Raw genomic sequence first — 71,762 nt, 5'->3', positions numbered from 1 at the left:
TTGAATTCATGCAGTTAGATACCCATGCAAGCCTGTAGGTTCTTCAGCCCTTGGAGGGGAATGTATTTCTGTTTACATCAAAGAAGAAGAGTGTTTACATCAAAGAAGAGGAGTGCTATGTCTAAGTCATGTCTGTGTATTACATTGTATTAGATCCTAGCCTCTTGTCTAGAGAAATAAAATTTTAAGTTTAAGAAAAAAAAAAAAGGGTAAGAGACTGAATTGTATTTTAATAACCTATCCTCTTATTAAGACAAAATTTTAAAAATTTATAATTTAAACTTTAAAACAAGTTTCTGATCTCCTTAAGCTGTATAAGAATGGATTCATAATTGTTTTCCTCTTGTTTTAATAAACTGTTCAGTTTTATTTTGTCATTTTGGTATAGTATCCATTTCCTTAACACTTTGAGCATAGATTATTAATAAAAGTCTTCCCAGGTGGTGCTAGTAGTAAAGAACCTGCCTACCAATGCAGGAGACATAAGAGACACGGGTTCAATCCCTGGGTCAGGAAGATCCCTTGGAGGAGGAAATGGCAACCCACTCCAGTATTCTTGCCTGGAGAATGCCATGGACAGAGGAGCCTGATGGGTCCCAGTCCATGGGGTTGCAAAGAGTCGGATATGACTGAAGCAACTTAGCACACATTAATAAAAGGAGAATTAAATGTAATTCCAAAGTATTGGTAGGCGTTAATTTAGAAGTAGTTATTTTCTTGGCAGATTTGTTGGAAGTTGATTAGTTCATTTAAATAGCTTTTGTTCAGTTGAAGTACACATTAGTTGTGGTTTTACCTGCTGTTACTGAGTTGATTTGATGGTTTCATTTTTATTTCATATTCTGTTTGCTTTCATTTGTGGAATTTGTCATGTGAGCACACTTTCTGGTTGCATGGAATTAATTTTCGGGCCCTGAAGGTTGTATGTGGTTGTCTTAGTTTACTTTATCTCCTTGGAGCAAGAAGTTTCCATGAAATTAATCCTGAAGAATTGTAAGTGCACAGCTGGTTTAGTTGACATAATGAAAGAAATATTGATAAAAATTTTTTTGTCTCATATTTTTCTTGTACTGACATCAAATATCTAAAAAGTTGATAAATTCATGTATGGGTTATTTGTAAGATGTTGGAACTTATTTAAACTTGTGTTTTTAATATCAAATCCTTAAAGGATAATAAGAACTTTTTTGTTTTGCTATCTGTAGTTATTTTTGTTTCAGTAATCTTTGGAAAGAATCTTAATCAGTCAGCTAGAATTCTTTTTTTTTTGGATTGAATGAGTTGAGGTTTTTCTAGATACTTAAAAAGTATGATTTGCTATTTTTGTTCCTTAAGTACTAGCTTCATGAAACTTTAGAAAATATCTGTTCTTTAATAAGGTTTTATATTCATACTGTTCAAGTTGTGCTTTTAGGCCCTGCCTTCCTCAGTTGAAATTTCTAAATAACTTGCCTTTTCCAGGCATCATATTTTCCATCAAATTATTATGTAGTCTTAAATTCCAATTACAGATAGCAGTGGTCTTAGGGCTATAATGTTGGTTCCCTGGTCAGGCTAGAACATTCTCCTACATGTTTTGAATTAGAGAACCAAATATAATTTAATTTTAAATGAACCATTAGTTACTGAGCATCTGTGTCTAATAGCACTGTACCTGGTACTTTTTCTGGTGTAGAAATAAGATATGGTCTTTGTAGGAATAAATACACATAAATAATTTAAATACCTGAAAGAGTTAGACATTGAAAATTTTAGCTAAAAATTCTAGAACATGGGGGAAGCAACTTCATTTTGAGAGAAGTAGGAAATCTAGAAGAAAAATAAGTGAGTGAGACAGGCGAGTTTATTAAAGACTGCTCGGATAGGAGATAGTATACCTTTTGGTTACAGTGGGTGAAACTAAATTGTCTTTGAAAGAAACATAGCTCTTTATACCAAAATTTGTCCTTGCAAATTATAGTATCCCAGTTACATAAACTATGAAAGAGTTTGAGCCACTCTTGGGCTGAGATACTCAGAGGTGGTCAGCCATAAAGATAACTAGTTTTTTGACTTGACACATTATCCATATTCCTGCTGAGTGTTTTCAGCATTCTTTGAAGGTGCATATGTTTTCTCTCTTCCTTGGACCATAAGTATTTGGGCAATAGACTGCCTGAAGAAGTTGAAAATACTGAAAATGCCATGTATGAAGGAAAAGGTAACACATGTAGATATCATTTTGTTTTTAACATAGTTATTTAATTTTAGCAGAAACTTTTGGAGGGTAACTTAAAATGATCTATTACTTCTCCTACCACCCCCAAGAAACAGTTAAGAAGCATTGTTGGGGTCAGTCCTTAAATAAATGCATACCTCTCTCATAAGGAAGAACAACAGGGAGCTAAAGGACTTCTTTGACTGTTTGAGATGCTATAAACATTTCCTATATTGTTTTTTGTGTGCATCTTAACTTTAAGGTAGTATTTTTAGGTGCCAGAGTATGCTAAATTTTATATTTTGAATTACCAAAATATTGATTTAAAAAATTATTCATGATGTGGGGTTTATATATTGCTAAGCACTAAATTTGAAGGGCAGCAAACTAATTAGAAGTATGTCATATATTCTTGTCTTCCAAAGATAAAGATGGCTTTTTATTTTGTATATGTACTTATATGAAATGGCTCATCTTGCATTTTTTTACTTTTGTAGCAGTATCTGTCTCAATGTGGATGTAACTTTATTGAAAAAATATGGTTGTAAAAAACAGCTTATTATGAATTATAACCTAGAGTGAGAAAACAAAATTTACCCTACAGTCCTAGATTGGTACAGAATATCTTTATAAAAATTTGTTTCACATATATAGGACATACATTAAAAATATTCTAGACTTAAAATTACCATAGTGCCTGCTGGTGACTTGGTTGTTGCTTTAGTTTGGTTGTTTTTCTCCTGTGGAATGTCTTTCTTTATAATGTGTTTTTTTCCCTTGTATTTTAGCCGAGAGTGGAAGCTAAACCAGAAGTTCAGTCTCAGCCGCCTCGTGTGCGTGAACAGCGACCTAGAGAACGACCCGGTTTCCCTCCTAGAGGACCACGACCAGGTGAGCCAAGCCCCTCCTGTGAGCTTCAGCAGTTAGCACTTGGAGAGATAGAGAAAACTGAACTGAAAAAAATTTTAGTTATAATGTATTTTATATGCAAATCCTTTTAGTAACAAGTTGCTTAAAGGCTAAAGTAACCTGCTATATATACAGCCTGGGTAAAACAACTAACTTTGAGGGGGAAATTAGTTGACATGTCATAGGGACTTGTATTTTGAAAATAATAAGAGAATTTTGAGACACGTTTTCTTTGGTTATTGTCACTGGTTCTAAGAATTCAAAACCGAGCTGCCAATAACCTACTCTCTTACTTAGCACTCTTATCTCTTCACAGATAAACAGTAAGCACACCCTGATTCTTCTTATTTTGATTGTCTTAGGTATTAAGTAAGTTGCCATGATTTTTGACTTGTTTCCATTGTTAGCTAATATATGTAGAACCTCTATTTGAATTCTATAAATATGTTTAGATTGCTTTTGGGAGGAGGTGGGAGATAGTATACATCATATTTAGAAAATATACTTTTTTAATTTTAAAAAAAAAGTGTGTTATTAAACCAGGAGTTATGGGAACTGGGGTTTATCCCAGCCTTGTCACTGAGTTTGTGATCTTGGGTAAGACCCTTAAATCATAACACTCTCTTAAACCGCTCAGTTACTGCACAGACTGTTTCTGTGTGATGCCTTTTTTATATGCCTCATTCTGTTCCTTGCGTTAGTGAGAGGATCATGTAAGGTTTTACATATGTAGATACGAGCACCCTAAGGTGTATAAAAGGGTATACAAATGACATATTATTGCTGTTAAATTTACTGATTTGGCTGTAATGTTACACAACAATCTTTTATACAAGATTAATTTGTGAGCTTTAAAATACTGAACAAATATTTAGTACAAATACATCTCTCTATCTAAACTCAGTTTGGTGCCTGGGTGATAGCAAGAGTTTGGTTAAGGAGAGATACTTGTATTGCTGATACTTGGCTTTCACGTGATCAGACCAGTAGATCTAAAAGAAGGGACTTTAGCAATCTAGTCAGTACCCTCGGTTAACACTTCAGTGTCATGTTGTTTTCTAACTAACCTACTAATAATAGGCAGTTCCACAACTCAGAGGAGCTTATTATCTCATTAAACTAAAACAAAAATATCAAGTGTTGGGGTTTATAACTTTCATTGCTTTGAACTAGTTGTTTATTATATGACATTGTAAACTTTAATATTTGCTCTGTTCCTCTTCTCAGGCAGAGGAGATATTGAACAGAATGAATCTGACAACCGTAGAATAATTCGCTATCCAGATAGTCATCAACTCTTTGTTGGTAACTTGCCACATGATATTGATGAAAATGAACTAAAAGAGTTCTTCATGAGTAAGTGGTTTACTTTGCTTTATGGTAAAATTAAGCAGAAGGCGAAGAGAATTTTTTTTTTTAATCATAAGACTCATTCTTCTTGACTTTTATTTCAGAGAAAGCATTCTGTTATAATCAGGGTTTTCACATAACATATTCCAGATAATTGACGGTAATGCCAAATATTTTTGACAACTATTTTGATTCGCTGTAGTTTCTAGAGTTTTTTTAAAAAATTTTTTTAGACTTTTCTTCCCCCTTGTTAGTTACCCATTTTTATTTTTTTAAACTTTTTATCTTGTATTGGGGTGTAGCCGATTAGCCAATTAATGATGTGATAGTTTCAGGTGAACAGTGAAGGAACTCAGCCATACATATACTTGTATCCATTCTCACTCAAGCTCCTTTCCCATCCAGGCTGCCACAAAACATTGAGCAGAGTTCCATGTAGCTATACAGTAGGTCCTTACTGGTTATCCATTTTAAATATAGCAGCATGTACATGTTGATCCCAAACTCCCTTAACTATCCCTTCCGTTTTATCCCCCCTCCAAACCATAAGTTCGTTCTCTATGAGTCTGTTTCTGTTTTGTAAGTAAGTTCATTTGTATCATTTCTTTTTAGATTCCATGTATTATATCATATGTTATTTCTCCTTTTCAGTCTGACTTACTCCACTCAGTATGGCAATCTCTAGGTCCACCCATGTTCCTGCAGATGGAATCATTTCATTCTTTTTAATGGCTTAGTAGTATTCTATTGTAAATATGTTCTACACTGAGGAGAGTACTTTTTTCATAATATGATTTTTTTAAAAAAAACATTTACCTCTGTACACAGTGTGTATATCTCTAGGTACTGGTCACCTTTAATTGATCAGGAGTATAAGGTTATATCAGATGTTTCCCAGTGACTGTACTTAGTGGTGATTTACCTGGTTCTGTGGGGGTTAGAAGAAAGAGCTGGGTGAATCAGTCTTAAATTTGGAAATGGCATTCATCCGGCAAATACAAATCTAATATAGAAAATAAAATTGTCTCTCTAAAATGTGTAGGTAACTTTTCCTTTTGAATGGACTGATAAAGATGCAGGGCAACAGAATAGGCTAATAGTTGGCATCTTAAGTGAATGACCTATAAGAGTGAAAGTACCGGGGCTTACCCGGAAGAGATCGAAGCCGGGTCACCTTTAAGGGACCTGGAAGGGAGTGTTTGGCCTCGGGAACGGCGTTGCGATGTGGTTCGAGGTTCTCCCCGGGATCGCCGTCATGGGCGTGTGCTTGTTCATCCCGGGAATGGCCACCGCGCGCATCCACAGGTTCAGTAACGGGGGCAAGGAAAAAAGGGTTGCCCATTATTCGTATCAGTGGTATTTGATGGAAAGAGATAGGCGCGTCTCTGGAGTAAACCGTTACTATGTGTCAAAGGGTTTGGAGAACATTGATTAAGGAAACGTTTTCCTGGTTGATGAAGAACAACTCAGTCATGCTCTTCTATCCCTGCTAGTATATTATGCAGCATATTGTGTAGCATGCATTGTATTTTGTAGTGTGTAATAAAAAAAAAAAAAAGTGAAAGTACCTTAATGTGCACTGGGTATAGCAGCTTGTAAGTTGTATTTTGAAACGGATCAGGAAGAATGAGATATTTCATTCTGAACAGTTAGTTACAAAATATTCTGTTAAAATATTTTATCCTTTGTGTAATGTATATTTTCACAGGTTTTGGAAATGTTGTGGAACTTCGCATCAATACCAAGGGTGTTGGGGGAAAGCTTCCAAATTTTGGTTTTGTGGTTTTTGATGACTCCGAACCAGTTCAGAGAATCTTAATTGCAAAAGTAAGTGACTTAAATGGCATAATTGAATACCTTATTATTCCTGTTGTATTTAATGTGAATTAGTCTTTTTTAAATGGTACAGTTAAAAATAGTTTATTATGAACTAGTATTTATGCAAAGAATAAAGATGTGTTAGTAGTTTTAAAATTTGAGGTATGGGTCATTTTAAAATAAATTTGTTTCATTATTTACTCTGGTAAAGAAGGTTGGATATTGAGAATAGATTGCATATTGAGAATTTTATGGAAAGTTTTTTTGTCTTTTAGGATTTTCTTACTTATGTAAGCAAGTAAGAAAATCACTATTTCTTACACCACTATTACTGTCTAACCTGCCCATGTACATTTTTTTCTTCCTTTTTAAAGCCAATTATGTTTCGAGGGGAAGTACGTTTAAATGTGGAAGAGAAAAAGACAAGAGCTGCCAGAGAGCGAGAAACTCGAGGTGGAGGTGATGACCGCCGGGATATCAGGCGAAGTGATCGAGGTCCTGGTGGTCCCCGGGGGATAGTAGGTGGTGGAATGATGCGCGACCGGGACGGAAGAGGACCCCCTCCGAGAGGTGGCATGGCACAGAAACTTGGCTCTGGGAGAGGAGCTGGGCAGATGGAAGGCCGCTTCACAGGACAGCGTCGCTGAGGCTCCACTGTTGGCGAAGTCTTGGCAGTGGTACATTATTCATCGTGTTTGCATTCTTGTTAATTTTTTTTTGGCTTTGGAATGTGACACAGCCTTTTTGATCATTTCTTTGATGTGAAAAGCATCTTTTGGTATCAGTTAAAATGAGGTGGACATTATTTCCCCAATTTTACAACAGGATTCGCATTGTTAATTTATAAATCTAGACTTGGAGAATTAAGGACTGAGAAATGACCATATCTTAAAACTATCTACAGCAAAATGAACTTAAAAGGACATGCCCAACTGAATTCAGGTCCTTTGAGTCAAAAAAATCCTCTGCTGCACATTTTGTTTAAGTGTTACTGTTTCTGCCTATTATTGTTGGAAACACAAATAGTGCAATTTGTGCAATTGGAGAATCTTGCCTTTTTTTCTTGGCTCCCCCCAAAAATACAAACCAACAGAAACTTGTTATGCACTCATCAGAATGCACTAATGGGTACTCTGAACTCATTAACCTTGACATCTGCAACAGGAGGCAACAGGGGAAAAAATCTTTCATCTTTTTTTCCAGTAGAGCATAGTTTGTGAAATGATGAGGGCATTTTTACCTGCTTGCTGTGACCAGCGTGTGTACACATAAACCTTAACAAGACTACAAGTATATTCCAGAAAGAAGTCATTTAGTTATGAACTAAATAACAAAGATCAGAACTTCAAATGCTATGTATGGTCTTGAATATTAGACCAGATTTAGTAGCTCCATATCTAAGGTTTTTTTCTACCTGCCCCTCTTCAGTACAGGGATGGCTGGCTGCTCAACACACTCCTCCTCCCCCTTTTCCTTTCTTTAAGCTGTGTACAGTGAAAATTGTCTTTACTGTATTTTTGTTCTCTGGTAATATAATACGCATGATGGTGCCTTCTATTAATACATCATTCCAGTCTTGCTGGTAATTTTGTACAGTATAGTGTATAAATTGCTGTGCTGCAAAGCCAAACAGCTGCAAAATGTTGAGAAATCATTGAAGTATATAAAAATTGCAGTATCTTTAAAATCAGTAAAATTGACTAGTATATTATTTACCTTGTTCTTCAGTTAACAACTTTGTGTTCTCTGTGGGAGGGAGTCTTGTGTGTTTAGGAGGGAGAGAGAAGGAGGAAGTCAGTTATTTGAGTCAAAGTCTCTTGTTGACTTTTCTCTTAGCCTGAAAGTGAACGTTGAAGCATATCACTTGAGGTGCTTGGAAAAGTCAGTCAACTTGATGTACATTTTTAGTGACCTTTTAAAAGCAGTCAGATTCCATAAATGGCACGTAAACCTGAAGTGAGGATACTGCAATTTTCAGAGAAAAGGACAGCAGCTCTTAAGTGTTTGCATTTTCTATTTGGGGGGGGCAGGGAACTGTCATTCATTTTGCACAATTCTTGACCTGATGTCAGCACCCGAGTGGCTCTGAATTTAAGTCTGGGACGACAGTCTTTTATTTTTACACGAATCTCTAAACAATTCTGTGAGCAAAGTTTGTAGCTGCTGGATTATTGTCTGTCTTTATAGCAAGTTCCGGTAAACCACAAATATGACAAAGGATATCCGATTTTATGCTTGGAGTATTTGGTACCTACCAGTTTCTGATGTTTCAGGCCAGGAGTGGGGTAAATAAGTGTGACCACTTAAAGCTGCTTGTAGCATGGAAGACTTCTCCATTCTGTCTTAGTAAAAACAAACAAAAAATGCACTTGACATAATAGCAAACTGTTTCTTCATTATGAAACTGTTTGCTATTTAGTAAACTAGCAAATGATGCACATATTTTGTTTTTCATGTACCGGGCAATGTAAGTAATATTAAGTCTATCCCTTTTTCCCCCCCTTGAATGAAGTCTTCCATGTTCGAGGAAAAGTCTTGCACTATTGGATATATTTTGGGGACACAGATTTCTCAGTTTCCATTTTGGGGGGCTTAAGGATTTTTTTTCCTGTTTGAAATACATTTACGCTTTCTCATGTATAGTACTTGAAGTTCTTACAAGAAAATTACTTTTGAGTTTTAAAGCTTTTATTCAAACTGCTTTTAAATAAGTGGTTTCTTGTCAGTGTTTTCTTTTTTTATATATAGCATATTGTTCCTGTTTCATTTCTTTCTCCTTCTCCTTCATTTGATATACATATATATATAAAATTTTCAACCCAAGATATTGCCCTACCACCCATGAAAACTGTTCTGGCACCAAAAGTAATGATAAATGTTAAGTGTAATAGAAAATTAAAGCAAAGAGCCATTCAGCTTCAGTCTTTACATACCATGAATAACACATTAAAACGTCACATGGAGAAGTTTACATGGTGATTGTTCACCTGCAGTACTGTGGACTTTTAACATTTTGTCCCCGTTTCAGTGAACCAGAGTAAAAATAGTCATCTACCATAACTGTTATTTGCTGGGTTTTTTTATTGTTGTTGTTTGTTTGTTTTTATTTTTTGGATGGTAATATTCTATTCTATCCTTATGACACTATTGCAACCAAATTGGCTTTACCATCTTGGCTTTAGTAGGTATAGAAGACAATGGATTACCATCTTTATTGCTGTAATGTGTTAAGCATTATATGCTAGTAGTATCTAGTTTAATTGTTTCAGGTGGAAAGTATTCTTTGAGTTTCCATTTTGAATGTGTTTGGACTAAACAAACAATAAACTACTGATGTCTGCAGCATTTTATCTATGTCCCTAATTTAATCTGTAGGTTTGTGTTCCGAAATATTTTCTCCCAGTTGCATTTCACACAACCTCAGTAAAATAAGGAATTGTTATAAAATCAACTGATTATTATTTGTGAAATTTGATACATAAATTATTTAAGTAAAAGACTTGAACATAATTACTTAAACTGAGATCGATCCCAGTTCAGTTAGATAGCTGGTAACAAGATAGAGAATGTTAGACCAGAATAATAAGTAGTGAGGAAGGTGAGAAGCAGACTACTAAACATTTATTTATTTAGTTTTAATAATCTTGGGTTTTCCAAAGGATTGCTACTTCATCTCAGAAGGAAAAGAGGATGGGAAGATCAAGGTGATCAGAAGTTATGGACATGACCAGTTCAGCAATTGGAACATATTTGTGAAGCTCTAAAAGAATATTAAAAGGGAAAAGAATCACTCAGTCATAGTTAACAAATATATTCTTCAAATGAAAAATAAAATCTTAAGGCATGTAATTTTAGAACTTGAGACTTTTACTTTGTTAATAGGGATAGTACAAGTGAATTTTTCCTGATGTATTTATTAACACTGTATGAAGATTCCGTAAATCAATCTTTACTAGTTTGTACTGGAGAAAAGCTAGACTGTTATTCAAGTACTTTTAGGAAGTAAGACTTAAGATTTTTCTAAGTGTCTGTTAAGCTCACTTTCAATTTTAATTATAATGTATAATAACATTTAATTTTATGGCTATGGAAAACATTATTCAGAAGGGATAAAATGTATGTGCCATACTATATTAAACAAATTTGAAGGAGTAAAATATCATTTGGTCCAGGAAATATGGAACAAAATATCTGAAAGTTGAACCACACATGATGCTTTGTTTCAATTGTGTTATTTAATATAGTCTTTGTATCAAGTAAATGAAAATGTAATGAATAGATGTTCATATTTTTTCTTCAGGATAACTTGCTCATCATAATTTATATTTAAACTTCAGGTGAAAACTTGATTTTTTTTTTTCCTTTTCAGTCTGTTTTCATAAGACTTTCTATTAATTGTCTTGATCATTCTAATGCCAGAATTCTAAAATATCGTAAATGACTGGATAAATGAATTATGTTTCATTATGTTCTGAAAGAGATTTCCCTTCATAAAAGATACGAGTGGGTTCATAGATCATAAAAGATATGATCTTTGTTGAAAGCCATTTGCATAGTTAAGTCAGAATTCCTTCAGTTTTCAAGGTATTTTTGACAATTGAAATCTTCCAACCTGTTTATGTAGTATGTAACCACAACTTATACTTAAGAATTAATAGGAAATGAAATTGGTTTTTAGCATTACGGAATACTGGGCAAAATACTATAAGTGAGAGTTTAGAATTAAACATTCACAGTAAGATTACTACTTTTGTCCTTGATCTCCTGAGAGTTTTGATAAAGCTGGCTGCCCTTGGAAGGCTTTCAGTTTTATGACAATAAACTCATCACCCCATAACCACCACCACCTGCCCCCTACACACACACCTGTCCTTTCTGTCCTCAGCCTCTTTCCCCACAGGTTTTCTCTGAATGGTTTCATTTAGGCCAGGAATTACTCAGCTTCAGTATATTGTCCATTCAGTAAATGTCATGTAGTGTAATGATAAGAGGTGGGCTTTGAAGACAGCCTGACCTTGAATGGGAACTCCACCATTCAGTGGTTAGCCATTTTCTGCGCTCCTGTTTAACTCATTTGTAGACTAAGGAGGAGGAGTGTGAGGATTCAGTGAGTTAATACGTGAAGCTCCTAAAACAGTGTATGGGGTGTTCAGTAAGTGTTACCTGTTATTTTTTTTTTAAACAGTTGAATTTCTACTATCTCCCGATAACTATGTTTCAAACATTTCTTTTTTTAATCCTATCTTGCCTTGTCCCCTTTTAAAGTCCTGGTGGTGGTTTAGTTGCTAAGTCATGTCTGACTTGTGACCTATGGCACTGTAGCCTGCCCTCTGTCCATGGGATTCTCCAGGCAAGAATACTGGAGTAGATTGCCATTCCCTTCTCCAGGGGATCTTCCCGACTGGGGCTCCTGAATTGTAGGAAGATTCTTTACCAACTGAGCTATGGGGCAAGCCCTTTGAAGTCCTAGGTAATTCAAAATTCAGAAGTCCAAAGCAATGTGTTTTCTAACTGCTATGCTTCTCTTTCTAAGTGGTGTGCATACCTAATTCTGTGATAGTGAACATCTCTGTTAACCTAAAAATGTTTGAAGTCTCATCTATTCTGCTTAATATTTTATTTTTGTCTCCCTTCTGTCCATTTTTCAGGATGCAGGAAGATTTGTTCATGCTATTCTGATTAACTTTCACTGGCTTATTTAATTCATTAACTATTGAGCTTCTGGGTGCCACGTGTGTTTTAGGTACTGTTGATAAGTGATGAAATAAGGTTCCCTGCTCTCAGGTTAAAAGGTCTGAAACAGTGGTTGCATATTTAAGGTAGCTAAGGGAACTTCCTTCACAGTCCAGTGGTTAAGATTGGGGCAAGGGGAGTGGGCTCAGGTTCCATCTTTTTTTTTTTTTTAAAGGAAAAACTAGGAAGCTGACTGAGGAGGTTGGTCTTTATGACGAGCAATAGGAAGTTGAAGGTTTATTTGGCAGGATGGTAGTTCTATTTTGAAATATCTGGCTACAGAGTAAACAAAATGAAGGAGTTAAGTAATGAGTAAGTTGGGTGAAAGGATGCTGTATTTCAGTAAGCCATGATAGTAGAGTGATTGTCCTAGTTTGGACTAGAGTGATGTTAGAAACCTGAAAGACTGTGGGTAAAACAGCCAGGTCTTGGTGAGGAAAAAGGTAGTATCAAAGAATCCAAAATTGTTCCCTTGCATAACTACAAAAACAAAGTGTTATGTGGAGTTTTAAAACCAGCCTTTCGTGATGGGGAGGCAGGAGTGTTCTAAAAATATATGTTTTAAAAAACCATGCTTTCATGATGGGGAGGCAGGAGTGCTAGTGGAACCCTCTTGGATTTTAATGTGAAGTGGACCTAAAAAGAGGAAGCTGTATAGGAGAGTGTAATTTTGACTTGTGCCTTTCAATTTCAAAAACAGTATATAGAATTATTTATGTACTGTGTTTTAACACAAAAAAGCATGCTGTGCCCATTGTAGAAAGTACAGATAATCCAAAAGAATGAACTTGACAGTGTAACCCATGGATGATTTCTATAAATAGCTTGGTGGGTGTGGGGGTGTGTTTTCCTTCATAATTGTTTTAATGAAGACAAACCACTTAACACTGTTTGTCAAGTGTTTTTTGAGCACCTGTGTGCCCTCGGCCCTGTTCTTGAGGATACATGATCGAAAAGTTCCTTAGTAAATGTGATGTAAAAGAAGATAATACACAGCAACTGAGTGGCAACTTTAGAGTGTTCCCCAATCACCTAGAGTTGACATGGGACATAGGAGCACTCCAGTCAGAGGGACTAGGTTATGTAAAGCTTATGAAATTAGAAAAGTGAAGAGGGTAATGAGAAGCTGGGATAGGTGGAATTGGGGTTCAAGGGGTGGCAAAGTGGTAAGAGGTGAACTAGACTGGATCATGTAAGCAGCTGACATACTGAGTTTATTTGGAGAAACATTGCTATATATATATGCTATACAACCTAAAGCAATCTACAGATTCAGTGCAATCTGTTTGAAAATTCCAATGGCATTTTCCACAAAATAGGATAAAAAAAAAAATCCTAAAACTTGTTTAGTAAGGAAGCGTTAGTTGCTCAGTCTGTGACCCCATGGACTGTATAGCCTGCCAGCCTCCTCTGTCGATGGAATTCCCCAGTCAAGAGTACTGGAGTGGGTTTGCCATTTCCTTCTCCCGGGGACCTTCCCGACCTAGGGATTGAACCTGGGTCTCCTATGTTACAGGCCGATTCTTTACCAACTGAGCTACTAGGGAAGCCCAATTGCAACATGAAGCCATTAATTACGAAGACAGTTAATCATGGGAGTGATATACTGTGTACAGGTTAGGTGGTAGGAGGAGAAGAATGGAAACAGGAGGCTGTTGTGATATCTGAGGGGGAGGGAAATAGATTTAGGTTATTTTTTGGCAGCTGACATTAGGTGTCTGAAAGGAATTGAGAATGATTCAGGTCCATATACAAATCAATGAAAACCGTGTAACCAGTAAACTAGTTAACATTACACCCATTTTCATCTCCAAAATTGAGTTTTCTCCAATGTCTGACCTAATATTTAGGCAAACTCAGGTGTAGTTTTCTTTTACGGACAATGAGACTGAGGCTCATAAAGTTTATGTAATTAACAAGCATGAAGTAATTTGAAATACTGGATTAGCTAAAAGTGTTGATCTGCTTCAAAAAGTGAGTAATTTTAGAAAAAAGATGAGTTTTAAGCAGTGAGAGTTTAAACTTTGAGTGCAATGCATTTTATTCTGGCTTTACTTTAGAAAACTGAAAAAATCAGTTTCCAGCATGAGTAGGCCTAAAATTAAGGATCCTTTAATCAGGAACTACAACATTGAGGAAGTTCAGCATTAATTAAAGTAATGAGGCATGGTATAGACTTGGAACAGAAACTAAATACCTGTTAAATACTGTGAGAAAAGAATAATTTTTCAGGACCTGTTATTTTACTTAGGTTACGTCCTACTCTGATAATCTGATTTTCATTTATTATTTTTAAAGAGGTGAACTAAAGCTTGGAGAGGTGAAAACAAAGCTCTGCTTGACATGTAACAATGAGGATAGTGACCTGGAATAGAAAACAGATGTGAGACATTTCAGTTGGAATGTGGCTTACCAGGAAGGATTAGTGATGTTTCAAGCAAGCAGTGAAATAACCAGTATGTGTGAAGGCAGTGAGAAAGATTTGTACAGCAGTCTGAATATTAGCATCTTTGGTGGCTTAGATGGTAAAGAATCTGCTTGCAGTGGTGATGCAGGAGACCCAGGTTCGATCCCTGGGTTGGGAATATCCCTTGGAGAAGGGAATGGCAACCCATTCTAGTATTGCCTGGAGAATTCCATGGACAGGGGAGCCTGGCAGGCTACAGTCTATGCGGGTCACAAAGCGACATGGCTGAATGACTAACACAGGTGCCAGAAACCTCCCTGGGTGCTGGCTGGCAATACAGCATATGCAGCCTACCCTCAGAAAACTTGTAAGTTTTTGAGGGAGGCAACAGACGAGCAATTTCAGTCCTCATTAGTCCTGGGCGTAATACAACTCATTTAGTTCCAATACTAATCCTGTGAGGAGTCCTATTTAGACGGATAAACTCAGGCACAGTGGGGTTGACTGCTTTTCCAATAGCACATGGCTAATAGGAGAACTAGTAGAGGATGTAATAGTGACTGGAGATGGGACTGTTCTTCATCACCCCCAGGGGTGGTATGAAAGGCTTCAGGAGGTACATTTGAGATCTGAAATGAAGAGATGGCAGCTTTAAGGAAGAAGAGCATTCCAGATAGAGCCAATGCTGTGCTTGCAAGGAGCTTGGTGTGTTCAAGGACATTAACACCAGTGTGGCCATGATAGTAAGCAGATGATATCAAGAGGTAGTGAAGTGAAAGTCGCTCAGGCATGTCTGACCCTGCGTGAGATTCTCCAGGCCAGAATACTGGAGTGAGTAGCCGTTCCCTTCTCCAATCAAGAGGTAGGTAAGAGCTAAATTGACGGTGGCCCTGTAGTTGGATTTTACTCTTGAACTGGGATTGTAGGCATCTGGGCAAGGAAATGATGTGAGGAGCCTGTCAGGAAGGGATGCTGCGTTATGGCAGTGGGCTCTTGGAGTAGTGATGGTGATAAACGGTCAGTTAATCATTGGGATACAACCTATAAGACTATAATGGATTGGATTTTTTTGTTTTTTCTTTTTTTGGCTGCACCACATGGCATGTGGGATCTTAGTTCCTCCACCAGGAGTGAACCCTTGCCCCCCTGCATTGGAAGTGTGGAGTCTTCACCGCTGGACTACTCGGGAAATTCCATTATGGATTGAATTTTGAATGTGAGGGAAAGATAACATTCAAGGATAACTCCTAGGATTTTGAAACAACTTGGGTGGAAGGCAGTACTCTTACTGAGGTAGAGAAGGAGATAAAGAAGGAGCATGAATTAAATGTGGAGGGAAAATCAAAATTTCTCTTAGGGAATTTCCCTGGTGGCCTCATGATTAGGATTTTGGGCTGCCACTGCCACAGGGAACTAAAATCCCTGTGGAACTAAAAGTCACATGGTGTGGCCCAAACAAAATACCAGTTCTATTATATCCATGTTATGTATGCCAATTGAATATCCAAGAAAAAATGTCAGGCAGTGTGATTTTGGAATTCTGAGGAGAGTGCTGTGCTGTGATTGGTCAGTATAGGTCTTTGCAGCTATTGGGTTAGATGAGATCATCTAGGAAGAGAGCACAGAAGAGGCTGAGGACAGCGCTCAGATAATCCCCGCCTTTAGGGTTCTACAACAGGAGAACATGCAGAGAAAAAAGACAAAATGTGGCAAATATTGATGTCAAGGGAAGCTAAGTTTCAGGAATTTGTCTTGCAAAGTATAGTAAGTTGTTTAAATGCTGCTGAGAGGTCAAATAATTAGATGGACACTCAGATGGTAAAGAACCTGCTTGCAATGTGGAGACCCAGGTTCAGTCCCTGGGTCGGGAAGACCCCCTGGAGAAGAGAATGGCTACCCACTCCTGTATTCTTGCTTGGAGAATTCCATGGACAGAGGAGGCTGGCGGGCCACAATCCATGGGGTTGCAAAGAGTCAGACATGGCTGAGTGAATAACACACAACTGCTAAAATAAACAGACCCTGAATTGTGTAATAGCTCAAACACAATAGTTACCCCCCCTCCTTATATAAAAAAGGAGTGGTGGTGAAGAGGTTAGTAGTCTGTCGCTTCCTCAATCATTTAGGGACCTAGATGAATGAAGGCTCTACCAGCTTCACGGTGTGGTTTGAAGATCACATTATAGTCATCTCCATTACTGCTAGCTGGAAGGGAAAAGTAACATGGAGGAGATGTTAATGGGCAAGGTCTGGGAATGGTACACATCTCATATTCCATTGAGATTCAGTGGAATTCACCCCTAACTGCAATGGAAATTTCAGAAGATAAGCCACACATAGAGAAAAAAGGAGCCAGCTTATTGTGAGTGTCCAGTAGTCTGCCACAGATGGCTTCGTATAGGTCAGTGACTTTTGGGAAGAACTATTCCAATGAAGTGAGAAGGATGAAAGCCCAGAGAGAACAGGAAGTTAACTTTTTTCTGTAGGTTTGCTATGAATATCTTGGAGAAGGAATGGCAACCCACCCCAGTATTCTTGCCTAGAGAATCCTGTGAACAGGGGAGCCTGGTGGGCTGCTGTCTGTGGGGTCACACAGCATCGGACACAACTGAAGCGACTTAGCATGCACACATGCTATGACTATGAACAGAGGAAGTGGGTAGAGGCTAGAGGGAGAGAGGGAACATCAAGGGAGAGTTTATAAGAGTCTTGTTATCAGTGCAAACAATATGCTATTTTTAACATTTGAGGAATGGATTCTAGGTTTATACTATTATGATACAGCTGTGTTGGTGACTGACAGATCAAATATGGTGTATATTGAACTTGACCAAGTAAGTGGTGTATTGTGCTTTAGGTTTCCAAATCTATTTGTCTTAATCACTTTTAAATGTGGCAGTGAGGCACTGAATCAACTACTAGGTTGAGAACAGAATTATCTTTTCTATGACAAATGTCCGTCCTTCCGTCAAAGAACAAGAACTGCAAAATGAGTCAGTCTATTTTCTTAATAGAATGACAGAATGCATTCATAGCTGCATGAGCCATAATATACTGAAAATAACCATACTTTTTGTAGTCTGAAGATTTTATGGCCCTTCCATTCACTTGGTAACTCAGCTGAAATGATCCCAAAATCCCATGATCATTCAGTATCTCATGAGACCTAAGTGAGAGGTTCTTTTAAGTTTTCCTGCAAGAAACTGACTGAAGCACATTGTTTTGGGATATCCAGATACATAGAGAATGATTGTTGCCAAGCGTTATTTAACAGATGACTGCTAAGGTGAGAAAGAATTGGGCTGCTCAAAGCGAAAATATATAAATTTACTGAAAAAGATTTCTGGGCCAGCTATGAATTTCTTATCCTCCTGTATGTCCGTTGTTTTATTGCAATATCATTCACATACATAAAATTCACCCCTTAAGTGTACAATTCAGTTGTTTTTAGTAGATCTGCTATCCAGGACACTCTCCTAACTGGATCAAGGAATTACAGAGACCAAATACCATTATAAAATGGTTTTTATGATTTAATGTGAAAATAACTCAGAGTTTAAGGCGTCCTCATACCTTAACTCGGAGAAGGCAATGGCAAGCCACTCCAGTACTCTTGCCTAGAAAATCCCATGGACGGAGGAGCCTGATGGGCTGCAGTCCATGGAGTCGCTACAAGTCAGACATGACTGAGCGACTTCACTTTCACACATTGGAGAAGGAAATGGCAACCCACTCCAGTGTTCTTGCCTGGAGAATCCCAGGGACAGGGGGCCTGGTGGACTGCCGTCTGTGGGGTCACACAGAGTCGGACACGACTGAAGTGACTTAGCAGCATACCTTAACTTGCAGAGTATGTCCATACCTTGCAGAGGTATGGAATGAGGAAAAACCCTGTGTTTTTGTGTGACTTAAGCATCTACATGATTCTGACCTACCAGTTTTGCCTAATCATGGATTGAGTTAGTCTGTGCCTTAAACATAGCCCTCCTAACTGCACCCTGCTTGGCTGTCTGTCATATGCCAGTATTGCTCATGTCTTTTAGTTCCCCAACCGTCTTAGCCACTTTCCTGTTATTTCATCCCCGTCCTCTCTTCCCCTTTCGTTATCTCAAAAATATTTCCCTCACTTTCAGTGCCCAGGCTGTCCTCCCCAAGGTCCCTTCTAATGTCAGTTCTGTCGTCACTTACCTACCTTCACCTTGCCTCGCCTACTTATCACCTCCTATACTGTCACTCTCGTCTACTTGTCCCACACTGGCCCCACTGCCCAGACCGGAAAGGAAGCGTCGAATCGCTCTCAAGCCCGAACCTTCCCGGGTGAGGACTGCAGAGCCCACTTCCCGGCTCAACGGAGGAGCTGGAAGAACGCTTCATCACGCTATTTTCACGGTTTCCCCCTTCCATTTTCACCCAGTCCTACAAAACCACCGCCACTTTTAGCCTCTCCGTGAGCACCAGAATCGCTTGTTGCCCCCAGTCTAGAGGAGAGGGCTCCCAGCGAAGCAACGAAGGAAAGGTGCTCCCTTACTTGAGAACGTAGATGTATGCTGATACTAGCGTCTGCGCATCAGAGATTAGATCCAGAGCCGAGCCCCAGGTGAACTGGCTGGATGGGTGATGCTAAGCCAATCAGAGATCTTGACGACAGAGCTCAACCAATCAGAACACGGGCGGCTTGGCGCACTCGGGGGCGGGCCTGGGCGGGTCAGGATCCGCCCCCTTGCAGCTTGGCGGCCAACGCCTTCGCTGAGGGCAAGCCAGAGCTGGGCAGTTTCGCTGACAACGAGGACCAGGCATCTTAAGAGCTGCGGGGCGGTGCCCTCTCACCCTCGCTAATTTCCGTACAGGCTTTGGCCTTAAAAGGTGTTAGTGCCTGCTGTGGACGCATTTACACCCCGGCCGTATCTCTCTCTCGAGACTTTGTGCCTATGGTTGGGGACAGAGTGAGGTCGTTGCCTTGACGACGACAGCATGCGGCCCGCGGTCCTCCTGAGTGTGAGCTTGCGGCGGGTTGAGGCCAGTCTGCCTACCTGCCTGCCTCACCTGGGACCCGTGACTGTGTCCGCGGAGGAAATAAAGACAGCGGTGGAATTGCTAGTTGGCTAGTCAGCATCTTTTAGACCTGCGAAGAAGATGCTCTTCACCTCAATTTTGTCTCCAAGTTGAAAACCTTTGGGACTTTCCACGCGGAAAGATTTAAAAGAAACAGTAAGTACAATACTTTTTTAAAGCTTCTATTATCTCATTCTTTCACCTATAATAGATTTGTGTCTAACACAATAAAAACAGCATTATTTTTATTATCTAAATTATTGGTAGAAGAACCCTGTGCTTCTTTGGCATATGTCCAGAACTACCGCATTGCCAATTGGTCAGATTTCCTTTCAGTTTGTATCACCCTTTACATTCACAAGTAGAAGGCATGAGAAGTTATGGTTTATGAGTAACTGTTTCACGAAACAAGAAGCTTTTTCTGCCTTGATACGTTTAAGGTATTTGTGGGCAGTGCCACTTGAAAAAGCAAGTGTGTTCAATGTACCGTGACCCAATGTGCAGTTGGTTGGATAATACATTTAGATTAGTTAACTTGCAGAATGTTAGCTTGTGACATGCTTAAGGTAATTTTAATTTTCTTCACTTTTCATTTCCAAATATTGAAGACACCAATTACAAATGTTTTTTAAGAATGATTCAAGTTATAGATTCCAGCTATTTTTGTCCTTGGTATAATAAGCCTAAAGTCTAGTCCTTAATAAAATATCCTGTCTTAGTGGAAGGAAAAAAAATTAAGGAAAGGAGAGAGAATTACATTGACATTTTTTCAAACACTGACATTTTATTTTAAAATAGTTAATAGAAGTTAAATGGAAGTTAAAATGTCAAATGTATGGCAAGTTAGTGTCAGGGACAGTTAATGGGAGAACCTCCTATCAGAGCTGGTAGTAAAATAATGACATAATTGGGTTGGTGTTGACTGGGATTTATTTTTTCTCCTTTTGAAGATCAATCTTCTGATTTTCTATGTTTATCAACATATATATATGTATATTTTATTTACTCTGTCTCTTTTCAAATAAAATGTCAGTGTTTGGAAAAAATTATCAGTGTAATTCTCTCTCTCTTCTTTCCTTACTTTTTTTCCTACCACTAAGACAGCATATGTTACTAAGGACTGGACTTTAGGCTTATCATACCAAGGACAAAAATAGCTAGTGTGTATATATATATATATGTATATCCTAAATTGTCAAATGTAAACTGATGAAAATGAATACATTGGGTTTTCACAGTTTGCTGGAACAAAGAGGATATTTGTTTTGTGTTAGTTATTAGTATACCAATAGGGAAGAAAGGAAAATATCACAGTTCACAGTCTGGGTGGGTAAATTAATTTTAGATTGCCATAAGTACACAACTAATGTTATAGGTAAGAATTTGTTTCTTTCCAAGTTTTATGAGTGAGTGTTTCTATATTGTCAGGTTAAAAAATTTCAATTATGAATCATCATTTGAATATTTATTTTGTTGTTGTTTAGTAGCTAAGTCGTGTCTGACTCTTTTGTGACCCCAGGCACTGTAGCCCACCAGGTTTCTCTGTCCATGGGATTTTCTTTTTCAGGCAAGAATCTGGAGTGGGTTGCCATTTCCTTCTCCAGGAGATCTTCCCAACCCAGAGATTGAACTCCTGCACTGGCAGGCGATTCTTTATTTCTTTATTTCTCAGCCACCAGGCAAGCTGGAATATATTACCAAAAGACTTTTTTTCCTCCCAAAACTTTTAGAATCACATTGGAATTAACAGCAATACTTTTTATTTTTTGCTTCTGGAATTTAATTTCAAAAAAAGATTGTAAAAATAAATTTAACTTTGAGGTTTTAGTTTATTAGTTTTTATATTTCTTGACAATCAAAACTTATGAATTAAAACCTAACTATCCGCACTGAAAAGTTTCTTTCTGTTCCAAAATATCAAGTGGAATGGTTGCTAGTCCTTCACCAATCACTGGTAAAGTAAGACAGATTTTGTTAGGATTGCCTTTTTTCAGAAAATGTCATATAATGTGATGTAAAATAATTCTAAACACAAAATTCAAATAATCATGCTTCTAGTGATTAATCATTAAAAGGATTTTTGAAATACAGTATTCGGAACATTAACATTTAATTTTTAAAAATCTGCTTACATACTGTGTGATTGCTGTTATTTAGTGTGTTCAATGTAAGAATTTAATTACTATGGTAAGAAAAGTTAAAAAAAATAGTTTATCAGAAGTTTTTAATGTTAACTTGGTAATATTTTCCCCGACTGATTAGAAAGAATATAAAGATTGTCAATTTTGATCTTTTAAACCTGATGTAAAAAAATAAATTTTATATTCACTAAAACCAGATTCACCTTTGAGTGAAAAAGAATTGTGTTTTTCTAAGGTAGATTGTAATTATTTTGTATAATAGTTCAAGCATTGCTTTATCTGCACTAAAAATATAATGAGATTTCATTAACATGACATTCAGTTATTTAAATTTGGAGTTAATGGCTTCAGTTCCACTTGTCTTGTCTATTATGAAATGTATGTGAATATTTTGAAAACGTAGCTTAGATGGGAATAAATACACAGGGTAGCTATTAATGCAATGTCTGCTCTAATATGGAAAACAAGTGGGGAAGAATTAATTTGGGAGGGTAGAGGAATTAATGTATTCAGCATAATTAATGCCATATTTCGGTTCCCACAGAGAGAAAAATTCCTAGTGGTTTTGAATTAAAATGGAAAAATATGAGAACCTAGGATTGGTTGGAGAAGGGAGCTATGGAATGGTGATGAAGTGTAGGAATAAAGATAGTGGAAGAATTGTGGCCATCAAGAAGTTCTTAGAAAGTGATGATGATAAAATGGTTAAAAAAATTGCCATGCGAGAAATCAAGTTACTCAAGGTGAGTAAACACATATATTGAATTGAAAAAAAAAAAAAAAGTTGTTTCTTGGTCAACAGTTTTAGAAAATGCTTTTTTAATATTTGTTTTATTTCCATTAGTAGGTTTAAAGTATAGATTTTTTTCTCTTTTGGTAATAAACAGAAGGATTACATCTGAGTATTCATTTATCCATGAATGTAAACATAATTTATTATTATTTATTTATTTATTTGGATGCTCCAGGTCTTAGTTACTGCAAGCAGGCAGGATCTTTAGTTGTGGCATGTGGGATCTAGTTCCCTGACCAGGGATCCAACCCAGGTATCCAACACATTGGGAGCCCAGAGTCTTAGTCACTGGACCACCAGAGAAGCTCCAAAACAGAATTTTAAAAGTATTTGTTGCCCCTCTCTCTGACTGCCTATCTATTTACCAATAACTGTGTTGGAAGTCTTAAAGACTACCCCAAGTTTCAGTGATTAGGAGGATTCACAGCACTCAGCAAAATAGTTGTATTCTTGACTATGACTTGTTAAAGTGAAAAGATATACAGTAAAATCAGCAAAGGGAAAAGGGACATGGGGTGAATTTCACAGGAAATCTGTCGCTTTTTCCCCAGTGGATTAACACAGGATGCACTAGTTTCCTCCAGCAATGAGTTATGACACTACGTGTGATTGTCTAGTAAGGAAATTCATTAGAGACTCAGTGCCCAGTGTTTTTTTCACGTGGCTTGTCATAGAGGTACTCCCTGCTTTGCTTGCACCAAAATTCCAGACTCAGTAGAACTGCAGGTATTCAGCATACACCATATTGTTTGCACCATGAGTCACTTTATCAGTTCTAGAAATGAAGGAACACTTCTGAAATCCAAGTACCTAGGTACAAGCCAAGGGCTCACTTTGCAAACCAACTTTCTAAGGTTAAAAATCTCGGACCTGCTATGTTAACTCCCTTCCCCACCCCACCCCCATCAATCTAACTGGAAGTTTATCCATTTTATTTATCTTCAGAAAGAACCAGTTTGGCTTTGTTGGTCTTTATTGTTGTGTATTTCTTTTCTATTTCATTAATTTTTGTTCTTTAGCATTTTATACCTTCACCTATTTTTGGTGGGTTATTTTACAGTTCTTTTCCCTAATCTTTTGAGTTATATGCTTAACTTCTTTTATTTCTAGGTTTTTTTTTTTCTCATATATGCATTTAAGGCTGTCACTTTCCTTCTAAGAATAGCTTTGTATGTGTCCTAGAAATTTCGATTAGCAGTGCAAAATGTTTTCTCATTTTCCTTCATTTCCAAACGTGGAAAATTTCTAGGTTTTCCCCTTGGTTATTTAGTTGTGACATAATTGCGCTGTGATCTGAGTATGTACTATGTAAGATTCTTATTCCTTTGATAAATACCTAATATTTGTCTTTTCCATTATTTATCAATTATTCCTACATTTCTGAGCTTCCATCTGGGATCATTTTCCTTGTACTTAAATCACATCCTTTTATTTTCTTTGAAGCAGATCTGCCAGTAAGGAATGTTGTCCACTTGTGTTTGTCTTTCAAAAAAAGTCTTTACTTTCTGTTTAAGAGAATGTTTTCAGAGGATACAGAACTCTACGTTGGCAGTTAGTTACATTTGATATGTTCAAGATAGCATTACACCTTTCTGCTGGCTTTTATTTGCATTGCTTCTATTGAAAGGTCAGACATTCCTTAGGTGGTCTTTTTTTTTTTTTTCTGGATGCATTGAAGCTTTCTCTTTGACTTTCAACACTTTTACAATAATATGCCTAGGTATGGGTTTCTTTATATTTATCTTGCTTGGATTTTATGGCCCTTGCATCTACAAAATAATGTCATTTGTCACTCCTAGAAAATGCTCAGTTATTATTGTTTCATGTATTGCTATGGTCCCATTCTTTCTCTTCTCCATTTAAGATTTCAGTTTCATATATGAGACCTTCCTCATATGTATCTTATATTCTTTTGTGTTTTTCATCCTTTTGTTTTCCCTTGCTTCATTCTACAGATTTTCTTCTGACCTATCCTCCAGTTCAGTAGTTCTTTTTTAAAATTTTATTTATTTCTGACTGTGTTGGGTCTTCACTACTGCGTGGGCTTTTCTCTAGTGAGGCATGGGCTCTAGGGCACTCAGGTTTCAGTAGTTGTGGCATGTGGACTCAAAGAGTTGCAGCTCCCAGGCTCTAGAGCACAGCCTCAGCAGTTATGGTACACAGACTTATATGCTGCGAGGAATGTGGGATCTTCCTCAATCAGGGATCGAACTCCTGTCTCCTGCGTTGGTAGGCGAATCCTTTACCAATGAGCCACCAGGGAAGCCGCAGTTCAGTAGTTCTGTTTTTGCTATATCTAATCTATTGTTAAATTCACCCAGTGATTTCTTAAAGACATATTTTAATGTTCTAATTTTTTCATTCAATTTTTTTCCTGTAATTTCCATTTTGCTGCCAAACCCTCTATTTTGCTTTCTATTTAAATCACAGGCTTCTCCCACATGTTTATTTCCATTGTCTGTTTTTTCTCTTGGTTTTTGATTGAGTCTTATCTCTTGACATGCCAGTATTAATTTCTAAAAATTCTAGAGTTTCTGGATGATGTTATCTTCCCCCCTGAGAGGAGTTATGTTTGCTTAAGTGAGGCTCTTGAGGGTACCCTAAAGGTGCTTAGTGGCACAATGTTCAGAAATTTTCTAGAACTTTTCTGTTCTAGAGTTTTTCTTTGGGTTCAAATCTACTGCATCACTTTTTATGGTTTCAGGTTCCCTCAGTTTTTTGACGTTGACTTTTTATGCATAGTCGCTTATATGTGATAATTCCAATATCTGAACTCATATTCTATCTGTTTTGATTATCTTCTGATTTTTTTTTTTTACTTATAATAACATTTCTTTGCATGCCTTGGTTATCTTTACTTTTTTCTCTGTAATGTTTTTTCAAACATTACATTTGAAACATTATTTTTTTTAGGAATAATTTGATGCTAAAGTGAAGATGTTTTCTTCCCAAGATTTTTTTTCTTCTATGTTCATGGACTACTGTGCCAGATATCAATTTTCAGCTTCGAATCCCTCCTTTTTGCTCTGCTTTGTGAAACTGGAGGGGGCCTCTGCAAACAGTTTTCCTTTTGCTAGCTTGTATGATTTCAGGCATTGTCAATAGAAGCTTCCCTTCCTGGTGGGCCCTTTTTTTGGCATGAAGTGAGCAGATCATCATATGGTGGACCTGGTAGCTTGTATCAGCCTCATGCATGGCACACCTCTGGTGCACCTGCACTTTTTCCACTTGGCTGGCTGATGCCCTGTGGCAAATGTCTTCACCACTGGCAGTTTGTACATTAATATGGCAGCCATGCCTTCTCTAATGAAGTCTGAATCTCAGCTTTGGTCCGTTAGCAAGAAAAACAGAGCAATAGAGGAAGAGAGAGGGGGATGGGGGATAATATGAAACAGATGGCCTGTGTTTTAATTTAATTCAGAAGTGTATTGTTCAATCTCCACCTATTTTGAGATTTTCCAGTTATCTCTATGTTATTGATTTATAGTTTAATTCCATTTGATCTGACAGAAGGCATTGCATGATTTCTAATCGTTTCAGTTTGTTAGTGTGTTCTGTGGCCCACAGTGTGGTATATCTTGGTGCATATTCCACATGAGGTTGAGAAAAAAGTTACTTCTGTTGTTGGATGAAGTAGTCTATAGATGCCAGTTCTACCCAGTTGTTGGATTGTGTTCTTTAGTTCAACTCAGGCTTTACTGATTACCTGCCTACTTGGATCTGTTTCTGAGAATGTTGACATTTCCAACTATGATAGTAGATTCATGTATTTCTCCCTGCACTTCTCAATTTTTGCATCATATAGTTTGATTCTTTCTTGTTAGGTGCATTTTGTTGTTGTTGCTCAGACGCTAAGTTGCGTCCAATGCTTTGTGGATACGTACTGTAGCATGCCAGAATCCTCTGTCCTCCACTGTCTCCCAGGGTTTGCTCAAATTCACATCCATTGGGTTGATAATGCTGTCTAACCATCTCATCCTCTGCTGCCCCCTTCTCCTTTGCCTTCAATCTTTCCCAGCATCACGGTCTTTTCCAATGAATCAGTTTTTCCCATCAGGTTGCCAAAGTATTGGAGTTTCAGCTTCAGCATTAGTCCTTCCAATGAATATTCAGGGTTGATTTCCTTTAGGATTGACTGGTTTGATCTCCTTGCTATCCAAGGGACTCTCAAGAGTCTTCACCACCTCAGTTCAAAAGCATCAATTCTTTGGCACTCAAAATTATGGTCCAACTCTCACATACGTACATGACTATTGGAAAAACCATAGCTTTGACTAGATGGACTTTTGTTGGAAAAATGGTGTCTCTGCTTTTTAATGTTCTGTCTAGGTTTGTCATAGCTTTTCTTCCAAAGAGCAAGTGTCCTTGAGTTTCATGGCTGTTGTCACCATCTGCAGTGATTTTAGAGCCCAGGAAAGTAAAATCTGTCACTGTTTCCATTTTTTCCCCTTCTATTTGCCATGAAGTGATGGGACTGGATGCCATGATCTTAGTTTTTTGAATGTTGAGTTTCAACCAGCTTTTTCAATCTCTTCTTTCACCCTCTCAAGTTCGTCGTCACTTTCTGCCTTTAGAGTGGTGTCTGCATATCTGAGGTTATTGATATTTTTCCCAGAAATCTTGATTCCAGCTTGTGATTCATTCAGCTTGGCATTTTATGTGATGTCTCTGCATATAAGTTAAATAAGCAGGGTGACAGTATACAACCTTCTTATACTCCTTTCCCAATTTTGAACCAGTCAGTTATTCTGTGTCTGGTTTTAACTGTTGCTTCTTGACCCTAAATGATGATGCTGTGAAAGTCCTGCGCTCAATATGTAGGCAAAATTGGAAAACTCAGAAGTGGCCACAGAACTGGAAAAGTTCAGTTTTCATTCTAATCCCAAAGAAGGGCAATGCCAAAGAATGTACAAACTACTATACAATTGTGCTTATTTCACATGCTAGCAAGGTTGTGTTCGAAATCCTTCAAGCTAGGCTTTAGCAGTACATGACCTGATAACTTATAGTTTACAAGATGGTTTCAAAGAGGCAGAGGAACTAGAGATCCTATTGCCAACATTTGTTGGATCATGGAGATAGCAAGGGAATTCCAGAAAAACATCTACTTCTGCTTCATTGACTATGCTAAAGCATTTGACTCTGTGGAATACAACAAACAGTGACAAATTCTTACAGAGATGGTAGTACCAGACCACCTTACCTGTCTCCTGAGAAACCTGTAAGTGGGTCAAGAAGCAACAGTTAGTACCAAACACAGAACAACTGACTGTTTCAAAACTGGGAAAGGAGCACACAAGGCTATCTTTTGTCACGCTGCTTATTTAACTTATATGCAGAGTATATCATGTGAAATGCCAGGCTGAAATAAAAGATTGCTGGGAGAAATATCATCAACCTCAGATATGCAAGGAATACCACTCTAATGGCAGAAAGTGAAGAGGAGCTAAAATGCCGGTTGAGGAGGGTGGAAGAGGAGATTGAAAAAGCTGTTTTGAAACTCAGCATTCAAAAAATTAAGATCATGGCATCTGGTCCCATCATTTTATGGCAAATAGAAGGGGACAGAGTGGAAACAGTGACAGATTTTGTTTTCCTGAGCTCCAGAATCACTGTGGACGGTGACTGCAACCATGAAATTCACGGACATTGCTTCTTGGAAGGAAAGTATAAAAATGTTAATCACTCAGTCGTGTATGACTTTTTGCTACTCCATGGACTGTCGCCCACCAGGCTCCTCTGTACATGGAATTCTCCAGGCAACAATACTAGAGTGGGTTGCCATTCCTTTCTCCAGGGGATCTTCCCTTCCCAGGGATCGAACCTGGGTCTCCTGTGTTTACAGGAAGACTCCTTACCATATGAGGCAAACCTAGACAGCATATTAAAAGAGAAGAGACATCATTTTTCTAACAAATGTCAGTATAGTCAAAGGACCACAGCCTTGTCTAACTCAATGAAACTAAGCCATATCGTGTAGGGCCACCCAAGACAGACAGGTCATGGTGGAGAGTTCTGACAAAACATGGTCCACTGGAGAAGGGAATGGCAAACCACTTCAGTATTCTTGCCTTGAGAACCCCATGAACAGTATGAAAAGGGAAAAAGATAGGACACTGAAAGATAAACTCCTCAGGTCGGTAGGTGCCCAATATGCTACTGGAGATCAGTGGAGAAATAACTCCAGAAAGAATGAAGAGACAGAGCCAAAGCAAAAACAACACCCAGTTGTGGATATGACTGGTGATGGAAGTAAAGTTCAATGCTGTAAATAGCAATATTACATAGGAACCTGGAATGTTAGGTCCATGAATCAAGGCAAATTGAAAGTGGTCAAACAGGAGAAAGCAAGATTGAACATCGACATTTTAGAAATCAGCAAACTAAAATGGACTGGAATGGGTGAATTTAACTCAGATGACCAGTATACTATTGTGGGCAAGAATCCCTTAGAAGAAATGGAGTAGCCATCATAGTCAACAAGAGTCCAAAATGCAGTACTTGGATGCAATCTCAAAAACGACAGAATGATCTCTGTTCGTTTCCAAGGCAAACCGTTCAGTAATCACAGTAATCCAAGTCTATGCCCCGACCAGTAATGCTGAAGAAGCAGAATTTGAATGGTTCTATGAAGACCTACAAGACTTTCTAGAACTAACACACCCAAAAGATGTCCTTTTCATTATAGGGGACTGGAATGGAAAAGTAGGAAGTCAGGAAACACCTGGAGTAACAGGCAAATTTGGCCTTGGAGTACAGAATGAAGCAGGACAAAGGCTAATAGAGTTTTGCCAAGAGAACACACTCGTCATAGCAAACACCCTCTTCCAACAACACAAGAGAAGACTTTACACAAGAACATCATGAGATGGTCAATACCCAAATCAGATTGATTATATTCTTTGCAGCCAAAGATGGAGAAAGTCTATACAATCAGCAAAAACAAGACCAGGAGCTGACTGTGGCTCAGATCATGAACTCCTTATTGCCAAATTCAGACTTAAATTGAAGAAAGTAGGGAAAACCACTAGACCATTCAGATATGACCTAAATCAAATCCCTTATGATTATACAGTAGAAGTGACAAATAGATTCAAGGGATTAGATCTGATAGAGTGCCTAAAGAACTATGCACAGAGGTTCATGACACTGTACAGGAGGCAGTGATCAAGACAATCCCCAAGAAAAAGAAAGGCAAAAAGGCAAAATGGCAGTCTGAGGAGGCCTTACAAATAGCTGTGAAAAGAACAGAAGCAAAACGCAAAGGGGAAAAAGAAAGATATACCCATCTGAATGCAGAGTTCAAAAAAATAGCAAGGAGAGATAAGAAAGCCTTCCTCAGTGATCAATGCAAAGAAACAGAGGAAAATAGAATGGGAAAGACTAGAGATCTCTTCAAGCAAATTAAAGATGCCAAGGGAACATTTCATGGAAAGATGGGCACAATAAAGGACAGAAATAGTATTGATATAACAGAAGCAGAAGTTATTAAGAAGAGGTGGCAAGAATACACAGAAGAACTATACAAAAAAGATCTTCATGACCCAGATAATCACGATGGTGTTATTACTCACCTAGAGCCAGACATCCTGGAATGTGAAGTCAAGTGGGCCTTAGGAAGCATCACTACGTCACTACGAGCAAAGCTAGTGGAGATGATGGAATTCCAGTTGAACTATTTCAAGTCCTAAAAGATGATGCTGTGAAAGTGCTACACTCAATTTGCCAGCAAATTTGGAATACTCAGCAGTGGCCACAGGACTGGAAAAGGTCAGTTTTCAATTCTAATCCCAAAGAAAGGCAGTGCCCAAGAATGGTCAAACTACCACACAATTGCACTCATCTCACATGCTAGTAAAGTCATGCTCAAAATTCTCCAAGCCAGGCTTCAACAGTATGTGAACCGTGAACTTCCAGGTGTTCAAGCTGGATTTAGAAAAGGCAGAGGAACCATAGATCAAATTGCCAACATCTGCTGGATTATCGAAAAAGCAAGAGAGTTCCAGAAAAACATCTATTTCTGCTTTATCTATTATGCCAAAGCCTTTGACTGTGTGGACCACACCAAACTGTGGGAAATTCTGAAAGAGATGGGAATACCAGACCACCTGACCTGCATCCTGAGAAATCTGTATTCAGGTCAAAAAACAACAGTTAGAACTGGACTTGGAACAACAGACTGGTTCCAAATCAGGAAAGGAGTACGTCAAGGCTGTATATTGTCACCCTGCTTATTTAACTTATATGCAGAGTACATCATGAGAAATACCAGGCTGGAAGAAGCACAAGCTGGAATCAAGATTGCTGGGAGAAATATCAATAACCTCAGATATGCAGATGACACCACCCTTATGGTAGAAAGTGAAGAAGAACTAAAGAGCCTCTTGAAAGAGGAGAGTGAAAAAGTTGGCTTAAAACTCAACATTCAGAAAACTAAGGTCGTGGCATCTGGTCCCATCACTTCATGGGAAATAGATGGGGAAACAATGGAAACAGTGAGAGACTTTATTTTTTGGGCTTCAAAATCACTGCAGATGGTGACTGCCGCCATGAAATTAAAACACACTTGCTCCTTGGATGAAAAGTTATGACCAACCTAGATACCATATTAAAAAGCAGAGACATTACTTTGCCTGTATAGGTCCATCTAGTCAGAGCTATGGTTTTCCAGTAGTTATGTATGGATGTGAGAGTTGGACTGTAAAGAAAGCTGAGCACCGAAAAATTGATGCTTTTGAATTGTGGTGTTGGAGAAGACTCTTGAGAGTCCCTTGGACTGCAGGGAGATCCAACCAGTCCATCCTAAAGGAAATCAGTCCTAAATATTCATTGGAAGGACTGATGCTAAAGCTGAAGTTCCCATACTTTGGCCACCTGATACGAAGAGCCGACTCATTTGAAAAGACCCTAATGCTGAGAAAGATTGAAGGCAGGAGGATAAGGGAATGATGAGGATGAGATGGTTGGATGGCATCACCGTCTCAATGTACATGTGTTTGAGTAAACTCTGGGAATGTTGATGGACAAGGAGGCCTGGCGTGCTGCAGTCCATGCAGTCACAAAGAGTCAGACACGACTGATATGAACTGATGTTTTTTCCAGTAGTAATGCATGGATTGAGAGCTGGATCATACAGAATGCCGAGTGCCGAAGAATTGATGCTTTCTAACTGTGGTCCTGGAGAGGACTCTTGAGAGTCCCCTTGACTACAAGGATATCAAACCAATCAATTATAAAGGAAATCAACCCTAAATATTCATTGGAAGGACTCATGCTGAAGCTGAAGCTCCAATACTTTGGCCACATGATGAAAACTGACTCATTGGAAAAAACCCTGATGGTGGGAAAGATTGAGGGCAGTAGGAGTAGGGGGCAACAGAGGTTGAGATGGTTGAATAGGATCATTGGCTCAACGGACATTAGTTTGAGCAAAATCCGGGAAATAGTGGCGGTCAGAGGAGCATGATCTGCTACAGTCTATGGGATTACAGAGTTGGATACTACTCAGTGACTAAACAACAACAAATAGTTGGTTTAAAATGTTCTGTTAGTTTCTGGTGTACAGCAAAGTGAATCATTTATACATATATATACAATCATTTTTTAAAAATATTATTTTCCAATATTACATTACAGAGTGTCCTTCTCTTTTCTTATTGTATCTCTGAATAGATTCTGAATTTGTTCCTTTTTGATTGTTTCTTATCTTGTGACAAAGTGAGACCCTTCTGGACCAGCTATCTGAAGGAGGTTCATTTTCAGGAGAAGCCGTGGTCTTGTTCCAGGCTAGCAGGAATCCACCCTGGTTCACAGTGATATTCCTAACAACAGAAGTCCGAGTGTGGGATTCATTTACGTTCTCCTTAATTTCTCTGAAACTTGTAATTGCAGGTTTGTTCACAATGAATTGTTCTGCCTTCCATTTGGTTTCACTGACAGACTGCTTCCAACAAATAGTTTCTATGGGATTGTTCACCCCTCCCCTCTTGTTTTCTGGTGCCATTCAGTTCTTAGGACGCTTTTACTGATAGTCTGTGAACCCTGTTCTCATTATATCAAAGAAGGATTTTTTTGTTTTGTTTTTCTTCTCAGGGTATGTCATCAGCTTTGGAAAACTCTGCTCTGCCAGCTTTGTAACCACAGATGATCTTATGGTATCTTCCTAGACTCCTGTTTGACTTTGATGGTGCCACCTCATTTGTTGGGGGTGGGGTCCTAGATCCTTCTTAATTTCATCAAAGACGAAGCTACCCTTCTTTTTCTCATTGGCTTTATTGTGTTCTCTGAGAAGCGAATGGAGCAGTAAGGTCTTTTAACATATTTTAAAAGCCAGGATATAGTTTCACAATTTATACTGTTTATACATTTTATTTAGGTGTTTTTCTTGTGCTGAGATCTATTTTAGACTGTGACTATTACTAATAATTTGGTCCTCTAAAAAATTATTTTTAACTCTCTCTTTTTTTTTTTTTGATAGCAACTAAGGCATGAAAATCTGGTGAATTTGTTGGAAGTGTGTAAGAAAAAAAAGCGATGGTACCTAGTCTTTGAATTTGTTGACCATACGGTTCTTGATGACTTGGAGCTCTCTCCAAATGGACTAGACTACCAACTAGTTCAAAAGTATTTGTTTCAGGTTATCAATGGGATTGGATTTTGTCACAGTCACAATGTAAGTATTCAGTTTAAATAATTATTTATAAAGTTGAAAAGTTGGGAGAATATACAGTGAACACCCATATACCTATTGCTGGATTCTATACTTGCTAACATTTTGTTATATTTGTTTTATGAAATATTTACTCACCTTTTCTTCCATTTGTCTACTTATTAATCTGCCTGATTTATTTATGCATTATTTGAAAGTAAGTTACAGACATCAGTTTACTTCAGCTCTACATACTTGAGCCATGCATGTTATTAACTAGCCATTACTGTGGCTATCTAGGATATAATAGAAGTTAGTATCTATGCTACTAACTTTCAGTTCAGTTCAGTTCAGTCACTCAGTCGTGTCCGACTCTCCGCGACCCCATGAATCACAGCACGCCAGGCCTCCCTGTCCATCACCAACTCCTGGAGTACACTCAAACCCATGTCCACAGAGTCGGTGATGCCATCCAGCCATCTCATTCTCCGTCGTCCCCTTCTCCTCCCACCCCCAACCTTTCCCAGCATCAGCCTATGCAAAATGCTCAGCAGTGCCAGTTTCTGGTCCTCTGAGAGTTTACAATAAATATATTTTCAAAATTTTCAAAATAAAATTTACTTGTATTAGAGAATTAGACCTAATAATTTGTTTTGCCTAGGTCTAGAATTTGTACTATTGTTTCCCAGTGTCCTGTTTTCTCTTTCCATAGTCTCTCTTTTATAACCAACTGACCTTTTTTACACTTATAATTTTTACAAATGTAAAAATTTATATTTTTTGCCTCTTTACATTTATAATTGCTTGATGTATGCCTCCACTTGGGTGCTCAGAAATCCACCTAAAAACACGTATTGCTGAAACAAAACTGCTAATTATTCTTAACCAAAATTAACCTTCTCTAGGCTTTTCTATTTTTGTTAATGGACCCACCATTCTTTTAGATTTCCAGGTTTTAGGAAAGTATCTGAGATTACATCCTAAATTCTGTTGATTTAGAATATATCTACACTCCACCTCTTCCTTTCCATTCCTTTGAGCACCAGACTATCGTTTGCCCTTTGTTTTTGCTGTTGTTCAGTTGCTAAGTCACGTCCAAGTCTTTGAAACCCCACAGGCTTCCCTGTCCTTCACTATCCTGGAATTTGCTCTGACTCATGTCCTTTGAGTTGGTGATGCCATCCAACCATGTCATCCTCTGTCGTCCCCTTCTCCTCACGCCCTCAATCTAGTGCCTCCTATTTGTCCCACTGCTCTTCTCCCCGCTTCTAGTCGCCCTCTTTCTTTTTCTTGTTCATGGCCTTCTTTAAATGTTCAATATCTTCTTTAAACACCATATGGGCCATGTCATGGGTTCCCATCACCTTGACATGAGCTCAGACTTCCCAGACTGGCAGCTGAGGCATAACCTAGTAAATAACCTCTACTCCGGGAAAAATATTTCTCTAGTGGCTACTGGTCTACTCCCATTCTCACCCTTCTGCTCTTTTTGTCCCCGTCACTTGGATTGCCCTTTCGTTTCTACATTTATCTAGGTCACACTAGTATTAAACTCCTGTCTTGCCGCTGCTGCTGCTAAGTCGCTTCAGTTGTGTCCGACTCTGTGCGACCCCATAGACGGCAGCCCACCAGGCTTCCCCATCCCTGGGATTCTCCAGGCAAGAACACTGGAGTGGGTTGCCATTTCCTTCTCTAATACGTGAAAGTGAAGTCGCTCAGTTGTGTCCGACCCTTAGCGACACCACAGACTGCAGCCCACCAGGCTCCTCCATCCATGGGGTTTTCTAGGCAAAAGTACTGGAGTGGCTTGCCATTGCCTTCTCTGAAAGTCCTGTCTTAGAGCCCACCTTTTTCCTCAAAAATTTTCCCCAACCACCGCAGTTTTCAGTGACAGCTTTACTCTCTTAGTCTTGAGCACCCTCATTATCAGAGCAATTGATTGGAAATTCATTGAAGGCAGAAGAAGAAGGGGCTGGCAGAGGATGAGATAGTTAGATAGCATCACCAATTCAATGGACATGAATTTGAGCAAATTCCAGGAGATAGTGGAGGACAGAAGAACCTGGTATGCCACAGTTTTTGGAGTCACAAAGAGTTGGACATGCCTTAGTGACTGAACAGCAACAGCAACATATATTTCATCCAATATCATTAATCGTTTAAATAAAATTTCAAGCATAAAAGTTCTTTTTTCCTCAGCTAGGTCTCAGGTTCTTTAAACCCAGGAACAACTATATATGCTTTTATTTGTCTTCATTATAGGGACAAAAACAGTCCCTGCACATAACAGGTGCTAAAAAAAAGTTAATTTGCTTAACTTGATGTGCCAATCAATATATGTCATACTCTGCTTTTTATATCATAGATTATACACAGAGATATTAAGCCAGAGAACATATTAGTCTCCCAGTCTGGCGTTGTCAAGCTATGTGATTTTGGATTTGCACGGACACTGGCAGCTCCTGGGGAGGTGTATACTGATTACGTGGCAACGCGATGGTACAGAGCTCCAGAGCTGTTGGTTGGTGATGTCAAGTATGGCAAGTAAGATGTCGTCAGCAAGGTGGGGGTGCAGAGGGCAGACTTGACTCTCTTTTTTTGATAAAGTGGAATATGTTTTCAGTCCAATGACAATCCCTCTAATTGGCTTCCTTGGTAGCTCAGCAGTAAAGAATCTGCCTGTCAATGTAGGAGCCATGAGTTCAATACCTTGGTTTGGGAAGATCCCCTGGAGAAGGAAACGGCACCCCACTCCAATACTCTTGCCTGGGAAATCCCATGGACAGAGGAACCTGGTGGCTATAGTCCTTGGGGTTTCAAAAACAGTCAGACACGACTTAGTGACTCAACACCCGCCCTCTGCGATGGCCCACACCCTTGTCTGTGGAGTGTGTTTCTCTCTAAATAAATCCCACTTCTTATGTTAAGAAAAAAAAAAATCCCTCTAATACTGAAAGGAAGTTTTCAGTTTAGAAAACTTTATAAAGTGATTTGTAATCATTTTTGTGTTTCCCCTTTAAACATTCTTGTGAAATAGGTTGGTATGAGTATGATTATTTTAAAGGTAGAAAAATCAAGGTAAGCGGCCTGTTTTTATTTTTATTTATTTATTTTTACTCCTTTCCCAATTTAGTGGTCTGTTTTTAACAGTAAGTTAGAAATAGATATATTTATCACTTTTAAAGAGCGGTAACATTGATTAGGTAGGTGTGACACTTGCATTGAGGCTGAGTAGAGTGGGCAAGGGTGGGGGTAGAAATGGAATTAAGTGAACCATTTTAAAAATACAAATCATCTTCATAAATGAATTCTTCAAAGAAGAAGGGATTGCAGGTTTTACCAGTTTCAATAGAAATTGCTCTAAAATATTTTCTATAATTTCTCTGTTTTTAGAGCATTAGAGCATATCATTTAATGTTTCCTTGATTATGCTGAGCTCTCATTTTACTGCCATGCTGTAATTTCTGTACCAGCTATGGCCTTAAGCAATTTCAAGGTAGTTGTTCCTATGGTAATGATGCCAGAATATTCTAAGTTCCTGTGACCAATTTTTAAGAGAGTTTTTCTGTTTTCTCCGTATTAGCTTTCTGTTCTCCTTGTTGTTTGTGTCCCCAGTAACCATCTTATCCTGGTATGCTGTTTTCAGTGTATAGTTGGATAGACTGATGAACCTTGTTCAAATTATGTGTAAACAAAAATGAATAGCCTCTGAAAACAAACCTGGAAGGCTTATTTCCAGAATAAAGTATACTTAACAAGCATTTTGACTCTTTGGAAGCCTTGTGTCACCTGCTTAAAGTTTCCTGAAATCTGATTTATGTAATATTGGAAGTTAATATTTTAAGTTTATAGAAAAAAAATTGGGGGGAGCATAATTTAAGGCTTCCTATTACTTTTCTTGATACCAAGAATACCAAATAGTAATATGCAAACGACAGAGGATGAGATGGTTAGATGGCATCACCAACTCAATGAACATGAGTTTGAGTAAATTCTGGGAGATACTGAAGAACAGGAAAGCCTGGTGCACTGCAGTCCATGAGGTGGCAAAGAGTTAGACACGACTTAGTGATTGAGCAACAGCAATATGCAGAACAGATTCAGTCATGGTAAACATATTAGGTGCTGGTGACGGACCCGGAAGCCTGGAGTGCTGCAGTCTGTGGGGTCGCAAAGAGTCCAACTTGACTGAGTGACTGAACTGAGCTGAAACATATTAGGATCCTGGATTTTACATCACATTGCTTTTCTTTCAGGGCTGTTGATGTGTGGGCCATCGGCTGTCTGGTAACTGAAATGCTCATGGGGGAGCCCCTCTTTCCTGGAGATTCTGATATTGATCAGTTATATCATATTATGGTGTGTTTAGGTAAGATTATGCAGCTGTATTTTAAATTTTAGTAATTTTTTCCCATATGTTTTTGTTTGTATTGATTTTGCAAGTTGTTGGTACACTAAAGATGATGCGTGTTTTGAATGAATATAGGGAGCAAATAGAAAAACCTCATCTCTCTCTCTCTCTATATATATATATATATATATATATTCATTCATTCATCCTCTGCCTGGCTTTTGTCTCTCTGACATATGATCCTAATAATGCTTTTACCTGTCCTCCTGCCCAGCTCCCCTCTGAAGAAAAGAGCAAACATTGGACATTTTTCTGCACTTTTGCATTCATTAAGTCACACGTAGAGAGAATACAAATGAGCATATTATCTTTGGGTCAGCAAGCATTTGGTATTATATGACTATTACCTCATTCTCATCTTCACATTGAGTGGCACAGGGGCTTCCAAGGTAATTTAATCTTGCTTCAGTTAGGACTTTCGCTGTTTGTGTTTTGGACAGAATTTCAAAGCTACATTATCAAAGTCTTCTCATATTTGTTGAAATGTCAACTTTCTGTTGGGCGAAGGAGTTTGGAAAATAGAAATGATGGGAAATATCTTGAGGATTAAGTGTTTAGGTTAGAAATTCCATAAACAACACAGTGGTTTCTTACACCAGAATTTTCATGTGTGTATTTTATATTCAGTCAGTCAGTCAGTCAGTTCAGTCACTCAGTCGTGTCCAACTCTTTGTGACCCCATGGACTGCAGCACACCAACTTTCCTATCTATTGCTAACTCCTGGAGCTTACTCAAACTCATGTCCATTGAGTCAGTGATGCCATCCAACCATCTCATCCACTGTTATCCCCTTTTCCTCCCACCTTCAATCTTTCCCAACATTAGGGTCTTTTCTAGTGAATCAGTTCTTCTCATCAGGTGGCCAAAGTATTGGAGTTTCAGCTTCAGCATCAGTCCTTCCAATGAATATTCAGGACTGATTTCCTTTAGGATAGGTTGATTGGATCTCCTTGCAGTCTAAGGGACTCTCAAGAGTCTTTTTCATCACCACAGTTCATGTCAATTCTTCGGCGCTCAGCTTTCTTTATAGTTTAACTCTCATATCCATACATGACTACTGGAAAAACCATAGCTTTAGACTTAGGCATAGTCAATAATGCAGAAGTATATGTTTTTCTGGAACTCTCTTGCTTTTTCAACGATCCAACAGTTGTTGGCAATTTGATCTCTGGTTCCTCTGCTTTTTCTAAATCCAGCTTGAACACCTGGAAGTTCACGGTTCGCATACTGTTGAAGCCTGGCTTGGAGTATTTTGAGCATGACTTTACTAGCATGTGAGATGAGTGCAGTTGTGTGGTAGTTTGACCATTCTTGGGCATTGCCTTTCTTTGGGATTGGAATGAAAACTGACCCTTTCCAGTCCTGTGGCCACTGCTGAGTTTTCCAAATTTGCTGGCATATTGAGTGTAGCACTTTCACAGCATCATCTTTTAGGATTTGAAATAGCTCAACTGGAATTCCATCACCTCCACTAGCTTTGTTCGTAGTGATGCTTCCTAAGGCCCACTTTGCATTCCAGGATGTCTGGCTCTACGTGATTGATCACACCATCGTGGTTATCTGGGTACTTTATATTAGATTAAGTATTAAAATTGAGAGTAAAGACAAAAGTGATTAAATCAGGTCAGAATCACCTGGGTAAAAATTAAATTCTTAAAAAGTGGAACTTATTTATTTAGATTAGATTCTGACCATACAACTATTAGTATTTTCAGTTTGAGTCAGCATTTTGTGCTTTGTTTTTGGAAATAAAGTATTTTTTTATACACTTATAAGAAATTATACAATGTTCTTTACCTGTCCTTTTCCTAAGCTCCACCCTCATGTCTTCATGTTTCTACACAATGGCATGGGAACTTTTCTGAATGAGTGTGTTGAGATATGAATGTTAATTTCCTTTGAGTTGACTTTGTGTCATAATCACCATAATGACTGCCAGGCACCACCACAATAAGAGCACTGTCTTTGGTTGCTTTTGCTTGCTGAGAGAGTACCCACTTCACATACTGAGTTCCTCTCATCTCTACTCCACACCTCCTGTCCTGTGATGCATAATGACGGAGATGTGTGCCATTCTCACTGCCAGGTAATCTAATTCCAAGACATCAGGAGCTGTTTTATAAAAATCCTGTGTTTGCTGGAGTAAGGTTGCCTGAAATCAAAGAAACAGTCCCTCTTGAAAGACGCTATCCCCGACTCGCTGAAGTTGTGATTGATTTAGCAAAGGTAATCAATACTTTTTCTTTGCTCTTTCTGACAGGGAATTTACATTATGGGGATTTGATTTTCTTTTTTTTTTTTCTGGTCTACTTGATCTTTTCGGTCAATAGTTTCCTTTGACAACTTAAATTTTTGTATATTAGGAAAGGAGAAAGGGGGCTGCAGAGGATGAGATGGTTAGACATCATCACTGACTCAATGGACAGGAATTTGAGCTAACATGGGGAGACAGTGGAGGCCAGGGGAGCCTGGTGTGGATACAATTTAGCTACTGAAAAACAACAACAACAACATTAAGAAAGAGTTTAATTTGGTGGGAACAGACATGGAGGAATGTCAGAGATAAAGGACTGAAAACTTTGCTTGTTTTTTAAAAAAAAAATGATTTTGTATCATCTAGCATGTTTTAAGTGTGAAAACATTCCCATAATGATGTGTTTTTAATGTTTAACATTTAAAATGCAGGCCTTGTATAAGTGGAAAAGAGAAGAAAATAGGATAAGAAAATGAAAAGACGAGTAGAGAAGTATTAAAGTCTAGGTCTTTAATTTAAAGTATTAAAGTCTACAGATCGTGATCTGTAGTATATTGTTAAAAAGGGGCTTTTGTTCAACCACTAGATTCACTGAAGCTAATTTTTACATGATCATCACCTTTGCCTTGTATTTTATTGAGGAAGATATTAGGGACATTCTCACTGGTTCCAATTCTTTCTAAAAGTGGACCTTTTGGAATTATTAGCTCAAAAAACCCTCATTAGTTAGGACTGTCCTAAAGTGTTGTTGTTTGTTTTTTTAGGGGGGTGGCCCACACCATGTGGCATGTGAGATCTTGGATCTTGGTTCCCTGACCAGGGACCAAACCCAAACCCATGCCCTCTGCTGTGAAAGCACAAAGTCTTAACCCATTGGATCACCAGGGAGGTCCCTGTCCTAAAGTATCTCTAAAAGAGTAGGGTCACATAACATTTAGCTAGGATATTTTTTGCTTTTTCACTTCTTTAAATAATTCATTTTAAAAAAGCTTAGTAAGCTTATAAATAGTTATAACAAATTCTTAGAAAAATACATTGTTATTTTTCTACATAATGTAACGGATCCATATATTCTTTATTTAGACTTGCTTTATGATCTGTCTACAAAGAGATTTAAAAGGAATAAAGGTAAAATGATTGTCCAGCTTATGTTCCTTATGGTAGAATCATATGACTTTTTAAACAGTTTTAAACATAGGAAATCTTAAACATAGAAAAGGAAGTAGAAAAAATGGTGTCATGAACCCCCATAAACTGGTCAGTAGCTACAATGGTTAAAAATCTTTGGAAAATATTTCATCTATCCTATCCACACACTTAGGAATTTTTTCTTCCTCATCAGTTTTTTACTGTGCAGCCTGTGGGATCTTATTTCCTTTACTAGGAGTTGAACCTGTGCCCCCTTAGTGGAACCACAGAGCCTTAAGCACTGGACCACTTGGGAATTCCCTCAGCAAAAAATTTTTTGGAGTATTTTGAAGCAAATTGCAGATATTATGGTATTTCACTTGCTGCTGCTGCTGCTAAGTCACTTCAGTCGTGTCCGACTCTGTGTGACCCCATAGACGGAAGCCCACCAGGCTCCCCCGTCCCTGGGATTCTCCAGGCAAGAACACTGGAGTGGGTTGCCATTTCCTTCTCCAATGGGTATTTCACTTACAAATACCTTAATTATTTATATATAATTTTCTCCTTCATGTAAAGCGACTTATTGAGTCTCTTCTGTTTTTACTAGCTGTGAGTGGGTCCATTGAGTCAGAACAAGATATAATAAAATCTATATGAAAATGAAAGAACAAGATAAAATGAAATCATCTATGTCAAGTATCTAGCACAATAATAAGTGCAGAGTAGTTCCCTTCCCTTCCATTCTGCAAGTACTGTAAATTTTTAAAATTCTCAAAAATTTCTTAACGTGAAATGTTTAATCAGTGCTCAAAGTTTCATTAATTTTCTCATAATTCCTTTTTACAGTTTGAATTAGAATCCACATGAAGTCTAGAGATCACAATGGGTTGATATGTCTCTTAAGACACTTAATTTACAAGCTCCTCTTCACCTTTTTGTTTTTTATTTAAACCTTGCCATTTATCTGTTAAAGAAAATAGGTTGTTTGTCCCATAAAATTTTTCACATAGTATAGTTTAATATGTTCCTCCGTGTCCCATATTTTGTATAAACTCATAGTAGAGCTAGAGCTTGATTCGAATTAGGTTGAATTTTTGGCAAGAATACTTCATAAGAGGTTTGTATATTCAGAGACACTGAATGTCTGGCGGTCTTTCTTTTTGTGATATTAGCAGTCATTGGTGGTCACTGTCTAGATTTGTGCTTTATTCCTTATCACTTACTGCTGCTGCTGCTAAATCGCTTCAGTCGTGTCTGACCCTGTGCGACCCCATAGACGGCAGCCCACCGGGCTCCCCTGTCCCTAGGATTCTCCAGGCAAGAACACTGGAGTGGATTGCCATGTCCTTCTCCAATGCATGAAAGTGAAAAGTGAAAATGAAGTCTCTCAGTCGTGCCTGACTCTTAGCGATCCCATGGACTGCAGCCTACTAGGCTCCTCTGTCTGTGGAATTTTCCAGGCAAGAGTACTGGTGTGGGGTGCCACTATAAATGCATTGACTCTGAAGAAGAATTTTCTATGTTTAGACATGTAAATGTAGGCAGTTTTTCTTTGATATTAACTATATATATTTCTTGGTTTCCTAGAAATGCTTACATATTGACCCAGACAAAAGGCCCTTCTGTGCTGAGCTCTTGCACCATGATTTCTTCCATATGGATGGATTTGCTGAGAGGTATGGTACTATGTGTTCTATATCACATCAACCTAGAGTCAAAGTAAGGCCCTCGATAGCAGTACATAACAGTAACAAACAGTATTTCCTTACCCACCTATTCTAACAGGATCTCAAATATTTACCACCCTACCTCCATTCACCCTTAGCAACAACACATTCCTAGGAGTGGTCCCCTGCATTTGCTAAGTTAGGGCTCTTGGTTTTCACGAAGCAGTCCCTTCATGCCATTCTTTCTCTCCCTGTGATGACCTCTATCACTCAGGTCACTGATTTCTGGTCTTGCTACCAGCTGTGCGATGTTATCATCTTGGGTCCTGATGCATTTGCAAAGGTGTCGTCTCCTGTTGCTGCTGAACTTACACCATACCCAGTCCTATGACACTGCTGACTCTGTGGATGAATTTTGATAGTTGTTTTAGATCACCGTGGGTATTTTTCTTTGATTCCATACCAAAAAACTTTGATACTGTACCAAAACTTGACAGTGGTAGTTTCTTTTTTTTTTTATTTAACTTTTTTTTAAAAATTTATTTTATTGGAGGCAAATTACCTTACATTAATATATTGGTTGGTTTTGCCATACATTGACATGAATCCGCCCCGGGTGTACATGTGTTCTCTTTCTTGAACCCCCCCCTCCCACCTCCCTCTTCCCCATATCCTCCCTCCATGTCATCCCTGTGCACCAGCCCCAAGCATCCTGTATCATGCGTCGAACCTGGACTGGTCACATATGATAATATACATGCTACAATGCCGTTCTCCCCAATCATCCCACCTTCACCCTCTCCCACAGAGTCCCAAAGACTGTTCTATATGCCTATGTCTCTTTTGCAGTCTCGTATACAGGGTTCAGGTTACCATCTTTCTAAATTCCATATATATGCGTTAGTATATTGTATTGATGTTTTTCTTTCTGGCTTACTTCACTCTGTATAATAGGCTCCAATTTCATCCACCTCATTAAAACTGATTCAAATGCATTCTTTTTGATGGCTGAAAAATACTCCATTGTGTATATGTACCAAAGCTTTCTTATCCATTCATCTGCAGATGGATATCTAGGTTGCTTCCATGTCCTGGCTATTATAAACAGTGCTGCAATGAACATTGGAGTACATGTGTCTCTTTCAATTCTGGTTTCCTCGGTGTGTATGCCCAGGAGTGCGATTGCTGGATCATATGACAGTTCTATTTCCAGTTTTTTGAGGAATCTCCACACTGTTCTCCATAGTGGTTGTACTAGTTTGCATTCCCACCAACAGTGTAAGAGGGTTCCCTTTTCTCCACACCCTCTCCAGCATTTATTGCATGTAGACTTTTGGATAGCAGCCATTGTGGCTGGTGTGAAGTGGTATCTCATTGTGATTTTGATTTGCATTTCTCTGATTATGAGGGATGTTGAGCATTTTTTCATGTGTTTGTTAGCCATCTGTATGTCTTCTTTGGAGAAATGTCTGTTTAGTTCTTTGGCCCATTTTTTGAGTGGGTCGTTTATTTTTCTGGAATTGAGCTGCAGGAGCTGCTTGTATATTTTGGAGATTAATCCTTTATCAGTTGCTTCATTTGCTATTATTTTCTCCCATTCTGAAGGCTGTCTTTTCACCTTGCTTAGAGTTTCCTTTGCTGTGCAGAAGCTTTTGATTTTAATTAGGTCCCATTTGTTTATTTTTGCTTTTATTTCCAATATTCTGGGAGGTGGGTCATGGAGGATCCTGCTGTGATTTATGTCGGAGAGTGTTTTGCCTACGTTCTCCTCTGGGAATTTTATAGTATCTGGTCTTACATTTAGCTTTCTAATCCATTTTGAGTTTATTTTGGTGTGTGGTGTTAGGAAGTGTTCTAGTTTCATTCTTTTACAAGTGGCTGACCAGTTTTCCCAGCACCACTTGTTAATGAGACTGTCTTTTGTCCATTTTATATTCTTGCCTCCTTTGTCAAAGATAAGGTGTCCATAGGTGCGTGGGTTTATCTCTGGGCTTTCTATTTTGTTCCATTGATGTATATTTCTGTCTTTATTCCAGTACCATACTGTCTTGATGACTGTGGCTTTGTAGTAGAGCCTGAAGTCTGGCAGGTTAATTCCTCCAGTTCCATTTTTCTTCCTCAAGATTGCTTTGGCTATTCGAGGTTTTTTGTATTTCCATACAAATTGTGAGATTATTTGTTCTAGTTCTGTGAAAAATATCGTTGGTAGCTTGATAGGGATTGCATTGAATGTATAAATTACTTTGGGTAGTATACTCATTTTCACAATATTTATTCTTCCAATCCACGAACACGGTATATTTCTCCATCTATTAGTGTCCTCTTTGATTACTTTCACTAGTGTTTTATAGTTTTCTATGTACAAGTCTTTTGTTTCCTTAGGTAGGTATATTCCTAAGTATTTAATTCTTTTCATTGCAACAGTGAATGGAATAGTTTCCTTAATTTCTCTTTCTATTTTCTCATTATTAGTGTATAGGAATGCAAGGGATTTCTGTGTGTTGATTTTATATCCTGCAACTTTACTGTATTCACTGATTAGCTCTAGTAGTTTTCTGGTAGAGTCTTTAGGGTTTTCTGTGTAGAGGATCATGTCATCAGCGAACAGTGAAAGTTTTACTTCTTCTTTTCCACTTTGTATTCCTTTTATGTCTTTTTCTGCTCTGATTGCTGTAGCCAAAACTTCCAGAACTATGTTGAATAGTAGTGGTGAGAGTGGGCACCCTTGTCTTGTTCCTGACTTTAGGGGAAATGCTTTCAGTTTTTCACCATTGAGGATAATGTTTGCTGTGGGTTTGTCATATATAGCTTTTATTATGTTGAGATATGTCCCTTCTATTCCCACTTTCTGGAGAGTTTTTATCATAAATGGATGTTGTATTTTGTCAAAGGCTTTCTCTGCATCTATTGAGATAATCATATGATTTTTATTTTTCAGTTTGTTAATGTGGTGTATTACGTTGATTGATTTGCGGATATTGAAGAATCCTCGCATTCCTGGTATAAAGCCCACTTGGTCATGATGTATGATCTTCTTAATGTGTTGTTAGATTCTGATTGCTAGAATTTTGTTAAGGATTTTTGCATCTGTGTTCATCAGTGATATTGGCCTGTAGTTTTCTTTTCTTGTGGAATCTTTACCAGGTTTTGGGATTAGGGTGATGGTGGCCTCATAGAATGAGTTTGGAAGTTTTCCTTCCTCAGCAATTTTCTGAAAGAGTTTGAGTAGAATAGGTGTTAGCTCTTCTCTAAATTTTTGGTAGAATTCAGCTGTGAAGCTGTCTGGACCTGGGCTTTTGTTTGCTGGAAGCTTTCCGATTACTTCCTCTATTTCCGTGCTTGTGATGGGTCTGTTCAGATTTTCTATTTCTTCCAGGTTCAGTTTTGGCAAGGTGTACTTTTCTAGGAATTTGTCCATTTCTTCCAAGTTATTCCTTTTATTGCCATATAATTGCTGATGATATTCTCTAATAATCCTTTGTATTTCTGTGTTGTCAGTTGTGATCTCTCCATTTTCATTTCTAATTTTATTGATTTGGTTCTTCTCCCTTTGTTTCTTGATGAGTCTGGCTAGTGGTTTGTCAATTTTATTTACCTTCTCAAAGAACCAGCTTTTGGCTTTGTTGATTTTTGCTATGGTCTCTTTTGTTTCTTTTGCATTTATCTCTGCCCTAATTTTTATGATTTCTTTCCTTCTGCTAACCCTGGGGTTCTTCATTTCTTCCTTTTCTAGTTTCTTTAGATGTAGAGTTAGGTTATTTAGTTGACTTTTTTCTTGTTTCTTGAGGTGTGCCTGTATTGCTATGAACTTCCCCCTTAGCACTGCTTTTACAGTGTCCCAGAGGTTTTGGGTTGTTGTGTTTTCATTTTCATTCATTTCTATGCATATTTTTATTTCCCTTTTGATTTCTTCTATGATTTGTTCATTATTCAGCAGCGTGTTGTTCAGCCTCCATATGTTGGCATTTTTAATAATTTTTCTCCTGTAATTGAGATCTAATCTTACTGCATTGTGGTCAGAAAAGATGCTTGGAATGATTTCAATTTTTTTGAATTTACCAAGGCTAGATTTATGGCCCAGGATGTGATCTATCCTGGAAAAGGTTCCGTGTGCGCTTGAGAAAAAGTTGAAATTCATTGTTTTGGGGTGAAATGTCCTATAGATATCTATTAGGTCTAACTGGTCTATTGTATCATTTAAAATTTGTGTTTCCTTGTTAATTTTCTGTTTAGTTGATCTATCCATAGATGTAAGTGGGGTATTAAAATCTCCCACTATTGTGTTATTGTTAATTTCCCCTTTCATACTTGTTAGTAATTGTCTTACATATTGCGGTGCTCCTATGTTGGGTGCATAAATATTTATAATTGTTATATCTTCTTCTTGGATTGATCCTTTGATCATTATGTAATTTCCTTCTTTGTCTCTTTTCACAGCCTTTGTTTTAAAATCTATTTTATCTGATATGAGTATTGCTACTCCTGCTTTCTTTTGGTCTCTATTTGCATGGAATATCTTTTTCCAGCCCTTCACTTTCAGTCTGTATGTGTCCCTCGATTTGAGGTGGGTCTCTTGTAGACAACGTATATGGGGGTCTTGTTTTTATATCCATTCAACCAGCCTTTGTCTTTTGGTTGGGGCATTCAACCCATTTACGTTTAAGGTGATTATTGATAAGTATGATCCCGTTGCCATTTTCTTTATTGTTTCTGTTCGAGTTTATATTCCCTTTCTGTGTTTTCAGTCTAGAGAAGATCCTTTAGTATTTGTTGGAGAGCTGGTTTGGTGATGCTGAATTCTCTCAGCTTTTGCTTGTCTGTAAAGCTTTTGATTTCTCCTTCATATTTGAATGAGATCCTTGCTGGGTACAGTAGTCTGGGCTGTAGGTTATTTTCTTTCATCACTTTAAGTATGTCTTGCCATTCCCTCCTGGCCTGTAGAGTTTCTGCTGAAAGATCAGCTGTTATCCTTATGGGGATCCCCTTGTGTGTTATTTGTTGTTTTTCCCTTGCTGCTTTTAATATTTTTTCTTTGTGTTTGATCTTTGTTAATTTGATTAATATGTGCCTTGGGGTGTTTCGCCTTGGGTTTATCCTGTTAGGGACTCTCTGTGTTTCTTGGACTTGGGTGATTATTTCCTTCCCCATTTTAGGGAAATTTTCCGCTATTATCTCCTCAAGTATTCTCTCATGGTCCTCTTTTTGTCTTCTTCTTCTGGGACTCCCATGATTCGAATGTTGGGGCGTTTAATATTGTCCCATATGTCTCTAATATTGTCCTCATTTTTTTTAAATTCTTTTTTCTTTTTCCGTCTCTGTTTCACTTATTTCTACAATTCTATCTTCTAACTCGCTTATCCTGTCTTCTGCCTCCGTTATTCTACTGTTTGTGCCCTCGAGAGTGTTTCTGATCTCATCTATTGTATTATTCATTGTATATTGACTCTTTTTTATTTCCTCTAATTCCTTATTGAACATTTCTTCCATCTTCTCAATCCTTTTCTCCAGTTTATTTATCTGTAACTCCATTTTGCTTTCCAGATTTTGAATCATTTTCACAATTAAAATTCGAAATTCTTTATCGGGTAGTTCCCCTATATCTTCCTCTTTTGTTTGTGTTGGTGGGCATTTATCCTGTTCCTTTACTTGTTGGGTATTTCTCTGCCTCTTCATCTTGCTTATATTGCTGTGTTCGGGGTGGCCTTTCTGTCTTCTGACAGTTTGTGGAGTTCTCTTTATTATGTAGTTACCTCATTGTGTGTGGGGTTGGATGGGTGACTTGTCAAGGTTCCCTGGTTAGGGAAGCTTGAATCGATGTTCTGGTGGGTGGAGCTGGATTTCTTCTCTCTGGAGTGCAATGAAGTGTCCAGTAATGAGTTTGAGATGTCAGTGGGTTTGGGGTGGCTTTGGGCAGCCTGTATATTGAAGCTCAGTGCTATTCTCCTGTGTTGCTGGATAGCTTGCATAGTATGTCTTTCACTGAAACTTGTTGACCCTTGGGTGGTGCCTGGTTTCAGTGTATGTATGGAGGCATTTGATGAGTACCTATCAATTAATGTTCTCTGGAACAGGAGATCTCTGGTGTTCTCAGGATTTGGCCTTAAACCTCTGCCTCTGGTTTTCAGTCTTATTCTTGCAGGAGGCTCAAGGCTTCTCCTTCTGTTACTTCCAAGGCAGTTCCTTCTGTTGAAAAAGCTCTTCTGTTTTCTGGTCTCCTCAGTGTCTAATTCTCATCCTGACACCAGGATGCGGTGGTGGACACTTTTTTTTTTTTTCCCCCGGCTCTCCTATTCAGTCCTGCTATGGGGAGGGAGGAACAGCTAACAAATATCCCTGGCATCTGTGGGGAGTGCTCGCAGTGTCTCGGCTACACTGGGAATGCTCCCGCTCGAGGGGTGTGTGCTTTCCCTGTTTATACTGCTTAGGCTTTAGTTTGCTCTGCTGCGAGCTGTCCGCGGCTGGCGCTGGGTTGCATGCACTTCCCAGGTCTGAGTGGCTCAGGTTCAGGTCCTCGGGTACTCGACAAAGGCGCAGACTTGGCTGGGCCTGCGTTTTGTGCCTTCCCCGGTCCTAGCAGCTCAGGTGACCAGGCGTTTGGCGACCGCAGTCGCTGCGACTTATCGCCTTCCCTGTCCCTGCTGCTCGGTTTTCTGGGAGTACAACCAACGTACTTTCTCAGGCGGATATCGACTGGCCCGAACCCAAGAAGTCCTGGCCAGCAAGGAAGCCTGCCTGCAGCTTGGCACAGGAAGCCTCTCTGGGGCCGCCCCTCCGGCGTCGGTGGGGGCTGGGGGCTGGGCCGCCCGCTGCCGGCTCGTTCTGCTCAGCACCCGGTTCTGTGGGTGGGGCAGGCTTGGGGCTTTTCGCAGGCTTTTCGCAGTCTTTTCGCAGGCTTTTCCCAGCCCTTTCGCCCTTCAGCTGCAACCTCTGCTCTGGTATCTTAAGTTGGAGCCCTCAGTTTGCCTTGGGGCATTCAAGCCCAGTTCTCCCTCTAAGCGCCGCTCCCAGTTCTCCCTCTGAGCGCCGCCGCCAGTTCTCCCTCTAACGCCGCTGCCGGTTCTCCCTCTGAGCGCTGCTGCCGGCACCTCCCTGCCCAGCCCCTGCCCGGTAGTGAGGGGCGCGGGTGTCTGTGCCGCTTCTCCGCTGAGAGTTTCCTCTGGGCACTTAGTCTATGAGTTTTAATTATTTATGTCTTTTGTCTCCCAGTTATGCGGCCCTCTGAGGTTCCACTCGCCAGTGTTTCCAGGTGTTTGGAAACTTCTCTTTTTTTTTTAAGCCTCCCTTCCCAGGACGGAGCTCCGTCCCTCCCTCTTTTGTCTCTCTTTTTATCTTTTTATCTATTTCCTACCTCCTTTTGTCGACTATGGGCTGCTTTTCTGAGTGCCTGATGTCCTCTGCCGGTATTCAGAAGTTTTTTTGTGGGATTTACTCAGCGTTCAAATGTTCTTTTGTTGATTTTGTGGGGGAGAAAGTGGCCGCCCCGTCCTATTCCTCCGCCATCTTCCCGTGATCCCAGTGGTAGTTTCTTAAAGGTTGCTTGTATTGTGGAATCTGAAGCCTTATCAATGAACTTCTTTTCCCATTACATTAAAATCCACTTGTCTGTCTTGCACTTTGAGTAGATCTTTTACTCATGCATGCTTTTGTAGAATCATTCATTAGTCATTTGGAAAATACTCTTTTGCTAAGTTATGTAGAGCTCTATTTAATAATGTTGTCGTTTCATTGGACTGTATTAAAAAGTCACATTCTCATCAGAAAAGCCTAATATTAGGAATCTGCTAAGTTCATGGTAGTGGGTACAAGTTGAATGAAATTCTAATTTTTTATAAAAATGTGAATTTCATCATTAATGCAAATATTATTGGATTTTTCCTTGAAGTAACACACTCCTTTGTTCATTTTTTAAAGGAAAATATCTGCTGAATACCCTAAGCCTGAGTAGTAATAATTTTTCTGTCAGTTTTTCAAGTAATAATGTTCCATGAAGAAAGTGGCTAGTTTAGCTTGTAACTCAACCAACTACACAAGTGCTTTTCTTAAGACAACCATTGCCCTTTGATTTGCAGCAGAGGTACCTTTTCAGGGGTATAGATTTAATAATGTATATATATATATATTTTTTTTTACTTTTCCATCAGGGACATTCTTAAACAAAACTGCCCCCTTCCCAACTTAAACTTGAGAATTTGTGACTAGAAGAATATGATAACATTTGTGTAAGGTTTGTAAAGTTTTGTATCTCTGTAAAGTTTGGTGCCTCTGCTTCAATCTTGGTAAGTGCTTGCAATTTACCCCCCATTGCTTTTTATTTCATCAAATGTCAGCATGGTGAAAAAGAAGTCACCTTCATAATAAGGTAAGAGCTTTGATCTTATGAACCTCCTGAAAGATTTTCGGAGATCCCCAGTGGTCTGCAGAAACCTCATTTCTCATTTTGAATAACACAGTCTAGTTTAATACTCAATTCTTAAAGATAAGTGTCTTGAACACCAATTTTTCCTAGATTTATCTGTTTCATACAGTCTTATCGACAAATGTATTTTTATGTAGGTTTCCTCAGGAACTGCAGTTAAAAGTACAGAAAGATGCCAGAAACATTTCTTTATCTAAAAAATCTCAAATCAGAAAGAAGGAAAAGGAAAAGGATGAGTCCTTGGGTGAAGAGAGAAAAACACTTGTGGTACAGGTAAATTTCCATGTTTTAATGCATATTAAATTTTAATATATCCTTAAATTTGAGGGGGGTATGGGATATTGAAGATCTTAAAAGTTTCCTGAGTGGTTAACAAGTTCACTTTTAGCTTAGTTTTAAAAATGTATTTTCTGTAGACATTATGTGTTTTAAAAAAAATCTTAGGATATCATGTACTGAGTGCCTACTGTACACAAGTCTGTACAATAGGGCTTGTCAGGAAGTCATACTCATTCAAGAACATTTAGACATGCATGTGTACACTCATATGCAAATACATATACCATTTTTCCCCCTTAGATAATAGGAGAGAAAAATATAATTTTTAGAATTTTATATAAAGTAGAGTATTTAAAAATTGAGATTTGGGTACTCAATTTATTTGAAATTTACTTTTCTTGGTAAATTATCCAGAATCTGTTCTCAGTAAGATAATTCAAATCTACCACCAACTCACTCACATTTTCTCAAATGAACCCAAAGAAGAAAGAGGACTCAATTTTGTGTTCCCTGACTCTAAATACATGAGAACAAAAGTCAGCATGCTTGAGTCCTCTTTCATTGTTTTCCACTGAAATATAATTTGTTATGTGTATATATAATTTTTTTAAAAGTTATTTATTTTTGACTGTGCTGGTCTTCTTTGCTGCGTGTGGGCTGTCTCTAGTTGCAGTGAATGGGGGCTACCCTCTAGTTGCAGTGTGTGGGCTTCTCACTGCAGTGGCTTCTCTTATTGTGAAGCATGGACTCTAGGGCATGAGCTCAGCAACTGCAGTACTCCGGCTTCAGTAGTTGTGGCTCACAGCCTTAATTACCACTTGGCAAGTAGAATCTTCCTGAATCAGGGATTGAACCTGTGTCTCCTGCATTGGCAGGCAGATTTTTAACCACTGGACCAAGAGGGAAGTTCTGTGTATACATCATTAAATCTGATAATATATATGTCAGAGCTAGTGTGAGTTGCATTTTCATTTGAAATAGGTGTCTGACTGAGAATCCCAGGTTTAGTTTTAATTCCATAGGTAGAATAAGCAAAAACCGGAGCACAAGAAGGTGATCTCTCTGGAATTCTGCTTTTGTTGACAAGTACTTCATAGGAAAAGGTGATTTTTCCTTCTCCTCAGATCATTAATGTTGTTAACATTTTAACAGGATACCAATGCTGATCCCCAAACTAAGGATTCTAAAGTATTTAAACTAAAAGGATCAAAAACAGAAGGAGAAAAACTGGAAAAAGTGAGTCGAGCTTCAAATGCCAGTTGTCTCAATGACAATGGGATGAGCCCCGTCAAAATTGTGCCTTCAACAAGCCTCCGAGATTGCAGCAATGGCAGCGTGGACCAAACAAGAAATCCAGGCATGGCAATTCCCCCACTCACACACAATCTTCCTGCAACAGCTCCCACTATTACTTCTGGAATGGGAACTATCTCAGGAATTCAGAGTTACAGGTATGAATTAGGAAAATAAGAACAAAATGTTCTTACATATTTACAAGCTGCAAATATTTATCAGTCCAACCACCTGCATCATTACTCGCAGACTTCTAGATACTCTTTCTTCTTTTTTTTTTGTCCCTCAGTCATGTCCGACTCTTTGCGACCCCATGGACTGTAGTCCACCAGGCTCCTCTGTCCATGGGATTCTCCAGGCAAGGATACTGGAGTGGGTTGCCCTTTCCTTCTTTCCGACCCAGGGATCAAACCGGGGTCTCCCGCATTGCAGGCAGACGCTTTACCCTCTGAGCCACCAGTTATTTATTTGGCTGTGTCAGATCTTACTTGCAAAACACAGGATCTTTCATTGCAGTGTGCAGACTCTCTAGTTGTGTCACACCAGCTTTAGAGGGCACAGCTCAGTAGATGAGGTGCACAAGCTTAGTTGCTCTGTGGTATGTGGGATCTTAGTACCCTGACCAGGAATTGAACCCACGTCCCCTGCAATGCAAGGCAGATTCTTAACCACTAGACCACCAGGGAAGTCCCTGCTATTCCTTCTTGTCAGCTTGCTATTTCAAAAGACTTATTGGCCAATGTGATGAAAATTATTAGCATTTGATCAAAAAATTTACTGAGTCCTAAGAAAATAGAGTTGTATTATTTAAGGTGAAGAGATTCTATAGCTATTTAGTTTAATAACACAAAAAGATTTTGTCATAATAAAAGAGATAATTGGTTTTAATACAATTCAGTTCAGTTCAGTCCCTCAGTCGTGTCTGACTCTTTGCGACCCCATGGACTACAGCACGCCAGGCCTCCCTGTCCATCAGCAACTCCCAGAATTTATTCAAACTCATGTCCATTGAGTCGGTGATGCCATCCAACCATCTCATCCTCTGTTGTCCTCTTCTTTTCTCGCCTTCAATCTTTCCCAGCATCAGGGTCTTTTCAGACGAGATCGGGTGCGTTCAGGGTGTTATGGCCATAGACATCAGGGTCTTTTCAAATGAGTCAGCTCTTTGCATTAGGTGGCCAAAGTATTGGAGTTTCAGCCTCAGCATCAGTCCTTCCAATGAACACCCAGGACTGATTTCCTTTAGGATGTACTGGTTGGATCTCCCTGCAGTCCAAGGGACTCTCAAGAGTCTTCTCCAACACCACAGTTCAAAAGCATCAATTCTTCGACCCTCAGCTTTCTTTATAGTCCAACTCTCACATTCATACATGACCACGGGAAAAACCGTAGCCTTGACTAGAGGGACCTTTGTTGGCAAAGTAATGTCTCTGCTTTTTAATATGTTGTCTAGGTTGGTTATAACTTTCCTTCCAAAGAGTAAGTGTCTTTCAATTTCATGGCTGCAGTCACCATCTGCAGTGATTTGGGAGCCCCCAAAAATAAAGTCAGCCACTGTTTCCACTGTTTCCCCATTTATTTGCCATGAACTTATGGGACCAGATGCCATGATCTTAGTTTTCTGAATGTTGAGCTTGAAGCCAACTTTTTCACTCTCCTCTTTCTCTTTCATCAATAGGCTGTTTAGTTTTTTCACTTTCTGCCATAATGGTGGTGTCTGCATATCTGCATATCTGAGGTTATTAATATTTCTCCCAGCAATCTTGATTTCAGCTTTTGCTTCATCCAGCCCAGGGTTTCTGATGATGTACTCTGCATAGAAGTTACATAAGCAGGTGACAATATATAGCCTTTTCCTATTTGGAACCAGTCTGTTGTCCCATGTCCAGTTCTAACAGTTGCTTCCTGACCTTCATACAGATTTCTCAAGAGGCAGGTCAGGTAGTCTGGTATTCCCATCTCTTTCAGAATTGTCCACAGTTTGTTGTGATCCATAGTCAAAGGCTTTGGCATCTTCAATAAAGCAGAAATAGATGTTTTTCTGGAACTCTCTTGCTTTCTCAGTGGTCCAGCGGATATTGGCAATTTGATCTCTGGTTCCTCTGCCTTTTCTAAATCCAGCTTGAACATCTGGAAGTTCATGGTTCACGTATTGTTGAAGCCTGGCTTGGAGTATTACTTTACTAGTGTGTGAGATGAGTGCAATTGTGCAGTAGTTTGAGCATTCTTTGGCATTGCCTTTCTTAGGGATTGGAATGAAAAGAATCGGCAATAAATTCTGATTAAACTGAATGTCACTTGGTGGTAGGCTTTTGTTCAGTCACTAAGTCATGTCCCACTCTCTGCGACCCCAGGACTGCAGCACGCCAGGCTTCCCTGTCCTTTACTATCTCCTGGAATTTGCTCAAATTCATGTCAGTTCATGTCACTTGGTGTTGGGTCATTTAATTTTGTGCTTGGAAAAAATAATTACTGCTGATTCTAACGTAAATTTTTTTTTTTTTTTTGTTACAGAGTGGATGAGAAAACCAAGAAGTATTATATTCCATTTGTTAAACCAAATAAACATTCTCCACCAGGAGCTTATAATATTAATGTGACCACATTGGTAAGTGAACTTTTCTCAGTGGTACAGAGCAAGCATTAGTCATTTCTAGATTTTCTTAATATTAAACATGGTGGCAATGGCAATCCACTCCAGTACTATTGCCTGGAAAATCCCATGGATGGAGGAGCCTGGTAGGCTGCAGTCCGTGGGGTCGCTAGGGGTCGGACACGACTGAGCGACTTCACTTTCACACACTGGAGAAGGAAATGGCAACCCACTCCAGTGTTCTTGCCTGGGGAATCCCAGGGACAGGGGAGCCTGGTGGGCTTCCGTCATGGGGTCACACAGAGTCGGACACGACTGAAGTGACTTAGCAGCAGCAGCAGCAGCGAATAATTGAGAGTTTTATTGGGAGACACATCATAATGTAGAAACTTAACTATGTATGTATCATCCCAGCCCATCAAAGTCAAGTTTAAGTTTTATAAATCTAGAAATTTAAATGTAAGATGTTATTATTATATAGAATGGATAAGCAACAGTGTCCTACTCTATAGCACAAGGAACTATATTTAATATCCTGAGATAAACCATAACGGAAAGGAATATAAAAAAGGATGTATATATAACTGAATCATTTTCCTGTACAGCAGAAATTAACACAACATTGTAAATCAACTATACTTCAGTCAAAAAGATGTTATTATTAAAATGACATCTGTTTTAATTTTTTTCAGTAATCATAAATTTTCTTAACCTAATGTTTGGTGATCAGTACTTTTATATACTAAACGAAAAGGTAAATTATCTTATCTCATCCAGATCAGATTTCGGGTAGAAATATTCTATTTATTCACTTAAGAGATATTTATTATCTATTAAGCAGAAAACACTGGAGAAGAATAAGTTAATCTTTTTTTTCAAGGAGTTCATGGTCTAGTAGAGAATAAACAAATTAAAACATAATGTCAGATTGCAGTAGTAGAATCATGTCAAGGTTCAGAGGTCTTCTGAAGGTTTAGAGGAGTATTATCAGGCCAGAAGGCTTCTTTTAAAAGTTAAGTTGAATCATCATTGCTCTTCCACTCAAAACGCTCCGTTAGCTTCTTATCTCTGAGAAAAACCAATGTACTTTCAGGGCCTTTTGGTCCCTGAGTGATTTACCCTCGCCATCCCTCCATCCCACTCCTGGCCCCTCTCAGTTTTGATCACTCCAGTCCATCCAGCTTGATGGCTCGGTGGTTAAGAATCTATCTGCCAATACAGGAGACACAGGTTCTCTCCCTGGGTTGGGAAGATCCCTGGGAGTAAGAAATGGTAACCCACTCCAGTATTCTTGCTTGGGAAATCGCATGGACAGAGGAGCCTGGGGGCTCATGGGTTTGCAAAAGAGTCAGCCATGACTTAGCCACTAAACAAGTCCAATCACCCTGCTATTCCTAGAACGTGGCTAACATGCTCCCACATTTGGGTTTTTGCACTTGCTATTTTAGAGTATCCTTACCCCAGATAATCCAAAGAATTTGCTCTCTCTCCTTCTTGACTTTCATGAAATCTTACTGTGAAGTCTTCTCAAATATTTTAACTCATTTTGTCTCCTATTATTTTCTCTCCTCTCCTTGTTTAATTCCCCACCCCTGATTGCCTTACCTGACATTTGTATTCTCTTATTTATATATTGTCTGTCTTTCATCGCTACCCCTTTCCCTGAATGGAAACTTCCCAGGAGGAATTTGTGCTTTCTTTGTTTTCATTACTGTTCTGCCCCACACCTTGAGTAGTGTCACATGCATTTAAACTGCTTAAGAAATGTGGTGAATGGATTCTTCTGCCAGGAACAGGGAGGTATGGATGTATATTTCCAAAGGAGTATTTTTCTGATGATTTTCGTATCTCTACCTCTCATCATCCTCAGAGCTGAAAAGTATACCCTTTTTTTCCTACCTCATGATTGAAACATTGCATTTATTTTTCTTTTAACTATTCTTAGCCTATAATTTCTGTATCCATAGTACTTTCCTTTTTTTTTTGCTATACTCTGCTCATTTATTTACGGATTTTTTGTGTGTTTTACATTCCTGATCTGCTTTGGAAGACTATTTTAATCAGCAAGGCTTCTCAAAGTAGCTGGCTCAACACCGTTTTGCTGCAATTGGTATCAGGCTTCTTTCTGGCATTATATAATCAATGCTGGCTGATAATTTTAGATCTCATTTCTGTTTATCTTCCTTTGGAACAGGGACTCAAGAAAGGAGGTAAAGATTAGTGGAGAGAAGACCCATGGAGTCTTTTCTTAATGAAAATTAACAGAGGCAGAACTAAGCATACACTTACTTCCAACTTCTAGGTTGAATATCAATACGCTTCTCCCATACTTTGTACCCTGATTCTGAGATGTAGATAAGTATATTATTATAAACATCTCATGTATTTTAACTTGTCACTTTTTGAGTATACAAATCTAGTAGTTTGGACTCATTATTTTATTTTATTTTTTTTACTTGCAGATAGTTTTTAAATAGTTTTAATAAAATTAATTATTTTATTTTATAGTTGATTTGAAACTTGAGGCTTAACACTAATTCTATTAAAAGAGTAAATAGAAACATCCAAAATAAAGAAACTCAAAAGTTCACTTCAGGACTTCTGAAGACTTTCTGGGAGGCAGAGTAGTTCACAGAATATTAAACTCAAGACATCTGGAACCTCAGGGGCTTAACACTGCCATTATAGTCTTTGTGTGTATATTTCACTGTTCATACATGTATGTGTATATACATGGACATACATATGATTTAATCATCTATATGTGTTTTTTTTCCTTTTAGCAAATCATGTAATATCTCTGTGTATCATCTGTTTTGAAAATGTGGAAAAGATTGTAGAGTTTCTGTGTTTCTTAAATGAAACAGATTGGGAAAATGTCAAACTCACAAAGGTGCAGAATTGAAGTGCTACTGCTGTTCTTTATTATTTTTCCAGACTTTATAAAATATGAAGTAACAGTACTAAGAAAGATTAGGAAAATAATCTGAATAATAATTTTATATTTTATACCTTAATAAAATGTATTTCTAGGAAGATAATATCATTTGCTAATGCTGAGGAGCGAGACAAGGACAAATGTAAAAAAATGAGTAACAAGATTACAATTGGGAAAGTGAAAAATGTGCTAGGAGATGTGATCTGTAACAAGGTGAACTATTCACAATTCAGGTGTCAGTAACAACTGTATGCATAAAAGTCCAGCAAGTGTCGTAAGGCCTGACCTTGCTGGCCTGAAAGACCAGGACACTGATGTCCATCTTTTAACCTTGTGACGCTTGCCAGAACTTTGACAGTTGGTGGAGGGAGAAGGAGAAGCTCTTAGCAACCAAGCACCCCACTTGTTAGCAATTTTAGTAAATTTAATTAGGAAGAGATTTGAAATAACTGGGTGAAGTTGTTTCATTTGTTATTAGTGTTCTTCAAAGTTTATATTATTCCAGCTTTTGAATTCCATAAATTTTAAGATATGAATATAGTAGTTATGGGAGGGGACAAGCTTACCTGGAAGCTAATTCATTTGTGTTAATCATTCTGATGATATTAGGTTGCTAGTGAAAAGAGCCTACTCCAGGCAAATAAGAAAAGAAGGGAATACTCAAAGACAGATGTCCGTTTGCCTGAACTAAATTATAATCATCTCCCTGAACTAAAAGCCCTGGAAGGCATCGGTATGTTTATAATGCTTTTACTATTTCAGCCCTTTTGTATACACTATTTAAAACGTATGTTAAGTAAACTAACAATATTAAAAATTTTTAGTAACTTTACATATTTATGTGAAAATGTAGACTTATGTACAGTAACTACACACTGAAGGACAGATATAGAATGTGAAAAACTAACAAAAATGTCTTATTTTCTCACTCTGTTTATGGTTATTTTTGTCTAGCTCGGAATTCCAGGCTAATAAAGAAAGAGAACAAAAATCTTTCAGAATCTCGAATTCCATCTCTGGCCACAATTGACTTACACACCCCCAGTATCGCGTTACAGCAGGTACAGAAATACTGTATGTAGGTTTCGTGGAACTTGGGTTTCTCTCCTACTTTCTTTTGGGCTTCCCGGGTGGCTCAGTGGTAAAGAATCCACCTGCGATACATGGCAATCCACTCAATATTCTTGCCTGGGGAATCCCGTGGACAGAGGAGCCTGGTGGGCTCCTTAGGGTTGCAAAGAGTCAGACACGACTGAAGTGACTTAGCACGCACGCATACTTCCTTTTAAAGTGTCATATGGAGAGTTTGCTTTTATTGATTGGGTAGGTTTATTAGTGGTATCTATAACATTTGCATGTTAAATTTTATTTTATGATTCATTGCATTAAGCACCCTTATTACATATATATTTACATAAACATTTCCCAGCTTACAGTGATCAGTTTTTTATAGGTTAAAAAATTGTGTGTGTGTGTGTGTGTGTATGTAGCCTAGCTGTGGCTTTTATACCTATTCTTTATTGTAGCTTATGGCATTTCACTGCAATAATACCAAAATTATTAATATTACCCATCTTTCAAAGAGTTAAACTTTGGAATTGTTTTTATCCTCTTAAAATGTATTGTTTATTTGACACTTTTCCCTAGGGCAATCTGCTCCATCCATGCTAGAAATTTTCTTTTTAAATTTATTTATTTTTAATTGAAGGATAATTGCTTTACAGTATTGTGTGGGTTTCTGCCATACATCAACATGAATCAGCCGTAGGTACACATATGTCCCCTCCCTCTTGAACCTCCCTACCACCTCCCACCCCTTTCCACCCCTCTGGGTTCATGCTAGAGATTTTCCATTCCATATAGTCTTTTTCTGTAATTTCTCTTATCTCTTCAGAATATTTATGTTTCTGCTACTTTCATATCAACAACAGTCATATCCCTAAGAAAACTGGCAAACTTTTTAATCTCTTGGGCCGTCCATAACTAACTACAAACTTGAGACAAGTATCACTGAATTTTCCCCTTTACTCCCCCCCCCACCACTTTTCTTCCTTAAACAAGTTTTTCCTTCTGCTCGATGCAACTTTTGTTTTGGAATTCTCCATCCCGATTGTTTAAGTATCTCCATTTCATAGACAGCCCCTGTATGTACGCTCCTCCTCTACATGGGTACTTTTTCCTCCTGTTACTCCTGAAATGATTTGTACAACTCTGCAAACAAGGGGAATGCTGTTGCTGAGGATAACAAATTACAGAGGCAGTTACCGAGTGATTCTGAGAAAAACATTTATAGAAGGCTGTTGCTTTTTGCCTGATCCCTTGCCAGCCATTTCGGGAACAACATCATTAAAGCTAAGCAAATTCCTATTGTGTGAAGATAAGCATGGCCACAGATTTTATTTTTATGAACTGCAGTGTTGTGGGAAATTCCTCGTATACTTCTAAACTTAAATGTCAAGCAGATTTTAAAGGCTTTAAAATTTCCCACTTGCTCTTTGTGAGCACGTTATTGTTCAAAGCACTTTTTGGGTCAACATAGCTCAATCTAGTTGCATGCGATGGCAGAAAAGCTTTGACTGCCTTCCCCCTTCTTCAATATTTTTCTTTCTCATTCTGAACTAATCGTTTTATGTCTGTAAACTGGTTCTGCATTTTTCCTCTCAGGTTATTTGTTCAGTTTCCATTTGTATTTAAAATACAATGAAAGAGAAAGCAGGTGTATTGAAAAAGCACAGATTAATACCAAAATAACATGAATTTATGTGTGGAAAATCTGGGTGGAAAGAGACACAACTGGAGACTGAAAGCCAAGGGCCTGCCTTCTGAGGCTGTGATCTGCCTTGCACCCTTACTTTATGGCATTCATCAGTGCACTGAACTACATAACATTTTCATATAAAAGTCTATTGTTCTTCTGGAACAATCTGGAAGGTAGATTTTATAAGTGAAGTATTGCTTAATCCATGCAATCTGTCTCCACTCCCTCACCACCCCCATGCTTATACATCTTATATTTGCAGACATAACTTCAAATATCTTCCTCTAAGCACTGTTTGCTTCATCCCACAAATTTCTGTATGTTGTATTTTCATTATCATTCTGGTCAAAGGTTTAAAAAAATTTCCCTTGTAATTTCTTCTTTAACCCAATAATTATTTAGAAATGTGTTGTTTAACAGATACTTGGGTATTCTTTAGATACTTTATTATTAATTTATAATTTAATTCCATGTGGTCAGAGACTATACTCTGTATGATTTTGACTTTTTTAGATGCATGGAGATGTGTTTTATGTCCCAGCACATGGTCTGTCTTGGTGAATAAACCTTATTCTCTTAAAAATAATGTATATAATTAGTTGTTGGATGTAGTGTTTTATAAATGTGAAATTCGATTAAGGTTGATAGTGTTCAAAAATTGTATATTCTTGATGATTTTTTTGTTCCTGAAAGAGTGCTATCAAGATCTTTCACTATGATTGTGGCATTGTCTATTTTTCTGTTTATTTTTGCTTCATGTATTTTAAAAAATCTGTTTATTAGGTACAGGCACATTTATATTTGTTTTGTCTTTCTGATACATTGTCCCTTTTATCATTTTGAAGTATCTCACTTTATCTCTCTTGGTGCTCTGTGCCTCAAAGTCTATTTTATCTGAGATTAAAATAGTCACTTCAGCCTGCGTGTGTGCTAAGTCACTTCAGTCATATCTGACTCTGCAACCCTGTGGACTGTAGCCCACCAGGCTCTTCTGTGCATGGAATTCTCCAGGCAAGAATGCTGGAGTAGGTTGCTAGCCCTCCTCCAGGGGATCTTCCTAACCCAGGGATCAAACCCACGTCTCATATCTGCTGCACTGGCGGGTGGGTTCTTTACCACTAGTGCCACCTGGGAAGCCTTCACTCCAGCGTACTTACAGTTATTTGTCTCCATAGTATATTTTTCTATCAATACTTTCATTTACTTTCAGCTTACCTAGTTTTTATGTTTAAAGTGTTTCTTTTGCCAACAGCAGATAAATTAGGATCTTCACTTTGAATCCATTCTGTCAATTCTGATTCTTTTAATTGGAACATCTGTTTGTTTTCTATTTCTTCTAACAAGTTACTACCAATTTAAAACAATCTCCATTTGTTATCTCACAATTTCCTTAGGTCAGAAGTCGAGGTACGGCTGCTGCTCTCCTTAAAGAGTCTCATAGGCTGAAATTAAAATGTTAGCAGGGCTGCGTTTGTCTCTGGAGGCTCGGCGGGGGGAATCCGTTTCTAGGCTCATTCAAGTAGTTGGCAGCATCTAGTTCCGTGAGATGGTGGGACTGATGTCCTGTTTCCTTTCTGACTGACACCTGGGGGGTTGTCCTCAGCTTCTAGAGGCCATTCACATGGCTCATGGCCTAATTCCACAGCCCTCAATGCCACAACTGTGGTTGAAACTTTCTTACTCCTTTGATTCTTAGCTCATCTGCCTCACCTCTCTGACATTCTTCCGGTTTTAAGGGCACATGTGATTCCTTGGGCCCACCAGGATAATCTCTCTGAGGGTCAGTTGAATTGCTAAATTAATTTCATGTGCAAAGTTCTTTCACAGAAGTAGCTAAGTGAGTTCGATTGACTAACCAGGGAGAGATATCTTGGGGGAATATCTTTAGAATGCTTCCTACCACTGAATATTTAGGCCAATTAACATTAATGTGATTATTCAAGTGTTTGGATCTAGTGCTATCTCTTTATTAGTTGTCTTTTGTTCCTCTGTTTTCCCTTTCCAGCTTTATTTTGTATTTAAGTATTTTTAGTATTGGCTCTTTGGTGATAATCTCTGCATTATTTTTTTAATGAATTCTCTAGGGATTACAGTGTATGTAACTAATTTTTTCATAGTCTACTTAGAGTAAGTATTGTATGACTTATAAAATGTAGAATCTTTCCAAACCTATTTCTCTTCCCCACACCTGAACTTTATGTTAGAGTTAGCATATGTATTTTATTCACATACATAGAAAGCCTCACTACACTGTTATCTTTTTGCTAAAATAGTTGTAAGTATTTTAAACAGTTTATGCAAAAAAAAGTAGTTTTCTATGTTTATCTAGCTACTGACTTTTAATGTTGTTCTTCCTTCTTTCTTAAAGATTACAGTTTTAATTTCTGATATTATTTTCCTTCTGTCTGGAAAACCTCCTGTAATGCTTTTTACTGAGCAGGTGTGATAATGACAAATTCTTCTTTCATTTGGGAATGATGTTATTATTTTGCCTTCTTTCCTGAAATATATTTTCACTGGATATAGAGCACGAGTTGGTAGATTTTTTAAAAAGAATTTTTTTCTCTCAGCACTATAAAGATAATTATCTCTCTGCCTTCTAGTCACTACAGTTTCTGGTGGAAAATGATGTATTTGAATTGTTCCTCTATATGTAGTGTTTCATTTTTCTCTAGCTGCTTTCAATATCTAATCTTTGTCTTTTGTGTTCATTAGCTTGAATATCTTATGTTTGGGCATAGTTCTCTTTGAGTGTATCCTTCTGAAATTTGCTGAGCTTCTTGAATCTGCAAACTGATCTCTGTTACCAAATTTGGCAAGTTTGGGTCATTATTTTTTCAAATATTTTTTCCTGCCGTAATTTCTTTCTTTTCTCTTTATGAAATTCCAGTGACTTATATGGTAGACCTTTTGGTAGGGTTTTTTATTTTTTTACAGGTTCCTGAGGCTATTCACCTTCTTCAATCTTTTTTTTTTTTTTCTGTTTTTCAGGTAGATCAGTAGAAATTACTCAATCTTGCACTTCCTTGCTACTCTGATAGCAGGGCTAGCCCTTTGGGCAAAGTCACAGTGGTGAAAAAACAAACAAAACTGGAAACTTACTCCCATATGAAGGGTTGTATCTCCAAGTTTTGACTCTTGTCCTACATCCTGAGTTGTTTTTTTTGTATTTTTTTCCAGAGGGTTTTGATTTGTTTATTTTGTTGATAGGTAGTAAACATGGGTTACAGCAGGTTTACATTGCCCTAGCACATCAGAAGTATCGTTTAGCATATATATCAACAACGAGGTCAAAGAATGAGATGAAGCCCTTACTTCATCTTTTTCTGTATAAGCTGCTTGAGCTATCCATATGAATAGTTAATCCTGATCATCTGATGTTTGAACAAGAATTGGGATTTGGGGGAAGTAGGACTCTGGCAATTACTGAGAATCTATTATGCTCAATTATTAACTTCTAGGTATCAAAATCTCCCCTGTCAGATGATTCAGAGGCTGATTTGCCTCCCGTGGAACATCGGCACTGAGTGTCCTGTCGGCTCTGAACTGGGTAGGTCTGATTTCTCACACTTGGAGCTGTGTTACCCTTCATGGGAAATGTTTTGTGTTAATAGCTTGCTAAAGCTACAGATTCTCAGCCAAAATATTCTTCCATGTTTGGCTCTGTGGGAACTCCTGATAGACAAAGAATTGTACCACTTAAAAAAAACAAAACAGGAGTAGCATTTGTCTCTGGGATGAAATCCTTTTTCATAGAGTTTACATCTCTTGCTTTTAAACTAATCTACTGTATTTTATTGGATATAGTAATGTTAACTTAGGGTGCCAAGTGCTCCAGGAGGATATGGACTTATCTCTCTTATCAGTCATATGCCCTTTGGGCTTGTAAAACAAGAAAGAGTAAATGATTGCTAGATAGTCTTTTTCCTAATAAAGCGGTATCAGCACTAAACCCAGTGATTGCTTTCCTTTTAAATAGAAGTTTTTAATGCTAAAACCTTCTCCCCCTCCAAATCGGACCTTTTGAGGGTGATAATTTTCTATGTGAGCTCACACACGTCATTCAAAATTGAGTATCTCATTAACTCTGTGAAATGTATTGGTAATAAAAGCCCACATTCTCATAACTGTGTTGTTGGAATTAATCTTTCAACCTCCACAAAGTATTTTGAATGTCTGTGACACCAAATGTGAATTTACTGTGACGTGAACAAATTTAAAATTTTAATTTCTCATTTTTAGAGGTCCTTTCCAAGGCCCTAGTGGAAGTCATTGCAATGCACTCATTATACATACTGTGTAAACTTCAAGCTCTATTAAAACTTGGATCTGGTTTGTCAAACTTAGTCATTAGTTAAATAAAAATGGATGTGCTACACATGATAGTTTTGGTGAGTAATTATCCTGAAGACTGTCTTTAAAATCTTGTTTTTGATATGCATGGTTTTCTTAGGCCATGTAATACCTACCAAGACTATCAATATATACAGGGTAAGAAAACAAGAGAGGTAGAAATCAATTTCTAGAAGGAATTTATATAAACTACTGGGTGGCGTATATCCCCCTTTGCTTTTAGATGCTGCTATTGTACCTGAGATGACATTCTTGTGCGACAGAATTCTAGAAGCAGAGATTCATGGCTTTGAGCATTGACTTCTGAACTGCCTGCATTTTCTGAGAAAGGCCTTGCAGCAGAAGAAAAGACATCATCCATGTGTTTCACAGGAAGACTGAATAACTGTTATCCCCTCACCTTTCAAGTCTGTTGATGCTATTTTAAGATATATCAAATGAAAGAATAGTGATAGGGTTCTTGTTATATGAATGTGTATTTACTATTAGTAGATTGTGTATTTAAAGTGAGTAAAAAAACGAGAGAGAGAGAAGCATTTAAAAGGTTTTGTTATTTATGCATTCAATCTTGTGTGTTATCTGTATAAATGTGTACATTTATTTGGAAGTGAGTTCAGTGGAGGTAGATGATCAAAACTAGGATCAATTGAAGAAAACGAAAAAAAAAAAGATCAAAAAGAGATCTTGTTTCCTTTACCCAAACTTAATTATAAAACACATTAAAAAATCTTGCTTGTTTCTATGCTTTAAGGAGAAAAGTAACTACTCTCTATGGATAGAGGTGTACCTTTGATTTCTGTGATTATTTGTTAATGTTTGATCAGTGTTATTGTGGGAATTTGGCCTCTCTGCTGATCTTCTAAAAACTACACTAAAGCAAATTTTGCAAAGAAACCTTTATTTCTAATAACTTAGTGTGGTTCTGGCATTGGATAGTCCTCTGTTTTGTAAGATTCTAGTGCTAATGTTCCTGTGTGTAGGAATGTGATTGAAATGAGTGGTGAAGAAGAATTTTGTTAAGTTTACCTTGGAGCTGAGTACTATGCTTCTCATTTGAAAAAAAAGAGGTAACCATACAGAGTTTGAGGGCTGCGTTACACCAGTCGACTCAGACTGATTACTCTTTTCTGGGCCAGTGTCTATGAAACTCCCCCGTTGGAAATGCTTTAGGGAGGGAATGTCCACTGTTAGGACTACACTCTTGTCCCACTGATAGTTGGAAGGTGACATTAGACGGAACTAGAGATGTTCCTCTCTCCTTGTTTCCTCAAACACTTAGGCCTTCCCCAAAACTTTTTATCAAGGTGCAAAATCATTTACCATCAACCCATACATCTTTTCTAGTGCACTGGTCCAAACTTAGGTGGTAATGTTAAACCAACTGGACTGCAGGTTTCTGGTTTCTGGGTTGTGAGTCATGCTCTGCGTTTAGAGAATGGTTGTTAAGGGGACCAGAACTTGTGTGGACATTTTTTTTGGCCTTAACCAGTTAACAACGTGTTGTTTTTTTCCGAAAGGCATTGGCTAGAACTTAACTCCCAAATTTAACTAGCACTTTTCTCTATTACTCTAAGGAGCTTAATATTGAAATTTTGACCTTAGACACTTGGGTTTCAAAAGAGTAGGACATTCCAGAGGAGGCAAAATAAGAGGCTTCAATGTGGAGTCTGTTGGTGGTTCAACTAAAATTTGGTCTTGATTCTGAAGTTCTATCTTTAACCTCTGACCAGGTATTTGACTAGATTGTTATGGCTAACATGCTGAACAAAATTCATGTATAAGTGCTAATCGGCTTCACATTAAAATATTATTTTATTTTTATTTTGAAAAATATTGCCAAGAGACTCTACAGCATGGAAAGCAGATGATACTTAAAAGCCAAGTGTTTCTCTAGTTTATTTCTATGTTATTTTAATTTATAGATCAGTGTGAAAATATCATCTCAGTGTCTAAGGATCTAAGATCAATAACCTTCTCATTTCTATATTTGCTTTTGGGCATTTTTTTGTTTATTAAAACATATTGTGAACTTCAGAGTTAAGGAACTAAAATGATTTACTGTAAGTCCAGGTTGAGACTTGAGGATCCTATCTGGTTAGAACTTGCAGAACTACTTGAAAAAGAAGATTTTGCAAATTGGGGCCATAGATACTGAACCAAAATAATCCCTCTTTTCAGTTTGAGGTTACTTTAACTTTTTCTCACCTACAAGGATATGATTAAGCCACTTACTAATAGAAAATATATGTATGTATTGGTGGGGGAAATGGACTTGCTGTGTGTATGTATGTTTTAAAATTAATAAATATTATATCTTCCTGAGCTCCATTATGGTTTTTGCTTGATTTTTATTTGAGACCATGAATAATGCATGCAGCACTGTATAGTTTTAACAAATAAGTTTGAAATAATCCATTAATTTTCTTTTCAAAATTTAGGAAACAGCGGCAGCAAGTTAATTTTCTTGTACAGCCAGTGATATAAGCAGCCTGGCCCTGTCTTGTCCTTTACTTGTCTTGTAAAGATGACCTGGTAAAAACTGACAAACTCAATCTTAGAACCTGGTTCTCTTGATTGAGAATACCTTGCTTGGTAAGAGAGAATACCTTGCTTGGTTAGGATAGCTAACATCCTATAGAAATGGGGACACAGAAGATGCGTTTTCTCTTGTGACTCTCTCATCATTGGTTCCTTCACTTTAGTTTTGCTACAAGGCTGGATCTATAGTAAATTATGTGTTACACTAGATGGGAAAATGTGCTTGACTTGTTTTCTAAGCCCTGCTTCTTATAACCGAACCATTGGCAGGAATTAGATACCTCAGCATCACTGCTTTTCAGGTTTTAAGGCTGGTCCTAGAAAATTGGACTAAATGGATTTTTCCCCATTGTTTTGTGTTGTGTTTTAGCATTAGAAGTGGGCCCTTAACATGCCTCCCTCTGAATGAAAAACTATGTTTTCACTTTACGTTTTAAAAGGTCTTATTTTCTCTCTTTGTGGCTTCAGACATGAAGTAACTTGAAAGTGGAATTACCATGTTGTTGTTTAGTCACTAAGTGGCCTCTGACTCTTTTGCCACCCTGTGGGCTGTAGCCTTCCACACTCCTCTGTCCATGGGATTTCCCAGACAAGAATACTGGAGTGGGTTGCCATTTCATTCTCCGGGGGATCTTCTTGACCCAGGGATAGAACCCAAGTCTCCTGCATTAGCAAGCGAATTCTTTACCACTGAGCCAAGAGAAAAGCTCATAATTATGATAAAGCTTATCTGTTTCTTAACATGTCTTTCTGAGAAGTGCCTTACCACAAATCACTTGTCATCACTTGTAAGTAACTTGTGATTTAGAACTTTGTGTTTGTAGATATTTTTGGATATTATTATTGTGGATATTTGTGATGTTATTATATACTGAGAAACTGAAAACAAAACAAAAACTCTCCCACAAAATGTTGTTTTCCTTTGCTTTCAGTGAAATTTTATTTCCCTCCATTGCATAGCCTTATTTAATCCCTTCTTGTTCTGCTTTGCCGTGTAGGATCATCTCCGGTAGAAGTGAGGAAGGCTCCAGCCAAATTTTGGAAACTGTGTTATTAGTTGCTGCTGCTGCTGCTGCTAAATCACTTCAGTCGTGTCCGACTCTGTGTGATCCCATAGACGGCAGCCCACCAGGCTCCCCCGTCCCTGGGATTCTCCAGGCAAGAACACTGGAGTGGGTTGCCATTTCCTTCTCCAAAGCATGAAAGTGAAAAGTGAAAGTGAAGTCGCTCAGTCGTGTCCGACCCTTAGCAACCCCACGGACTGCAGCCCACCAGGCTCCTCCATTCATGGGGTTTTCTAGGCAAGAGTACTGGAGTGGCTTGCCATTGCCTTCTCCGGTGTTATTAGTTAACATGAATTAAATGAGGAATCAGGAAAGTGAAACCAAAATATTTCAATTCAGCATGTTTTTCTTCTCCCTACACTAGGGTAGGATCTCCAATCAGTCAAGAGAACAGGTTTGTGTATCAGTTTATCTCCATTTAGCTATCTCCGTGTTTCTAGAGCTTCCCCAGTGGCTCAGTGGGAAAGAATCCACCTGTCATTGCAAGAGACACAGGAAACACAGGTTTGATTCCTAGGTCAGAAGATCCCCTAGAAGAAGGACTGGCAACCCACTCCAGTATTCTTGTCTGGAGAATTCCACAGACGGAGGAACTTGGAGGGTTACAGTCCTTAGGGTTGCAAAGAGTTGGACATGACTGAAGCAACTGAACACACACACACGTGCCTCTAAATCTGGAAAGCGACCTCCATTAACTGCTGCTTGAATTGAAAACAATCCTTCTGTCCCACAACAATATCTCCACTGGTTACTTCTCTCCTGAACCTGAAACTGTTTGGTGTTGTTTCAGGGGTTCTGACAAGCTCTGGTACTGCTGCTGCTGCTGCTAAGTCACGTCAGTCGTGTCCGACTCTGTGTGACCCCATAGACGGAAGCCCACCAGGCTCCCCCGTCCCTGGGATTCTCCAGGCAAGAACACTGGAGTGGGTTTCCATTTCCTTCTCCAATGTGTGAAAGTGAAAGGTGAAAGTGAAGTCGCTCAGTTGTGTCCGACCCTTAGCGACCCCACGGACTGCAGCCTACCAGGCTCCTCCATCCATGGGATTTTCTAGGCAAGAGTGCTGGAGTGGCTTGCCATTGCCTTCTCCGGCTCTGGTACTATAGTCCTTTATTTCTCAGCACAAAAAAGAATTCAGTGAGAGGAAAGTGATTTATTACAATAGGACGCTGCTGAGGCTTACAAGTGGGTGGGCAAGAAATGCTGCATACCGAGAACTTACTAGGTTACAATTTTACAGTCAAAGGAAAAGTGGGGAGGGGGAGAAGAACTTCCTTGTCTCTCTTGACTAGACATTGTGCTTCCATCATCAGTTCCTCCTCCAGGTTGAGCAGGGGAATTTTCTTGTCCCTACGTGGTTCATCTAGGTCCACAAATTATTGTTGTTTCTTATGTGTGCAGAGAGCATGTCCTAGGGATCATTAACTTACTAAGTTCACTGGGCAAGTGGTGGGTCTCATGCTACCTTTGTTTTATTGCTTTGGGGCATGTCTCATGCTTCTGTTGCATGGTTTTGTTGCTAGGAAAGCCTGCTTGGTTTTATGGTTAAGCAAACTTGCTTTCTTGAGCTATCATTAACTTACAGGGGTTTTCCATATTTTTTCTACTTACAATCCCCTAGTGGGATTAACTAATCACTTATACTGTCCCTTTACTCTGTCCCTGTCAAACCTAAGTTTAGTCTTCTTCCTTTGATCATCAGTCCATTTGCTTACATATATACTTACCTGTCTGTCTTCTCCACTATATATTTTTCAAATAGAAAAGCTGTTTATTGAATTACTTCTAGACCCTCCAGGAGAGTCAGGGCCAGATTCTGAAATTACACAGACAGGCAAGATCAATACCCAGTGTCACTGCCGCCAACAAAATTGCTGTGTCTTCAAAGATTGGGAACCACATCTTTTTTTATAACCTTTTTCTGTTCCAAACCATCTAGCTCTGTGATTTTTATCTGACAAAAGTAATAGTAGCCCTATGAAGGTAGGAATGTTAGTCATGGTTTACAGGCAAAGTATAGGCTTCAAAAGCTTAAGAAATTTATTGTGTCACTCAATTAATAAATGATAAAGCCATGGGTGTTTGTTGAGAAGACTCTTGAGAGTCCCTTGGACAGCATGGAGATCAAACCAGTCAATCCTTAAGGAAGTCAACCCTGAATAGTCATTGGAAGGACTGATGCTGAAACTGAAGCTCCAATACTTTGGCCATCTGATGTGAAGAACCAACTCATTGGAAAAGACCCTGATGCTGGGAAAGATTGAGAGAAGAAGGAGAAGGGGGCGACAGAGGATGAGAGGGTTGGATGGCATCACCAACTCAAAGGACATGAGTTGGAGCGGACTCCGGGAGATAATGGATAGGGAAGCATGGCTTGCTGCAGTTCATGGAGTCATAAAGAATCGGACATCACTGAGCAACTGAACAACAACATGATTCCATAGATCTGGGATCAATAAAATATATATATATATTTTGTTTAGATAATATAAACTTTTGGAGCTTAGACTCCTGGAGCTACAAGTAACCTCATCGATTTGCAGAGGAGGAAGCATGTTTCTCCAGCCATGAACAAAACTTCACATTAATTAAATCAGATTTGGATACAGCTTACCTTGAATCAAACATTGTAGCCAGGGGAATGGTGTGCACTGCTTGGCTTGGGTCTCTGTTAAATTTCTTTGAATTAATGAAAGAGCAAAAGGAAACGGGATTATATTGATTGGTCTAGGTTAATGACCACCTGTTTTCCACCTACCTGGGAGGCAAACAAGGAATGGATGCTGGAGAAACAGCCACAGTGCTCACCAGGGACATTTTGAAACTGCAAAAGGTACGTTTCCTCTTAGATTTTGACCGATTCTGACATAATTGTCCTCCAGAAATGCCGTGTCAATTTACATTCCCACCAACAGTGTATGAGAACGTACTTCCCCACAACTGGACCATATTAGAAAATACTACTAATAGTTTCCATGGGGCTTCCCTGGTGGTCCAGTGGTTAAGAATCTGCCTGCTGATGC

General features: G+C 38.4%; 3 protein-coding genes across 5 annotated transcripts in view; all 3 read left to right on the top strand.

Annotated features, from left to right (window-relative positions):
* The window catches only part of G3BP2 (G3BP stress granule assembly factor 2), a 39,912-nt gene extending 30,293 nt beyond the window's left edge, over window positions 1–9,619 (top strand). For both annotated transcript variants that reach the window (XM_055434826.2, XM_055434827.2), the window contains 4 exons: window positions 2,986–3,088; window positions 4,334–4,462; window positions 6,165–6,283; window positions 6,649–9,619. In XM_055434826.2, coding sequence (XP_055290801.1) covers window positions 2,986–3,088; window positions 4,334–4,462; window positions 6,165–6,283; window positions 6,649–6,921 — 624 coding nt within the window. In that variant the 3' untranslated portion in view covers window positions 6,922–9,619. The remainder of the gene's footprint in view (window positions 1–2,985; window positions 3,089–4,333; window positions 4,463–6,164; window positions 6,284–6,648) is intronic.
* On the top strand, window positions 5,585–6,023 carry LOC148777879 (NADH dehydrogenase [ubiquinone] 1 alpha subcomplex subunit 1). The gene has a single exon (XM_088836393.1). The coding sequence runs from the start codon at window positions 5,679–5,681 to the stop codon at window positions 5,889–5,891; it is 213 nt and encodes a 70-aa protein (XP_088692519.1). The 5' UTR covers window positions 5,585–5,678; the 3' UTR covers window positions 5,892–6,023.
* Window positions 9,620–17,177: 7,558 nt separating the features above from the next.
* On the top strand, window positions 17,178–67,456 carry CDKL2 (cyclin dependent kinase like 2). 2 transcript variants are annotated; one of them, XM_088836391.1, is made up of 14 exons: window positions 17,178–19,622; window positions 22,152–22,350; window positions 32,878–33,072; window positions 35,414–35,592; window positions 37,305–37,417; window positions 39,547–39,686; window positions 42,430–42,518; window positions 51,063–51,198; window positions 52,357–52,655; window positions 55,012–55,105; window positions 58,638–58,761; window positions 58,983–59,089; window positions 64,270–64,336; window positions 65,363–67,456. In XM_088836391.1, exons 2-14 carry the CDS (start codon window positions 22,183–22,185, stop codon window positions 65,437–65,439), a joined length of 1,788 nt encoding a protein of 595 aa, XP_088692517.1. In that variant the 5' UTR covers window positions 17,178–19,622; window positions 22,152–22,182; the 3' UTR covers window positions 65,440–67,456. The 2 variants fall into 2 exon arrangements, with proteins under 2 accessions (XP_088692517.1, XP_055290892.2); XM_055434917.2 differs by having other exon boundaries at window positions 17,182–19,622; window positions 64,248–64,336.
* Window positions 67,457–71,762: the final 4,306 nt, after the last annotated feature.

This window comes from Moschus berezovskii, chromosome 5, assembly GCF_049115385.1.
Source record: "Moschus berezovskii isolate FMDL1 chromosome 5, NW_MosBer_1.0, whole genome shotgun sequence".
Classification (NCBI taxonomy): Eukaryota; Metazoa; Chordata; class Mammalia; order Artiodactyla; family Moschidae; genus Moschus; species Moschus berezovskii.
Note: the sequence above shows the minus strand (reverse complement) of the source record. Positions and strands in the feature narration are given on the sequence as shown.

What these genes read in the sequence shown, in the direction of transcription:
- LOC148777879 (XM_088836393.1), top strand. Translation starts at nt 5,679, where the DNA reads ATGTGGTTCGAGGTTCTCCCCGGGATCGCCGTCATGGGCGTGTGCTTG.
- CDKL2 (XM_088836391.1), top strand. Translation starts at nt 22,183, where the DNA reads ATGGAAAAATATGAGAACCTAGGATTGGTTGGAGAAGGGAGCTATGGA. An exon ending in GATTTTGTCACAGTCACAAT is followed by an intron (nt 33,073 to 35,413) that starts GTAAGTATTCAG and finishes TTTATATCATAG; the next exon opens with ATTATACACAGAGATATTAA. An exon ending in CCAGTATCGCGTTACAGCAG is followed by an intron (nt 59,090 to 64,269) that starts GTACAGAAATAC and finishes CTCCCCTGTCAG; the next exon opens with ATGATTCAGAGGCTGATTTG.